Source organism: Cavia porcellus, unplaced genomic scaffold (assembly GCF_034190915.1).
Source record: "Cavia porcellus strain 051 isolate PalLab524CR breed Dunkin Hartley unplaced genomic scaffold, mCavPor4.1 scaffold_29, whole genome shotgun sequence".
Lineage (NCBI taxonomy): Eukaryota > Metazoa > Chordata > Mammalia > Rodentia > Caviidae > Cavia > Cavia porcellus.
In genome coordinates, this window is record NW_026947512.1 from 37,997,020 (window position 1) to 38,069,108 (window position 72,089).

Genomic DNA, 72,089 nt, shown 5'->3' on the forward strand with positions numbered 1-72,089 from the left:
TTATCGGTACCGCCTGCTTGCAAGGCAGGCCCTTATGCCGCTGAGCTAAATCCCAGCCCCCGAGGACTCAAATTTTTAAAAGAATTATATTACCTGGTGGGTGTGATGGCATCCAAATATAGTGCCAGGTACAAGGGACTGCTGAAGCAAGATCACTTCAGCTCAGGAGTTCAGAGAAGACCTAGGCAGAAAGACCTTGTTTCTAAAATTAACTATAAAGAATATAATCACATCAGTAGGAATGTGGTCAACTTTTAAGTTTTCCAGAAGAGAGGAGAGCCTTTATAATCCCAAAATTCCCACGTTCCTCTGATGATGAGAAGAGCCAAGTTCATATCAGGAAAGAAGCTTGACAAACTCCTCCAGAAGCACCAACACCAGGAGAACCAACTCCCTCTTCAGTTCATCTTGACAACAATCCTCAGGTGGACCATCCACAGCCAGCCCTGTACTGATTCAGTTCAGCTGGTACTACAAGTTGACCACTAGTTATCAGTCCACCCCAGCCACCGAGCTACACCTCTGTCCTCATTTTCAACAATTTTGAACATAGATATCCACGAGAGTTTCATGTCTGTTCCATGATGGTATGCTGGATGTGGGGAGTGGCCCTAACTCATTTCCTGTTAGGCATGCAGGTTATGAGCTGTGTTTGTGAGCTGTATCTGGGGCTGCGGGTGTAGCTTAGAGCTGGAGATCTTACCTAGTATGTGTTAGGTCCTGGGATCAGAGGGAGGATCATACCCTAGGAGCCTCTCATTTGTTCCCAGACTTAGGTAATAAAACCCTGAACTTTTGAGCTCGTGCTTTAATGGCATGAAGCTTCTGTCTTTAGGAAGCTTAGGAATCAACTGGGGGTTAGAGGGCAGCCAGAGAGCCTGCATACAAGATAACCCCTAGCAATCACTTTGTGCTGACCCTGCATTCTACATACCAGGGTAGTTGTCTGTGACCAGCAGAACTAACATGAAGTAATGGTGTGTCCCTTCTTCAATGATTATAAAGGACTGCATTTCTCTCTGCCTTTGTCTCTGATTGCTTACTCCAGTAGAAACCATGTTGTTAGCACCCCAGTGGAGAGATCACATACCCAGAACTGAATCTTTAAGCCAACATACCTGTATTATTAACAGCTAAGTTAGAAATGTAACAGACAGAGACTGGGACCTTGAGTCAGTGCAGAAGACCCACCCAAACTGGCTAACGGCCAATCTGAAGACAGCCAGGCAAGCCTCAGGATAGAGATTCAATATCCAGGCTTACAAGCCTCCCTGGAGGTAAAGAACAGCTGGATATTATACTGTAGTTAGCACCACCTGATCCAGCGAGCCCAGCCAGGCATCAGACCCATAGGTGGGAGACCAGAACACTGAATGCACACTCCCATCCCTTTCCAGGATGCCTCTGTTCTCCAAGAAATTATAATGAGCTAAAGTTAATGATGAATCATGCTCACATATAACCTTGCTGTGTGCCTTGCTTCCCTGTTGGATCAATATTAGCTAAGCAACTATACTTTTAATCCTATAGGTTGATTGTAGTTCAACCCATGTTGTGGTTTTGCTGTATAAAATACCCCTCCCTAACAAGAGTCTTAGTGGCCATCTACTTGGGGCCTTTCTTGGAAATCCAGAAGCTAGTCTTTCCAATAAAACTGAGTCTTTTCCTTTGGTTTGCAACTTTATTCCTCAATGTTGTAAGAAACATGAACTCACACATTCGATAGCTAACAGGTTGGAAGTTGTTTCCCCATCACACCTAAGTGTGTATGGAGTTAATCCTCCAGCCCCAGGCATAGCTTCAGACACTGCAGTCCTGGCTGACATCTCTTCTTGTTATTGTTGCTGTTGTTTGAGACATCATCTTGCTAAATGGCCCAAGTCAGCCTTGAACAGCCTCTCTTGCATCCAGCACAGCTTTTTAAATTCCCAGGAGGATGGTGGCGCATGAAGAAATGAAGATGAGTCAGAATACAGGAAGCTGAGGTAGGTGGAACCCCTGTCCTAGTGGGGAAAAAGAACTGCCCAACAACTGCAATGCATTTATGTAGGTGGAACCCCTCGGCCTAATAACTTGTTTACCTGGCTTGCCTTGAGTACCTTGTGTTCTGAGGGCCGGACAAATTTGTTTACATGGCTTACCTCAGCACACCATGTTCTCTGGGCTGGCCTTGCTCTAGTACCATACGTGTGATCAATTCCCAGCTCAGTCGCTTCCCACACCTCCCCCTTTTTTGTTTTGCAGTTGCAAAGGATGGGTGGTCAGTTGCAGTTGGAGGAGCTGTGTTTGGAGGATTCTGCAGAAGACCTTTTTTATGGAAGACTTTTCTTCTCCAATGTTCCTTCGGTGTCCCCAGCCAAAGTTTTTCCTATGAAGGCTTCTTCTTAAACCCTTTCCATTCTGAGAGAACTTACTCGCGTAGGCTAAAGATTCTGAGTCCAAGGATTTCAGGTTCTTCCATTCAGCAGTTTAACCATATATAACCCACTAACTCATAACTCATAGAACAGGTTATGGTCCCAAATGACTGGAATTGAATATTTAAAGGATGTTTAAGTCTAGGGGGTTGTTTGTTGTGGGAGACTGAGACAAAATACCTGATGCACCAAGTTGGGAAAGGAAAGTTTTATTTCTTAAAGTTTTTGGAGGTTCAGTCCATACTCAGTTGGTTCCAAGGCAGGGTGGCATGGTGGGGCCACAGTTCACAGCAGCTGCAAACAGCAAGGAGGAAACCAGCAAAAGCAAGACACACCTTCTTCCTGCCTTTACATCACATTCTGGCTCCACCCCTATGTGGGTGTAGCACTCACACCATCAATCCAAGCACTAGACAATGAGCCAATCACAGAGGTGTAATGTAAATGCATGAGGCCTGGGGGCCACCAACATAAACCATGACAGGAGGGAAATTTTTTGATTTGTGATTAAATCAGGCCATTTGCAATGCTACTCACAATGTGGCCATTATGAAAGACACATTAACAAGAGAAGGTGGCTTTGCTGTCACAAATAACTTACTTTTAAGTTGCTATAATATGAACAAAATAGCTGCCTCAAGGGCTTGGAAGGAACTTCCATTCACTAGGGTCCTGACGAACGTTTTCATGATTTTGTGGCATGGGTATCACAGACCAGTGGGAAAATTATTAACAACACACAGGCTGTTCAACAACTGGCCTTTGAAAATGCAAATAAATAGTAAAGAGGCTTTACAGGCCCACAAAAAATGAGCCCATTTCCTCAGCATTCCTAGCCCGTCAGAGATGATTCAAATTTGCACAGACATTATACCCTCATGTTCAGGGGCCTCCACGGCAGCAGTTATGACACAGGCTATTCATCCACGGTCTGAAGGAAAGGGAAGGAACAAGGTAACTTGTGTCAGCTACAGAGATGGGGGACATTTTTCCCAAGGTTGCTCTGCTGCACCTGTGGGGGCAGGACCACCACTATCCTTTCAACGAAGCCTTCAAGTGTCTGTTCAAAGGGTAGATAAGGGTGTCATTGAGCCCCTCAGTGAAGATCTAAGACTGATGTGCAAGGCCAAACTATTCTAGTAACTTCCAGCAGGGTCTGCCCCAGTGCTGCCAAACAGTAAGGGGCACTTTTCCTATTTCCAAGATCGTTATTTAATACTCTCTAAACTGTCATTCTGTCATGCCATGTCCCCTGTTCTCCTTCCCAGTTGCCAGGGCCTCTCACTGAGGGAAATACAGCAGTAGACAAATTGCTGGCTACTGTCACTGTGACTCTCTTCCATGCCATTCCACAGGCTTCTGCCTCCCATACCACTTTCCACCAAACACTTCTGTGTTATACAAACAGTTCATTTTAACCCAGCAACAGGCTGGACAAGTAGTTCAACAGTATTCCTTATGTGTAATACATCTTCATGCCCTGTGGGCATTAATGGATTAAATTTTTGTAGTTATGACAGTGGGGCTGACAGGGAGGAGGATAAAGAGGAGGGAAGGGAAGAGACTCATCTCTAAAGATACCACAGTATGATAAGAACTGGCTAAAATTTGCTTCAGAACAATTTAGTGTGAGATCAAAGCTAAATGATGAGTACATGGGCATACTTTATATTCTACTTCTGTAACACTTTCCATGATTGAATGTTAAAAGGTTATCAACAGACAAGATTAAAAGGGAGATGTTTTGCAGATTTTTAAAGTGACATATAAAAAGGTCTTGCTAAATTGCTCAGGCAAGGTTGAACCTATTTCAGCTTAGCCTGTTGGCTGCTGTTTTTAATATTCTCCTTCAGTGAAAGGGTGAAACTGAAAATGTGAAAGGTCTACATCTTACAGCATATGATGCCAGAAGTTCAGTCCCAGCTTGGGCAATTGAGAGACTTAACCAGACCCTGCCTCAAAATATAAAAGCAATTTTAAAGAGTATGGGGAATGTGGTGTGATGATGTCCACCCATAATTTCAGCACTGGAAAGGCTGAGGCAGGTGGATCACAAACTCAGGGCCAGCCTGGGCAACTCAGTAAGACCCTGTCTCAGAAAGGGTGTGGGTGGGGAAGAGGATGAGGAAAAGGAAGACAGAAAAAAAGAATATGCTTCTGGGTATTTTCACAATAGTGTGTAATGAAAATGGTCAGAAGTGCCCTGGGATCTGACAGAGATACCCCAAAGAAATCCAGCTTTAGAAACAGACTAGGTGGTTACTGGTAGCTAGCACAAAAGCTCCATAAGAACTCCTCATCCTTCTGTTGAGCAGCTTGGGAAGATCCAGCAAGTAATGTCTGATAAATAACTAGCATTATTTCTGAAGAGAAGTAACTAGCTCTGTTTTCCTTTCCCAGAACTTGGGCACATATTTATTACTGCTTCAAGAAGAGGAGATGCAGAAATTCTCTGCCCTGGGAGAAAGGGGCAGAACAAAAGATCTATCACACTATTACTGGGTGTGGGGCAGAAAACTTACTCTAACCAACTGGAGATACAAGGCAGATATGAAGCACCCAGCCCCAGACAGGAGACCAGGAGCGCTGAGAAAACCTCTCCTTGGAAATCAAAGCACAAAGGGCCAGCCTAAGATGGTGGCTGAATTTGAACGGCAAAGAATTACACAGCCTCCTGCTGAGTGACAGGCAGCAGCAGTGGACGCTCCTGGGGAAACTGTATATAGAAAGACCCTCTTTTATGCAGGTTTTTATGGGCAGCCTGAAGGCAGAGCAAGAGCACCTGAGAAAAACCTAGCACCTAGCCCTGTCCTCAGTGCACAGGAACCATTTGAGCTCATGGGCTCTGATTCTGTGGGCAATGACCAAACTTTGTACCTAGTGGACAGTATCTTCCACCAACGCATCAGACACTTTTCTTTGGTGTGTGGAGTTAAATCTTCAAGGGCCTCAAGGACACCAGGCAAGCCACACCCCCAACCCCTTTCCTTTATTTTTGGTACTGAGGATTGAACCCACGGTTACTCTACCACCAAGGTATATCATATCCCCAGCCAGGCCTTCTCTTTTTCCTTTTTTAAAATTCTGAGATAAGATCTTGCTAACCCCAGGAGGGACATGAACTTGTGATTCTCTTGCTTCACTTTCCTTCAGCTGGGATTAGATATGCACCTCGACACCCAGCAAAAACAGCAACAAACCTCCCTCTGAAATTTAAAGACATACAAGCTAAAGGAGTTCATCACCAGGAGACTTATGAATGAGAAATTTAAGTCCTTTATAGCAGAAAAATTATGCCTGGTGAGAATACTTATCTGCACAAAGTAATGAATGCTGCAAACATGATATATTTTACACAAATACATGAAAGGCTTTTCTTACTTAAATCACTTTAAAGATAATTTTTAGGCATTAAAGGATGTAGCTCAGTGGTAAAGCACTTGCCTAGCATGCTTAAGCCTTGAGTTCAGATCTCTAGCACAGTGTACACACATGAAAAGATAATTTACTGTGTAAACAAAAATAATCTATAAGGTTTATAATACATATAAAATGAAAACATGACTACAAAAGCATGGAAGTTGGGAAGTATACCATTGTAAGGAATGGTACAGTTTTAACAACTACATTGTTAAAAATGTGAATCACAAGTTCTAAAGAACTACTAAAGTAACAAAACGTCAAACATAACTTGCCAAGAGATAAATGGAATAAAAACTATTGAGTTAATTGAAAATTCAGAAAAACAGCTAAGAAATGGGACATATAAAAACAGCAAGATGACATATTAAAACCTAGCCACACCAATAATCACATTAAATATAAATATTCTGTATATCCTCAGTGAAAAGCAAAGACTGTTAGGTCAGGTGTAGTAGTATAAACCTACAGTTTCAACTATTAGGGAGGCTAAAGCAGGACTCCCACTTGAGCTCCAGGTGTTTGAGACCAACCTGGGCAACACAGAGAGACCTCCTACCAAAAAATACATTATTACATTGAATTTTCAAAATCCAACTATATGTTGCCTACAGGAAACAGTATGTTAGGATTTAAATGTAAAATGTCCTCCACAGGTCTCCTGTGCATTAAGGTGACTAGATAATGGGGAGGCGCTATATCACTCAGAGGATTCATTGAGTTCAGTAGATAAATGTGCTCTTTGGAGGTGGGGCAGTAGGGGAGTATTTGAAACAGTACTTACATTTTGTTTTCTTAAGACAGGGTCTTGTTCTGTAATGCAGGCTGGCTTTGAACTCCCAACAACCTTTCTGCCTCAGCCTTCAAGTGCTGTAATTGTAGGTGTGCACCACTTCACCTCGCACCCGCAACCCGGAGCATTCTTCTTGTCCATGGCTCCTCCCTTTTCCCTCTACTTCGGGTTGCCATGAGTGAACAGCTGCTTCCACCAGGGGTCCCTACTAAGCCTTGGAGCCAGAATTTTAGACTGAATGTGCTGGAAACTGAGTTGAATATACCTCTCCTCTTTTAAGTTGCAGTGTTGGGTACTGTGTCCTAGCAATGTTAAAGTGTTTAATACACAGTAATAAGGAATAAATATCTCCAAAAACCGTCATACAGCTAACAGGAAATGTCCCAGCCAAAATCACATGATATATGTAAGAAGTCATAGACTGAAAAAGAATGTGCCTAGGTGTACAGTTCAGTGAATGGTAGTGTGCTAGCCAGCATGCCTCAGCTTTTTTTTTTTATTTAAAGAAAAGGAAACAAAAAAATACATGGAGATAAAAAAGGGTAGAAATAATACAAAATCACAGAAAAATAAATGGTAAGAAATCGCTGGTTGATAAGTTACATATTGTCACCCTAGAAATAGCTTTTCAGGTTACAAAATTATTTAAAATGGCATTCAATAAGTGACACTGCAAACAATTCTGCTCAATGATCGAACAAAAACTCAGTAATATGGTTATCAGTCCTATACACTTATATTACATCTCAAAGAGGGTAAGATTAAACATATCAAAACAGAACAAAACAGTCAAAAAAACAATTTAAAGAAATACAGATTTCAAAGCAAGTCCACCGGAGATCTTCACTGTCTATCTAACTGTCTCTAGTTTCTTACAAATAGTTGTCCCCATCTTCACCCACATTATATACATATTGCATATTATAGAACTAATCAAATCATTATAGGATGATGAAGGCTTTTTAGGTCTTCAAGATCTAACATTGGGGAAGACAATAATAATTACTATAGCATCTCTCATTCTCTTCGTGGTAGCCGTCCCCATCTTTACATATGCTGAAATTGAACTTAAGAGACTAGATTAATATCATTCTGATCAGTGAATAATAGTATTGCTAGAATTTATATCATAATGCTACAAAATTAGCATTGGGTTTCTTAGTGTCTCTTCTTCAGAGTATCTGTTCATTACATCTTGCATTATATAATCTGTTCCCGTAAATGATTTTTAAAAAAAACTCATGTGTGAATTTCTACATATATATCTATCCTCCCTGTATTATAGGGAAAAACAAATCATAACAAGACAGCAAAACAAATTCCTAGAAAAACATGCAATGGGTAAGACATATAAGACCACAATATAGGTGATCTTCCGTCGTTACTATGTTTTCTCTTGTTATTTTCAATAGATTTGTCCACATCATCGGCTTAATATAGTTAAACATAGTATTACCTATTTTTATAAAAACACAACTTTGAAAGCATTGTAGGATTTGAGAGCTGTTAATAATTAATACTAGTATGGATATTCTTTACATCTTGTCTTCTTCAGAGTAGTTTGCCTCTACTTTTAGGGTTGATACTAACAAGCATACCAAATTCAAATAAAATTAGCCAAGGCAAACCCGTGGTCTTATGAATCGGATTCAATTAAGATCAGTAATAGTAAGACAATGTAAGTAATACAGGATTTCTGCTTAAGTTAATAGGAAAGTAAGGATAGTTACCATGGTATAACCTGCTATTTTTGGGTCAGATGTCTGTGCCCTCAAATCTGACATGAGTGGACAGACCAGAACAAATTAAATTCAAACTAAATATGGCGATAAGACTACTGTGTCTTTTAAATCCTGATACACTATTAACAATGACCTCTGCCTTTTTTATAGTGCTTCAGAGCTGTCTATACTAACGACTATAGCTTACCATCTCTGCCTCATGTCTGCTACTCCACTTTTCTGCTATAATTTGTCCACCTTATTCCCTCATTCCACTGTCTGCCCTGTTCATTGAGGCCTCTCTGCCACTGATGCTGGAATCCTGGTATCCCTTCCTCTCTTTCTCTGGAATGTCCTTCAGCACTCTCTGTAGGGTTGGATTGGTGGCCACGAACTCCCACAGTACCTCCTTGTCTTGGAAGCATCTTATTTCTCCATTAATTTTGAGAGAGAGTTTTGGTGGGTATATGAGTCATGGTTGCATATTATTTTCTTTCAGGACTTGGAATATTTCTCCCCATTCCCTTCTTAAGAATTTATGTTGATAAATCTTTGGTTATTTTGATAATTTTCCCGTTGTAGGTAATCTGCTTCTTTTCTCTGGCTACTTTTAATATTCTGTTCTTTGGGTGGATTTCTGGAATCTTGATCATTATATGTCTAGGTGTAGATCTGTTTTGGTTGTAGGTAGCTGGTGTTCTGTATGCCTCTTTTATCTGGATATCATTTCTTTTTGCTATACATGGGAAATTTTGCTTTAATATATCTGTGAATATTCTTTGTATTTCATTTTTGGTTGCTCCTGCTTCCTCACTCACATTCTTTATTCTTAAGTTATGTATCCTTTTGTCATCTTGTAGCTTTTGAATTGTTTCTTTCTGGTTCCTTGTTATTTTTAAGAGGTTTTTTTCTTTCACCATCATATGTCATAAATTTCTCTTCAAGTTTCAAAAGGCTGGCTTTAGTTTCTGTCAAGGCATTTTGCCAGTGTTCATTGGAGTTTTTAGTTTCCTGGTAATCTCTTTGGATCTGTTTCATGTATTCTAAGTTATGTTTAAATTCTTCTTCAGAAGTTTCTCTTTCTTTTCTGATTTCCTCAGTTCTTCCATCTGTGTCCTCGTGGACGGGGCTTGTCATTTCTTTAATCTCTTTATATCTTGCCTCACTTGGATCAGGAGTACAGCTATGAGGTCATGGAGGTATTTTTTAATTTCGGCTGATGCTGTGTCCAGTATTGGATGGTTACTGTGCTTGTTCTCTTCAGTGTTTACTTCTGGGCTTAATTTTCTCATGTTGGGCAGCTGGAGTTTTTTTTTTATTTTTATCTCATCACGTTTCTGGTTTCTTTCAGACTGGAGTGTCCTGGGGGTCTCTGGCCCTCTCCATACTGCTTAGGCCCTTTCAGAAGCGTGCTGACTTGAGTTTTTGTTGTCTTCCCCAATTTGCTGTTATCTGGGGTAGGCAGGGATGCAGGGATAGTGTAGGCTAGCCTCCAGCCTCTGTGCCAGTCAATCTGTAAATTAGGCTGTACTTTCTGGATATCACAGAGTTGCGACTATTTTGTATCTGCTTATTGGGCCCCAAGCAGAGGCTTGGTTCAGCCCCAGCAGATCCTGCCAGTTCTCTCTGTGCCAGAAGCAGCTGACTAATGTCACCATGGCACAGGGTTCTGCCCAAATCCCAGCTGTTCTCTTCCAGACCTCTCTGTGCCAGGAGCACCAGGACAGCGGGTCTGCCCAATTCCAAGATGTCTTCCACTAATTCTCTCTATGACACTGAAGCCAACACGGCGCCAGGCTCTGCCCAATAATGTCCTCCACCAGACCCCTCTATGCCAGGGGCGACTCGGTGATGTCACCAAGCCACAGGTTCTGCCCAACTCTAAGATGTCTTCCACCAGGCTCTCTGTGTTATTGATGTCGTTGTGGTGGTGGGCTCTGCCCAATTCCAAGATGTTCTCTGGCCAACCACAGCAGCCATGGGACCCAGTCTCTAGTACTCACCACGGCTCGGTGCAGGTCTTCCTCTTGAGTCTACTGCATACTACGCCACTTGCCTTCACTGCGTTCCCGGCAGAGCGTGGAATGCCTCAGCTTTTTGTAATAAGTCTTTCTTCTAGTTTCCAATACCTTGTTCTTCACTTCCATGTGAACTCACCAGCATGGTCTTTAGTATTTTTCCTACCATTACCATTCAAGTAATCTCTAAGTTCCAGGCTTCCCTACTCTTCTCTTCTGAGCTTGCATCAGAATCATTCTGACTGCTGATTTCAGTGACCTAGGCTGTTTCCAGGCTGCTCCTCAAAATTCTTCCAGCCTGTTACCCATTTCAAAGCCGTCTCCTTATCCCTGAGTGTTATAGAAACACAACTCTCAGAACTACTTTTATCTTAAATCTGTGCAATGTTACTATAACAGGGTACTAGAGCCTAGGTAACTCATAAAAAAGACATTTCATACAGTTCTTGAGTTGGAAAATATAAGAAAAAGCTGCTGGCATCCAGTGAGGGCTGCTATCTGCATCATCCCATAGTAGAAGGCTGAAGAGGAAGAGAGCTCAAAAATGCAAGCAAAGAGTGTATTCATAACAATCATGAAAACAAAGCTCTTATGTAACAATGGTACAACCCACTAATCAAGGCAAAACTCCTACATCTACTCACCTCTTAAAAGTCCTACCTCTCAACAGTTAGTTTGGGATTTGTTTCCTACATGTGAACTTGGTAGAACACATTAAAAATATAGCTAACATATTCCATTTTAGTGCATATGTGAGTTTAGAAATCAGTTAATTCAATTTTGTATGTATTGATACTCCTTTAAATTCTGTCAATTACTCCAGTCTACTTAATATTAACTAAATATACTGAGATTTCTTTTGTTTAGTATCTTTTTGGTCTTTTAATAGCAAACAAACTCAAGTACCTTTGCTCCTGTTATTTGTCTTATAATTAGTATACAGCTGACTCTGTCTTTTAACTAGAGAATGTTGTCCATTTATACTGATTCTGATTTTGAGATATAGTAAGCCCCCAACTTAGGAATATTCGAGGTTCAAACTTTCAGATAGGAACTGATTTTGCATTACAAACATTTGTGTGTTGTGTGCTGCTCACTGTAGCGTGACAGTGCACAGTAGCACAGTGCCAAGCCATCTGGACGCAGGAGGAAAAGCAGTGGTGAGGAAGCTCAAAGGTGTGTAAGACTGTGTTGGACTTAGGAATGAATCCGACTTACATTCTTCTAGAACACAACACGTTTGTAAGTGGGGGATTCATCATCACTTTCCACACATTTTTTTTTTTTTGCCCTGGGAATTGAACTCAGGGCCTCACATTTGCCAGGCAGGTGCTGTGCTGAGCTACATCCCCAGGCCCTCACCTCAACACTTCATCTACACTTTTTATACTTTTTCCTTTTTGAGACATTCTTTCACTATGCAGTTCAGGCTGGCCTTGAACTCACTTTGTAGCTTAGGTTGGCCTCAAACTAGCAGGCCTCCTGCCTCCTCAGCCTCCCAAGGGCTTAGGGTTACAAGCATGTATGCTCCTACACCCAATTAACCTACTCTTAAAACAATTTATACATTTGAATAGTACTTTCACTTCTACTTGTACTAATCTTTCAGAGATCTATTCTTTCTAGGTCAAAAGCAGAGATTTTATTGACTGATTGAGATAGGTTCTCACTATGTAGTTCAGATTGGCCTTCAGTTCACTATGTAATGCAGGCTGGACTTGAATTCGTAGTGATCCTCTTGCCTTAGACCCCTGAGTGCTAGGATTATAGCACTACCACACCTGGATCAAAAGTAGAAATATTAAAGTTTTTCTTTCCAATGTGTTTATACATGTAACAATTCCTTATAATAAAGGTAATCATAATGTACTGCAAATATGTACCAATAAAAATTTAAAAATATTTTCCTGAAAAATATTCTGAGTGTTGGAAGTAGTGGATATAGTACCATTCTAAGAATTTCCTGGTGTGCCATGCACGGGCCACCTCTGCTTGGGGGATAGCCAGACCCTGGCCTTTTCCCATGAATCAGCACTATTCACAAACTGCAGTGGAAGAGAACAAGAAGTCAACAAGAAGCAAGCCTTTTCTGTGAATCAGCATCGTAAGTGGGCCGCCACCACTGGGGGACAGCCCGACCCTAGCCCTTCCAACATGTGGGTTGGGAAACTAAAGAGCTAACCTCTATCCCCAACACCCGTAAGCAACTGGGTGATCCAGAGAAACATAGGCTGCCACCATAGCTACAGATGTGGAAAGCAATTTGATGCGACTGACTCTGCAGATCTAGGGCCAGTGGTCTGACCATCTAATCAGAGGACAGCAGTATACAATGTGGCATCTATGGGGGAATTTCCTTCTGAAGGTCATTGTCATGGTTAATTCTCTATTATCTTGTTTTGAAGTCCTGTATCGTTTTCATTGTTCCACTGGGTTGGGTTTTATTCTGTTTTGCTTTGTTTGATTTTGTTGTCTGATGGCATAGGCAGCTATTTAAAAATAGCAAGATATATTATGGTAATCATTTTGGATTTACTATTGTTTTGAAGTCCTTTATTACATTCATTGTTGTTTTTATTGGTTCTATTTTGTTTGATTTTTACTATGTCTGAAGGTATCTACAGCTATTTTGAAGACAATCAGATGCATTATGGTAACCATTGTTTGATTTCGTATTCTTTTAAAGTCCTGTGTCATTTTACAATAGGATTTTATTTATTTTTGGATTGGCTTTGTTCTATTTTGCTTGGTTTTATCTTCTTTAAAATTTTTTCCTTCCTAGTTCCATAAATCTACAGTGATAGCACAAAGTCTATATTTTGTACTTAAAATCATGAATAAATTAAAACAAATCACCTAATGAGATGTCTAGAAACAAAAATGTTTTTGCCCTGGGAATTGAACTCAGGGCCTCACATTTTAATTGTTTAATAATTAGCACCTAATATTTGGATTTTTTTCCCCCTCTGAAAATGAACTTGGATGGCAAAGTTTATTAATCCAGTCAATTTAGCAAGACTCTATTTTAAAAAACCAAAAAGGGTTGGATGTAGCTCAGTGGTAGGGTGCCTTTGAGTTCAATTTGTGAGTACCAGGAAAAATGTTTTTATGGCCAGAGCTTGGGGTTGAGCCCAGGACCTCACTCATGTGCCAGAAAGTGTTCTACTACCCAGCGCATTTCCAGCCCAAGAGCATCACGTTTAAGTCACCTCCTATTGTTCAGAAGAGATATTCTGTTTTATTTTGCTTTTTGAGACAAGGTCTCACCATGTAGTACAGGCTGCTCTTAAACCATGTAGCTCAGGCTGGCCTCAAACTCATGCTGATTCACCTGCTTCAGCCTCCAGAACGCTGGGATTACAGATGTGTGCTGCCACACCCAACCATTAGACAAGATTTTGTACTAAGTTTTAAAATAAGTTTCCATTTTATGCACACCACAGTTAAACATTTTTTGTTTAAAATGAAAAGTTTATTCGCTCAGTACACCAAATAAGATGCAAGCACTGTCATGACAAATATACAGAAATATGCAGATCAACATAAAACAGTATGTAAATGAAGGGCAATCTCTTTAATGTTATGACAACATACTCCCAGGAAGAATCTTTTCTTCAGTTAATCATACATTTTAATAAAATAAAGGATAATGGATTAACTGGAAGTCAGTTTGTGAATTTTTCTTAAAAATAAAATTTCAACCGTATTAATCCATGCTCGTTAAACACTATAACTAAAATTTCCAAATGAGCACAAAAGAAAATAAAGCAGTTAGTTACCTTTGTTGCTGGAACAGTCCCGAGGAAAATAGTTACTACAAACACAGCAGGCAAACTGTCAGAATGACCGATGTAGAACACAGTGTACCAAATTTCAGTCTCAGATTGTGCTAAGTGCTCATCATCAGTATGGCACGTTTTGGTCCATGATGTGTTTTAATGCCAAGACAGATCACACAATTTGTTACAGAAACATAGATTACTGTTGCATTTTTAAATTTTTAAATATATATATGTATATATATATATTTTAAAAAGCCAGGTATACTTTCACATACAAAGGCAGTTTTTCCCAGGAGGCATTTACAGGAAGTAGTCTGGGGTGCGCCGAGTAACATGAGGTTCTCCACGGCGAGGTGCTGGGTCAAACTGAAGACTATAAATGGCAAAAAAAAAAAAAAAAAAAAACAGGCAACTCATTAAAATATTTGACTTCAGAAGCACACAAATCAATAAAGAACAAGATGCTGAACAGAAATAGTAGTCTTGGCTTCCCAATGCTACTGCATTCACTTAGGCTGGGATGACCCTCGCCAAATTACTATGGGTTAACCTGTGTCACCACTTCACAAAGCTATGGTGGGAAGTGAAAGGAGGCAAAAAAGGTCTACTCCAGGGCCTACTCAAAAAAAGGCTTGTAATGCTATCACCAGTGATATGGAAGTTGTGAGACTGACGTGCTTCTCTCTTTCCTGATTTTAGGAAGAAAACAGTTTCTTTTCTTTCTTTCTTTTTTTTTTTTTTTTACCACTAAGTATGATGCTGAAAAAAAAAGTATGATGCTGAATGGGAGGAGGCTACTTACAGATGCCCTTTATTAGAAGAAGAATGTCTCTTCTATGATTAGCTTATTGAATATTTCTGTTTTGAAAGGATGTTGGGTTTTATCAAATGCATTTTCTGCAGTTACTAAGACAACTGGCTTTTGTTGTTTAACTTTTTTGCACTCACTATGTAGCCTAGGTTGGTCTCAAACTTGGAGGAATCCTCCTACCTCAGCCTTCTGAGTGCTGGGATTACAGGTATGAGCCACTATGCCCAGCAGTCCTTTAATACTAACATGGTTTGCTACACTGAGCCAATTTTGCATTCCTGGGATCAAGCGTACCTAGATTTTCCTTTTCCAATCAGTCCGTAAGCATGCACACAGACTTCAATCTGCCAGGTTACGTGTGATTTTTAAGCCTGACTTCCTAAGGGGTGTTCCTGGGTTAGAGCAACTTGCTGTTCACCTGGTATTTGATTAAAAGTTGTATTTAAGTCCCTAGCACTAGCAAGGATTACACACACTGTTGACTAATCTACTTACTAGTTGCCTAGGGCAGTCATCACAAACTATTGCAATTGAGTGGCTTAAATAACATGGGTTTATATGCTCAGATTTATGGATGCTAAAGTCTGAAGGAGTTAGCTGGGTCTTGTTCTCTTTGCAGGTCTGAGGCAAAAATTCTTGATTCTCCCTGGCTTCTCTTCTGTTGGGTCACACATTCATGGTTTGTAGATGCAGTACATCACTCCAATCTATCTTGTTTGTTCAAGAGAAATTTCGTATGTGTGCTGCTTTGCACTTTTATTTTTTAAATTGTAATCAGTACATAATGATTGTACTCATCACAGGGAGCTGACACACGTACCTAACAGATCTTACTTCTTTTTACTTCTCCTTTGACACCCTCCTCTCCCCCACCTATCTATTTTCATGTGGGTTCTCTCCTCTGCATCTATGCTGCTTTTTTTCTGGTGAGGATGTGAGTCACATTGGATTTAAGGCCCTCCCTAATCCAGTGCAACCTCATCTTAATTAAATCTGCAAAAAGTCTATTATCAAATAACACCACACTAAGGTTCTAGGTAAATATGAATTTTTTGGGAGGCCACTATTGAACTGAGTCTATGTATGACTTGGATACCTTACTCTGCACCAGAGTGGGTACAGCTAGTACATGCACATAGCCTTCCTGCTACTCAGCATTTATCATGACCCCAGCAGGGCTTATCTTGGCTATCTCTTTCCCTAGTTTTGTCTGTTAACTTCTTGTTGCTCTACTCTTCTGCTTGTCACTAGGAGTATCATGGGAACCATGGGAATACTCATAACTGGGTCTCAACCATGACAGCCAGTTTCAACAGAGTACTCAGACTGAGATTCTCTACCCTCTGTTGTAAGGCAGAGCTGAGGAACTTTTCTGGTCTGCCTCTCTTTTTTGCACAGAACTTCTGTGCTACTGCTGGGGACAGGCACAGCCTACTTCTGAGACATCTTCTGATCCATGGAATGTGCTACAATGAGAGCAAGTGGGAACTCAGCGTTGTCACCTTGTCATGCATGTCTGGAATACGGCATCCAGCCTATAGGCCAGGATGAAAAAGTGAGCCTTGGCCACTCAATCACCCAGCAGGAGTACAACTTCTGTAACCCAGGACCAGGGCAGCTGGCATGTGTTTAATATCTCTCAGATACAAATTATGCCCTAGAATGGGAACTGTGGAAACTCCACGCTTCTTAACCACACCTGGCCAGGAAGAGTAGCTGGGATAGTTTCTATAATGTGGATATGAGAGTATGGGGAAGGAGCCAAGTCACGGCTCAGATGCTACTGCCTCCAACTGTTTTGAGATTTAGCAGGTTTTTACCAAATAATTGTTTCTTCATTTGCTTTAAGTCCTTGGACAATTCTCAAAACCTTTTTTAAAAATTGTTTTTTTGAGTTAAATGGCTATTTTTGCCATAGACACAGTATGCTGCACTTCTCTTTTCACAATCCAAAGCAGAAATCTACCTATTTATAATAGCTACATTTAAAATTCTCCTTCTAAAACTGTATGTGAGAGAAGACCTGGAGGGTACCTCCATGCCAGGAGAAAGAGCAGCCCTGGGGCAGCCCTGCTCCCAGCAGATCCTTGAGGGGAGAATGGGGCCTCAACCCCGGGAGAGCTCAGTATGGTGCAGCAAGAGGAAAAGACTAAACCAACAGACCCGAGCTGCCCAAAAACACCACCCAGGGAGAGAAGGAGCAACTAGACGCCATGACGGCCCACACTGAGCCCAACAGCCCATCTGAAACCCCACCTTGAAGCCCACATCCAGCAGACAACAGAGGGTCTATCTGTTCCCTCTCTACCAATGGGGGCAAGATCATTTTTCACGTTCTCTTGTTTTTAAGATGTTCTCTCATCAAGTAGTTCCTGACAACAGCACTCTCGTTTAGTTCTGAGACTGTCCTCACATGATCCTGCTGCCATACTTTCAACAGATTTTTTTTAATCATCTGATTTTCTATTTGGAGTCCTTAAAAGGACTCTAGTCCTTTACTGTGCTTATCATGCATGTTTTGTGTTGTTTTGTCTAGCTCTTCTTTTTATTAATGTCTTCTTTAGACTTGCTATGGTTTTATTTAGTTGGCCCAACATCTTGTTACTTATATCTTCCATGATCTTGCCAACTGCTTTACTGAACTATTTTGTTGAAGTGTGAGGCTTTTGGTTTCCTTTTCTTTGACACGCTATGGATCAGCTTTGGGCAAGTGGGGGTATTTGGAGGCGTTTTGTTGGCTTGTCTTCTCATGCTTTCTTCCCTCTCTGTCTGTCTGTCTCTCCCTCCCTCTATCTCTCCCATCCTCCCTCTCTCTGTTGGTTTGTGTTGAGGCTTGCTTCTAGTATGAAGACTTCTTTAGTTAGTATCTACTTTTCAGTGGTATTCTCTGGGGATGGCTTCCTGCCCACCTTTGCCTGTGTCCCAGGTTCCAGCCACCTAAGTTGACTTGAGATAACATGCTAGGGGCTGCAGCATATTTGCCTCAATACCCATTCTCCCAGGATGGACCACAGTATTGCTAATGACCCACAGGTAATCTAGTTATTGCCATCTCAAGAAAATCAACCAATAGCAATAGCTGTGACACTTTTGTTATTGTAATAAAATCAGCATCAATTATAACATGAAACACAAGCTGAATATTTGTAAACCTAAGGGCCAACACCATACCACCCTTGTCTGTAGAAAAGAAATCTATGATTATAGTGTGAACGCTAAGACAAATCGAATACTGACCTACAGAAAATGGAATGACTTTATCTCTATTAGCACAGTATTCAATAACATAAAGTTAACCATCTAGAGTCATAAAGTTTAGTAGTTATACTGGTGGAGGGGTGGGGATGTGGAGAAGGAGGAGCAAAATTTGAAAAATTAACTGATGGGAAAAGAGGAGGAAAGAAAAGTAAGGTAGGGGGTCCTATTAAGGAGCAAAAGGAAATTAATAGTGATAGAGAACAATCACTGGAAAGAATAAACAAGAAAAGGGGAAAAAAGAACAGCAAAAATAGATCTTTTATCTATTTTTTCTCTCTTTTATCTTTTTTTTTTCTCTCTTTTAGAGAAGGAAGACAAGTTGGAAGGGAAAGAGATAAAAGAGAAAAAAAAGAAACTAAAAGAGGAAAATAAAGTTGGAGAAAAAACCCTAACTGGAAAAACTCAACAAAGGAAAGAAAAATAAAGTAAAACAGGAAAATCAATGAAAAGATTGAGGCAAAGAAAAAATCCTGAGGTTACTGGATAAGTGGTCTGTTGGCATGATTTTCAGTTTTGGGATCCAATTCCGCATACCTAGCCATAGGGCGGATACATCCTTCAGCGCCCTCCTTGTGCAGAAATGACTTCAAGCACATTCAATTATTTGATCTTTGACAAAGGAGTCAAAACATACACTGGGGGAAAGATTGCCTCTTTAATAAATGGTGCTGAGTAATCTGGCTATCCATATGCAGAAGATGGAACCTGGACCCATATCTCTCACTACATACTAACCTAAAATAAAAATGGATCAAAGACCCAGATATGGTGACACACGCCTATAATCCCAGCACTTGGGAGGATGAGGCAGGAGGATCTCCAGGAGTTCAAGGCCAGCCTATACTACATAATAAGACCTTGTCTCAAAAAACAAAACAAAAAACAAAAAACCCCCACAACCGAACAGATACGTAAATAAAATTTAAAAGTTAAATCAAAGAACTAAATGTCAAAACAGAAACACAACCTGCTAGAAGAGAAAACAGGCAAAATTCTTGCAGTTGTAGGTATAGATAAGGACTTTCTGAAAAGAACCTTAGTTATACAGGAAATAGTTCTGAAAATCAACAAATGAGACCATATTCAATTAGAAAGCTTCTGCACAGCAAAAGAACCAACAGAGTGAAAAGACAATCTACAGAAAAGACAATCTGCCAGGAAATGAACTTAGGACCTTGCACTTGCCAGGCAGGCAATTACACAGCTGAGCTACAACCCCAGCCCCAGAATGGGAAAAATTTTTTGCCAGTGATTCCTCAGTTGAAGGACTCATTTAGAATACAGAAAGAATTAACACAAAAAGAGATCCTCAAAATAAAAGACTCACTCAAAAAATGGACAAATGGAATGAGGAGATAATTCTCAGAAGAACAAATACATGAAAAAATGCTCAACTTTGCTGAGCATTATAAAACAACACTGAAATTCCACCTCACTCCAGAAGGAAGGGCTATCATCAAGAAATCAGTAATAACAAATGCTGAAGGGGCTGTGAGCAAAAAAGGAGCCCTCCTCCACAGTTGGTGGGATGTACACAGTGGTACAACCACTACAGAAATTAGTAGGGAGATTCCTCAAGAGCCTAAAACTAGAAATTCCATTTGATCCAGCTATTCCCCTTCTATTTGTCTTCCTAAAAGAGTTAAAGACATTTAACAGAGAGACATGCATATCCATGTTTATAATAGCACAATTCATAATAGATAAATCTTCTAAGTGGCCCATAAGACTATCAAAGATGAATGGATAAAGAATATGTGGTATTTACATCCCATGGAGTATTACTCTGCCATAAAGGATTGACTTATTTGTAGGAAAATGTGTGCAGCTTGACACCTTGGGGTATGTTATGTACACGTACCAATTTCACACAAGGAATGTAAACGTTATGTACTTCAAATACGTAGAAAAAAAGAGGGGTGGATGGGTGGGAGAGCCCAAATATGTAAAGGGGGGTCGACAAAGGGAAGGAAAAGGAATTAAGATGTGTTATGTGCAGGTATCAATTTCACAAAAGGAATATAAACATTACGTACTACACACATACACTAATAAACTAAGATTTTAAAAACTGTTTAGGAAATTGATTGCATACAATTAAAATTTAAAGTTACTTACAAAGAATATTTCAAGGTATCATCCAATTCCATGATAGCTGCCTGGTTTCCACAACGGTAACAGTAATTGGGTGCACTGAATATGGTAACCACATTCCGATCATGGCACCAATTGTATCCCTGCAGCATTAAAAATATGCTTCATTATAAAATTCTGATCTTGACCACATATAACCAAATATCCCTTGCAGACACACAGCCACATGCAGCCTCCATCTTTAACAGTGCATCTGTCTGCTCAGAACATAGTACTGGGCACAGGGTTTTGTTACATTGAGCTCCTAACTATGCAGTTGTGCTTAATTTTTGAGATCTTAGCTATGGCCTATGTTGAAATTTCTTCTACAACAATGATAAGATTTTTCAACTTTCCCTCATAAATTGTGTCAATTTGGCCTGGGGATTTAGCTTAGCGGCATAAGCGCCTGCCTTGCAAGCAGGCAGTCATGAGTTCGATCCCAGGTACCAATGAAAAGGAAAAAGACAAAAAATAAATAAATAAATAAATAAATAATGTCAATTTTTGCTTCATATATTTTGAAGCTATTATTAGTAAATAGAACACTCTCTTCCTAGAGATCTGGGCCAACTAATACTTTGCTCTGGCCATCTAATATTTTACTATTTGATATAAAATTTCCTTTCATTTGGGAAGCAATATGTCCTATATTTCAATTCATGAACACATAGATACTATTTGAGATAAAGATCACGTATCAGAAGAAGTACCTACCTCCATTACAAGCTGGTGGGCACGAGAAACCAGTGTGAGACCATTGGCATGGTTAAACGTTTCAGAAATATCTTGTCCAAATGTGTAGCCAGCACCACGTGGTGAAATACCCCATCCACCACGGTCGTCTGGATCTGACCATAAGAGATCACACATTGGGCCCTGATCAAGAAAATGAAATGTATGTCATAAATTAGTGGCAGTCATAGTGAACTTATTTAGCATTCTCACATGAGTTATACTGCTTTCTCTTTTTTAAACAAAGTTTACCTCATGTGGAACTTCTTGTAAACGATCCAGGGCTCTTATATGATCCAGTGTATCTATGGATGGAGAGAGGCCACCATGGAGGCAGAATATCTGTTTAGGAATTTAAAAGGAAAATATATTTGTTTTACTAATTGCTAAAAGTCAAAGAAAGCTAAATAACAGTTACATGTGTCAGTCCTAATACTCTTTTCTTTTTCTTTCTTTTTTTTTTTTTTTTTTTTTTTTTGTCTTTTTTGAGACAGGGTTTCGCGCTATGCAGTTCAGGTTGGCCTTGAACTCACTTTGTAGCCCAGGCTGGTCTCGAACTCGCAATGATCCTCCTGCCTCAGCCTCTCACGTGCTGGGATTACAGGCATGAGCCACCATGCCCGGCTTCAATACTCTTCTTTTCAAAGTAAAGTTTATGTAGCCCAGGCTAGCCTCAAACTCATGGCATCTTTCCTGCGTCAGCCTCCCAAGTGCTGTGATTATAGATGTGTATCTGGCTAAAATTGTTAACATTTACATATACAGTATTCCTTCCACTTTTTAACTTCATGGTTTCACTAGATGGTTTGCTTGTTCTTCTGTGTGTGGTGCTAGGCTAGGGTCTTGTGACTGCTAGGAAAGTGTTCCACCAATAAGCTCCATTCCTAGCATCCCAGTTTGTGTGTGTGTGTGTGTGTGTGTGTGTGTGTGTGTGTGTGTGTGTGTGTGTGTTTTGGTGTGTCTTTTTGAGGCAAGGTTTCACTGTGCAGTTTAGGCTGGCCCTGAATTCACCTTGTGGTCCAGGTTGGCCTTGAATTTTCAGGGATCCTCCTGCCTCAGCCTCCCAAGTGCTGGGATTACAGGTGTGTGCCACAACGCTGGGTCTCATTTTATAGTTTTTTTCTTTTCTCTGGTGAACAGGATCCCTACTCTTGTGTCTTGTTATTATATTGTGTTTTGGTTATTGCTGATGTATAAAAACTTTTCACAACAAGCAACCATTCCTACTGATTATTACTGGTTACAACACTTTTTCAGTTTTCTCAGATTTTCTGAGTGCACAATTTATTTGAAAAAATACATATATGTAATTTTCTTTCTTTTCAATATTTATGTCTTTTAATTGTTTTTACTGCTTAGTACACTGGCTAGGACTTCTAAAACAACACTGAATAGTACAAGTTTTTTGTGTTTGTTTGCGGAGACAGGGTCTTGCTATGTATTTCTGGCTGTAGCCCAGACTGGCCTTGAATTTGCAGCAATCCTCCTGCCTCAGTCTCCCAAGTGCTAGGATTATAGGCATATGGTACCATGCCTGGCTAATAATGCAAGTTTTTTGAGATAGGGTCTCTCTAAGTAGTTCGGGCTGGCCTTAAACTCTCTATGCAGCTCAAGTTGGCCTCAAACTCACAGCCCTTCCTGCCTCAGTCTCCCAAATGCTGGGATTACAGGTGAACCACCATGCCTGGGCTTTATAAAGCAAGTTTTAATGAACATTTTTCTCCTAATTTTGGTGAGGAGGATTTCTAATGCTTCACCAATTTAACCCATTAATGCAGTTGCATATTTATCTTAATTGAGTTTTAAATCATCAAAACAGGAATTTTCTCAAATGATCTCAGTCAAATCTTATCTTTCTATACTTGCCACACGACGTGATAGTGATATTACACTAGGCACATAACTGGTTTGCTTTTTGCATAACTGGGGATGGAATAAAGTGTAAGCTGTGATGCTTTTCATCTCTTCTCATGTTCCTTAAAGGGTTGGTGAAATCTGCCTACTAAATTTTAGCTCTGGTTAACTGAGTACCACCGATACATCAAACATTGTATCTGTTAGGTAAGGTCATGTTCAAATATTCTGTAGACCCATTTGTTTTGTTTACTTATTTTAGAGGTACAGAAACTTTTTGCAATAATATTTTATAACAAACAATGTGTCAGTAGTGGTGTACATTTGCTTTGTTTCTTACAAGTACTACAATAATAAGAGCAATGGTTCACTGAGCGTAAGAGTGTGGAGGGTGCTGACAGGTGGAGAAAAATAAAGCTCTACTAATGTACTTTTACTTTTTGGTACCATTAATAAACTTTTAAAAAAAAGTTTTGGGGAGTAAAAGCTAGAGTCTTTAGCATAGCAGGCAAGTATTTTACTACTGAGCTATATTCCTGGTCCAAATGGAGTTACTTTAAAAACGACACATCATCAATACTGACAGGATACCTATCTAAAATAATTTTGTCTGTTAATTTTAAGATTATATTAGTTTTTAACAATGTAAAACCTTAACCACCTTATAAATTAATGCTTTAATTTTAGCAAACATAGACAAAGTATTATCTATGTACTTATTATTTTTAATTATCCTTTTAATAATATCCTTTGGACATTACTGCAGTGTCCATAATCTTGGCTGGGAAAAATGTAGATCATCAGAATTACACAGAGGGTCATAACCAAATTATACTCTCCCTGGAAGGCCAAAAGCGTTATCTACTACAGCCCTCAGAACTATGGACATTTAAGAACTACAGTTTTATATTTAAATTTAAATCAGCTTATACAGTAAAGCCTCTAGAAATTATAATAGGAGAATTGTATTTTGTTTTTCTACTTTTCAATGTTCTGTGGTATGTCTGCAATACTTATTTTGGGTGGAACAAAGCACTTCTTAGCAAAGGTTTGATTATCATGAAAATAGGAATAAAGTTATTCATGTAACCAGCAAACTGTACAGCATATATGCAGATACTTTTAAATAACATCTGGCTTTATTAATAGTACATATCATGATCTTACAATCTTAAGCACTTACCAAATTTATAATAAAAGCATATTAGCATATATATTTGAATAGGAAATTTGCCGTTCTAAGTGCACAAAACTCAACCAGTTCCCTGCTTAGAAATTTGAAAAGGTGTGTGTTGGGGGAGCCAAGATGCATATACACAGGTTATGTAAATCTAGAACATAAATTATTAACAGTACATCTTTCCTGACAGTCATACTGTCACCACACACACATAACATACCTGTCCATCTACTAAAGCTGTAAGTGGAAGATAATCAAAGAGATCTGTAAAATATTTCCAAACATTGGCATTTCCGTATTTTCGTAGACATTCATCATAAAAACCATATACTTGGGTAATCTGTCGGCTTTCATGATTTCCTCTCAGTATGGTAATGCGTTCTGGATAACGCACCTGGAACAAAAGGAAGAGAAACCTTTCACAGTTCAATCATAATTTTTACTGTATCACGTTAGGAACATTAACTTTGGACCTTTCTTTAAATGGCTCTTTGTCCTCTAATGGAATAAAATATTAATCTTTATAAATAAATAAAATATTAATCTTAATATACCTCTGATAAGTTTCTTTGTAGATTAACTTCTTTCCTTTCCAACTCCTATTTTCACAGAAGACTAAGTTTTGGACTCAGTCAAATCTGAGCAAAATTTCAAATGTATTAGAATCCAAAAATCTCAAAAACCTGTGGTCCAAAGCATTTCAGGACCCTGGCAAGCAAGAGGCTATGAGTTCAATCTCCAGTAACAAAAGAAAAAAAAAAAAAAAGAGAAAAAGAAAAAGCATTTCAGGTAAGGGACACTTGAGGCCAGGTAGGGTGGTATATTCCTATAACCCTAGCATTCAGGAGTTTAAGGCAGGAAGATCACCTTAAATTCAAGGCCAGCCTGAATTATATACTGAGTTTAAGACCTGCTTGAATTACACAGTGAGATCCTATCTCAAAAAAAACCAAAACAAAACACCCAAAACCAAACCAAAACAAAACCACAAAACCTCAAACCCCAAAAACAAACAAACAAAAACCAAAAGGATACTCAACATGTATTTAGTTAGGAATGTGTTTTATGAGAAGGAAAAAACTCAACAAATTCTATAAATTAATCAAAATGTTACAAAGGCATATTTTAATTCATATGTATTTGCTAAACACCCATTGTATGTCTGATACTAAACTATACCTAGATTTGGTGCTATAAAGATAATGTTGGGTCCACAAAAGAATAATACAAAATAATAATACTTCAAGAAGTTAAAATTACTATACTAATTCCACTCTCAGCTATATACTTAGATGGAAATCTGTTCACACATGTTCATAGCAACATTATTCGAAATAGTAAAAAAAAAGTGGAAACTATGCTGTTTAGGGACTTATTCAGGAGAAATGTGACATAAACAATATAAGGTAATAAGCCAGTATGTAACAGACATAAGTAAGGGATATTTGAGAAGTTATAATATAGTAATTTCTTTTTTTGGCACTGAGCATTGAACCCTAGGCCTTTGCACTGAAGTACATCTATAGTCCTTTTTACTTTTTATTTTGTGACAGAGTTCTGCTAAATTGCTAAGTTACTCACACTGAGCTCAAACTTATGATTTTCTTGCCTCAGTCTCCCAGAGTGCTGCCAGGTGGGCCCCATTCTGCTCAGCTTTATTATAGTAATTTTGAGTAAAAGGAGTAAGGCTAGCTGGGTGTGGTGGTACACACCTGTAATCCCAGCACTAGGAGACTGAGAGGGAGGAGGATCATTCAAAGTTTGAGACCAGCCTGGGTTACAAAGTGAGCTCAAGGTCAGCCTAAACTGCAGAGTTACAGCCTGTCTCAAAAACAAAACAAACAAACAAAGTAAGGCAAAAATATGAAGTCTTTATGGAAAAAAGAGAAACCCAAGTCTGGGGAGAATGGCTAAGAAAGTAATGAGAATAATCTTTTTTTTTTTTTTTTTTTTTGTCTTTTTCGTTTTTATCGGTACCAGGGATCGAACTCACGACTACCTGCTTGCAAGGCAGGCGCTTATGCCACTGAGCTAAATCCCCAGCCCTGAGAATAATCTTATAGGAAAATTGGGGAAGAAAATTCATGCAGTTAAGGGCTGGGGATTTAGCTCAGCGGCATAAGCACCTGCCTTGCAAGCAGGCGGTCGTGAGTTCGATCCCTGGTACTGATAAAAATGAAAAAGACAAAAAAAAAAAAAAAAAAGAAAAAAAAAAAGAAAATTCATGCAGTTAGTTTAGAAAACACTGAATAAGAAAACTGTGATCTGAGGCAAAGAGTTTATGCTATCAACTACTGACAGGTAAATCCAGGTTAGACTATAAACAGAGGACGGCAAGGAGTTTGAATCTGATTTTACAATAACACAGAATTACCAAAGAATTTGGGAACTATGAAGAAAAAAAGTGCTAGTAAGTGTTAAGGAAGAGAGATTTCATCTCTCAGTATATTCAAGGTGATCTAAAAGGATCAAATCTTAGAGACAGAAACACAAGTTACCAAATTATTGCAGTAAGGTGTAAAGTGATAAATTGTGGGACTGGGGATTTAGCTCAGCGGCATAGGCGCCTGCCTTGCAAGCAGGCAGTCGTGAGTTCGATCCCTGGTACCAAGACAAAAAAAAAAGTGATAAATTGTGTGGAGCAACAATAGACTTTTCAAGGCAAGAATTTAAAAGGCTTGTTTACTGACTCAGTATGAAGAGTAAGTCACTTAAAAATTCTAAAACTTCAGTTATGGACAACCTGAAAGAATAATACACATCAGAAGTAGACAGAAACTTAAGGCATAAATTTCTTCTGTCTGTTTTTAAAAGATATAAAGCCAGCTATTGTTTAAGGAGCTATGAACTGAATGGACCATAAACTCAAAAAAGATGATATGCAATACTGCCATTCGTCTGCCTAGTTCAAAATCTGGAAAAAAGAAAAGATGATTTTCATTAACCATACCTTTAATGCTACAAGAAGAGTCACAGTCTCCACAGAATAATAACCTCTGTCTACATAGTCGCCCATGAATAGATAGTTTGTATCTGGTGATTTTCCACCAATTCTAAAGAGTTCCATAAGGTCATGAAATTGGCCATGTACATCTCCACAGACGGTAACCGGACAACGAACCTCTTGCACATTTGATTCTTTTGTTAAAATTTCTTTAGCCTGTTGGAAAAACAAAAACAACACAGAAAAAAAAATGTTATTACAGATTTAAAGGTAACATTTTTTTCCTACTAAAAGAAAACCTGGGGAAAGCACTGGTTAGCATGCCTTATAAAAGCATAAAATAAAAACCACACAATTAGATATACTTTACTAGTACAGCTATAGTAAAAAAGACACAAAACAAAAGCTTGCAAAGGCACGGAGAACTTGAAACCCTTATATGTTGTTGGGAATATAAAAGATTGCACCTTCTACTGCTATAGCAGTTTTTCAAGAAGTTAAAATTACTATACTAATTCCACTCTCAGCTATATACTTAGATGGAAATCTGTTCACACATGTTCACAGCAACATTATTCGAAATAGTAAAAAAAAGTGGAAACTATTCATATCTACCTATCATCTCCTAAATGGATAACTACAATAGACATACAATGGGATATTATCCAGTAATAAATGAAGTACTATTATATAATTGCAATTTTGAAAACATTGTGCTATGTGAGAGAAGCCAGTTACAAAATGTCACATAATATACAATTATATTTACATGCAATGTCCAGAAAAGGCACATTTACAGAAGTAGAAAGTAATTAGTAATGTTGCCTAGAGCATAGGAGGTAGAGGAAGACAATGTGTACTGTTATTTCCTGGGAAATAACAGCTGAGAAATTCAAGATTTCTTCCAGGAATAATGAAAACATTCTAATACTGCAATGGATGCATAAACCTAAGTGTACTAAAAGCTACTGAATTGCACATTCTAATGAGTAAACTGCACAGTATTGGAATTTTATCTCAATAAAACTATGTTTTAAAAAGTAATCTGCTGACTGTGGTGGTGCACACCTGTAATCCCAGCACTCAGGAGCCTGAGGCAGAAGGATCATCTGGGCTACCAAGTGAGTTTAAGGTCAGCCTGAACTGCATAGTGAAACCCTGTGTCAAAAAGACCCCCTCCCCCCAAAAAAGCCCAAAAACCAAAAAGCAGAAACAAAAACCCCAAGACAAAACAAAAAAACTTACAAGTTTCAAAAGTCAATGAAATATAATTCACAATTATCCAAATCCCTTATAAACAATTTTAAGCCAAGTTTCAAACTTCATCTCTCGACTTGACTATTCCAACTATCTTTTATTTTTAGAATTAGGTTGAATATACCATTAGGAGGCCCTGACAACAGAATTTATGTATAAATGTGGGCAAGTTAAATTTACTGACTAAATACAAGGTCATTAACAGCTGACATATTTAGTAACTCTGGCTAATAGTAGAAAAAGAGCCCAGAATCAGGAAATGTAAAAGGCCTCTAAATTACCAAAACAGATACAATGAAAAGTGTATGTACCTCTCCATCAACTTGCAAGAAGGCCTCATAAGCCCTATTTTGGGCATATTTACTTGTTACATATAAAACTCCAACTACATATTGTGTTTCTAGGTCTATAACAAATTAGGGAAGACCACTGAAGAGTTAGGAACTGGGACCAAACAGACATGCAAATGTAGATGAAGAAGCAACCAGATGATGTAATAGCAGAAGTAACACAGACTAATAAAACTTGAATGATATTCAGAAGTAGAACCTGCTCCAGGACAAGCCAACACTGAAGGGAGAATGTGATTTTAGGGACAGATGATTCTCTGGTCCTCCAGTGATTTGATAATCTAAAGCACATTTAAAAACGTGGACGCTGAGTTTCTGTATGCACACTACCCACCTCCACTGCTCTGTATCTGTTAATAGAGTAACATTTTTGTCCATTAGGTAAGTGTAAACCAAAATCTTAGTTTGCACCTAGTAACATTTTTTAAGAGTAGTTTTTAAAAATTTGTTAGTCACTGCCTGCTTGACTCCGTGTGTGTGTGTGTGTGTGTGTGTGTGTGTGTGTGTGTGTGTGTATGTAATGCCTACTCACAAATTTAGTCTTATTCCTGACTGGGTTGTTTATATTTTCTCTATTTGTGACCTTTTTGGGGGGGATGGGTTGCTTCTACATTTTAAAGTAGCCAAATTTACCGTTCTTCCCTCTTTAGAGTCTGTGCTACTTGGGCCTTGTTTTAAGAACTGTCTCCTATACAAAAGGTCAAAAAGGCAATTCTATGTCCCATATTTTTACCCCTTAAGTATTGTTTTTCACATTTAATGAGTTTTTAATCCAGCTGGCATGTGCTGTGTGGCATAATGAAAACAGTTTTGGTGTTTTTTTTATTTTGGACTCAGTGTTACTTATCATATAGCACCTTCCTTTTCTTATAATTCAAAATGTCATCTCTGCTAAGCTTTTGTAAAGATCCAAGCAAGTTTCTGGATGAACCTATTCTGCACACAAACTACATCATCACAGTTCCCTCAAACCTTTTTTTCTGAAGGCGTTATCTCTTGAACTGCCTGCTCTTCTTGTTATTGGCAACCTTGCCCAGGGTCCTGAGTAGGTTGCAGTCCAAGTCAAGCTGAGCTCCCTGGGTGCTCATTCCTCGCCTTAACTATGTGGGGCTGCTCTTCCATGTGGTAGTATGTTGGTGCTGACTTCCAGGTACGTTTCAAGCGACAGGCTACAAATTTGGGAAATATGTGAGTCCCCTCTCTATGGAGTGAGCCTTGTGGAAACAGAAAAAAGTGAGAGTAGAGAAATAAACTGCTACCATGTTTCTCCTTTCAGGGATACCCTAGGATTCTACTTATTCTTAACTATCTGGACAATATTAGTCCTTTCATGAATTCTTCCATGTAAGTTTTAGAATTTATCAAGTTCAGAGAAAATCCTGTTGGGACTTTGATACTGCACTGCATTTACCAATTAATTTCAGGTGAATGGATATCTTTAAAATACCAACTCTTTCCACTGATGAATATAGTACTGATCAGCACTCACTGAGACTGCCTTTATTCTTTAATAGACTTTTGTGATTGTCTCTAGTAATGTCCTTGTTGTTCCTGTAGTTGCACATATAAGTCACGCACTATCTAACATTAGCTCAGCAACAGACTGCATATACAACAGAGCTCCCATATAGTAAAGGAGCCGAGAAGTCCTACTGTCAGCCCACTGTCATTGTGTGGAGAAGACCACATGGACAGCTCTCTTTGAAAACAGAGCAATTATCTTCACTTTAGCTAAACAGGGCCCTATCTCCATGTACTGATACATACAGAGCTGGCTAAGCTATTTCTCTTTGCCTTCAACTCCCTCTAAGTAATGTAAATAGGGCTAGCTAAGGTACTTTGAAGCTAAGTAATAACCCTGTTTCCCCATCTGAGTGGCTCCCTTTAAATGGTTGAGTCCAGCAGGATGACAGAGCCAACCGTCTGGGACTGTCAACTGGATTTGAGTGAGCCTCTGAGATAAGAGGCTATGTATGACTTCCTAGGGTACAAAACTTTACACATCAGCAACTGAAGTAACAGCTCCCCAAACATTAAATGCTACCTCAATTGTGTTATGCAGATTGGTCTTTCTATGTATTTTTCTCTGGGCATATTGCAGAGGTGCTTTCTGGCCTCCTAGCTAGCTCAGCTCACATTACTCATGTAATTCCTGCCATTCTCACAGACACTCAATCCTTAGCCATTCTCTTCAAAGATCCATAAAATCCGAGTTAGGCCCTGTGTTGGGCCTTTGTTCTGTGAATCTTTGTCTGGATGGAACTCCGGACCCCTTGGCTGCCCTAACTGTAAATATGTCTTGGTGTCTTTATTTTCACCATGGATTGTACTGGTGGTGGCAGACTGGACCTAAGCACCACCAGAATTCCAGTAACGTTTCCATGGGATTATGAGATTACAAATATAAACTTCCTGGATTTCGAGGAGGACAGAAAAGGGCCTTATAATTGTAGCTGTTCTAACACTGCATGTGCTACTCATGTCTTTGTGGTGTTGGCAGTATAAACAAAGCTGGTTAACAGGATTACAGGCAATTATATATGGTACATAACTGATAATAAACACTATGTCAATGGTTTATAGCCAATATACTATACTTTCTGTTGTTAGAATGTACTCTTTCTATTGCACTTACAAAAACATTTTTTACTGTAAAATCGTAGTGTCTTACACTGGTAGCAACTTCAAACATCTTGTGTATCCTGCATTTCTCAACTGTATCACTTCGTTTAGTATTTCAGCTCATCTTCAGTTTAAGCACTTTATGAGTTACCACGATACAATCACTGAATGATGCATTTTTCACAACGTATTCCTACCCACTAAGTAATGCATGATTATAATCCAAAGTAACTTTACGGTTGATACTATGCTGGGATTTAAAATAGTAACTCCTGTGTCTTTGACATGTCATAAATTTTATTTATTTATTTATTTGAGATGGGGTTTCACTATATAGTGCAGCCTGGCCTTGAACTTGTTTATGTAGCCCAGGCTGACCTCAAATTTGCAGCAATCCTCCTGCCTCGGCCTCCCAAATGTTGGGATTAAAGGTGTGTGTCACCATCCCCAGTAAATTTTAAATTTTATAATCCCTTTTCCTGTTTAAAAAATATAATTGTTGGACGTGGACATAGTGGCACACACTTGTAATCCCAGCACTCAGAAGGCTGAAGCAGAAGATTACTTTGAGTTCAAGGCCAGCCTAAACTACACAGCAAGACCCTGTCTCAAAAAAATTATGCACTAAGTGCCTGCCTTACAAGTGCGTGGTCATGAGTTTGATCTCCAGTACCAGAACAAAAAACAAAAAATCCATATATATATATATTCACATACACACACACACACAATGTGTACATGTGTATTAGTCCTGGAAACCAAACCAAATGTCTTACTATGCTAGGGAAACGCTCTATCACTGAGCCACAGCTCCAGTCTCTGTTCTCAGTGCCAGATTTTTACATAATGCTCTTGTGTGCAACCTTATGCTCTACCCCTGGGCCACCCCCTCAGCTCTACATAATGTTTTTATAAGTTCAAACATACTGGACTACTTTTAATGCTTCGTAGATTTTCACATAAACTGTAAAATTATACTTTCCTTTGTCCTTCAGAAATCTCCTAACAGTATAGTGTTGAGCAGAAAGCTCTTCACTGCACCCCAGTGCTGACTATCCTTTCAGTCATGAGACTTCTGAGAAGGGCTTTGGTACACACAGCCTTTGTCAAGTCAAGGAAGCCCTGTTCCTAAATCACATTTTTAGTTACAAAATGATCTTCATTTGGCAATATCACTTTTATAATCTACTGGCATACTACATAGATTTTTTCCCTCTATTAATGTGATCTCAGTAATTTCCCCAGGTTAAATTCTTTTGGTCATAAAGTATTTTTAAAAACACAAAGCTGAGGACTTCCATCGTGAAGAAGAGTCCTGAAAAGGTTGTAATACAGTTTGGAAGAAAGGAACAGAGCTATGTAATGGAGAAACTGCTGTGTCTTGAAATCTATCTGTATCCCTAGATAAGCTACAAAATGCTGAACATCTTACAAGAGTGTTCATTAGTGGTATGTGCTTAAGCATAAATCAGGTGGTGTTAGAGCACACAGAAGATTTCTTGGACTTTAGAAAGTTAAGGGATTCACGTAAACAGGGTTGGCCACAAAACAAGATTGTTGAAGTAAATGCAAAACAAGAGAAATTCTCACAGCATGCAGAGGAAAAGGCCAAAGAAATTAAGATATAGGAAGGGGAGAAAAAGAGAGGGTCAGTTCAGGAGACACAATCTACATGTAACAGGTATACCTGAAACACATGACAAAGCAAATGAAGCTGAAGCAACAACTAAGGAACTAATTGAAGAAAACTCTCTAGAGTTGAAGAACTAAGTAGGACTGCAAATAAAGAAGCCTCATTTGGTACCTTTAAATTAAAGAAAAATAAGACAACACCGAGATATGCCCTAGGAACTCTTGAAAGAAAAAAATTTCCAAGTATCCAGACAGAGAAAGCAGGTTACCAATAAAGGGACAAAAGTCAGAATGACCTGATATTTTTCTCTTGCAATTCTAAATCCCACAAGACAATGGAACAATGTCTTTAGAGATTTAAGGGAAAATAATTTTGAATCAAGAATTAGAGACACTGTCAAGTTAGTATTTCTGTATGAAAGCAACTGGAAGACATTCTCAGATACCAAAGTGTTCAGAAAGTATATCGACCAAGAACCTTCTCTGAAAAATGTGCTGCAGCCACTAAACATGCTACAGAAACTAAAAAAGAGTAGGGAGATTGTTATATGAAAAATTTGATGGTTAAAAGTAGTTATGAATATGAAGTCTAAAATTGTTACATATAGGGTAATAAATCTAAATAGAAAATAGATGTGTAAAGTAGAGCTAAAATTTTTAGTTTTTGGAGTTTTAAACTGTTGAAGTGCACATCAACTATTTAATGCACTGGGCAAATACTGTTTTATTTTTGCCATGTAATATTACAGATGAAGACGCATGTTGAGCCAAATGTATGCTGGATGGAAGTGCTTTGTCAGTGTGAATGAAAGTAAAGACATTTTAAATGTTAATCTAACAAAATTGGGAAAGGATACAGTTTTATTTCCCTTAAAAAACCCCAACAAGTTTGAGAAGTTAATAGTGATAATATAAAGAGAAAACATCAAAAGCACTGGTTGGAGAGGGATGGCTATCTCTGAAATACTAACTGGGAAAACTAGTAAATACTGCATCAGATGGCATATAAGTCAATTTGTCACTGAATTGTTGACAAAAATATCTACACACATTCCAAGTTTCTAGAATTAAAAAACAAAACCAAACAACAAGTAGCACAAGAAACTCACTAAGGAAGCATCAAAATTTGCATAAAAGACACTGATAGAAGTAGATGTGAGTTAACTCATAAACTGGTTAAATTCCCAATTAATAAGATCCAAACTGAGTAATAAAATCAATTTCTGATCCAAGATACTCACATTTGTATAAAACAAAGGTTAAAAGGGGTTAAAGGTAATACAAACTCTAGGTCATGAAATGGAGAACGACATTTTTACTAGGCAAAAATAAGGATATTACAACATATTTCACATTTAAGAGATTTTATGTGGCATTCATATATAAGATTTTTGTTCATTCTTGATGTAGTTGGGAATTTCACTTTTGTAAACTGATACACGTTTTCTTTTTCTTTTTTTTTTTTTTGAGACATGGTCTTACTATATAGTTAAGACTGGTTTTGAACTTGTGGCAATCCTCCTATCTTGACCTCCCAAGGGCTGAGATTATAAGTGTGTGCCATCATGCCTGGCTAAGTACTATATTTTAAAACACAAAATCAGTGCGTTTTGTGTACTGAAAATTCACCAATTAATTCTTCAATTAAAGAGAAGACTTAGCAAAAAAGCTGATCTTATCATATCTGTGTTCTTAACAGCAAAGATCTACACGTAGGGCTAGGGGTATAGGCCAGTGGCAGAGTATGTCTGGTATAAGCAAGGAACTAGATTCAATCTCCAGAATCAAACAACTAACTCTACTTTGCTAATGTTGTCTAGCTTCCTGACTTATCAAAGTGCCAATATTTTCATAAAATAAAGTAGGAAACTCTCCCTTCTATCCACTGGAGGATATGAATTTTAAGTCAGATATGGTGGCACATACCCGTGATCCTAGTACCCAGGGGCTGAAATAAGACCACTGTTTCTCACTTTATTGTTGGTTATCTAAATCTTCTTACTTCAAAGTTGTGGGTCATTTATTGACTCCCACAGTACCACCTGAGACTGGTCTGTTTGCTCCAGCGAGCTAAAGACTCAAGAATTTGTAAAAAAGTGCAGGACCTAGCATGCCTACAGACCACATTCATTTCTGAGGTTCTTCTAAGAGCTTACTCTATTCACATAGGGGGATCTCGCAGATTTTGGACACATACCCTGGTCACTGTGCCATCCACCACCCCATGCATTCAACTCTGTCCCTGTCAGGCTCATGCTTACTCTCCATTTCTGCCCATCAGCCTTTTACATTATTTCTCACACAAAGGAAGGAATGGATTAAAAATTCCAGTTAGTTCTCTCTCTAGAGATTTGAAGACATTAACGAAAACCCTTTGGGTTTTGCAGATACATCAAAATGGTTCAGTGTCACAGGGTTAGCACTGGTCTTTTCTTTTTGCTACTTATCCCTCCCCTGTATATCTGGATCACTGTTCATGAAAGGAAAACAAGTTAATTATCTATTATACTGAAAGTTGGCCAGGTCACATCTGGAGTAATATGCTCTCTTCTGTGTGTAAGAAAGGCAAAAAACGAAAACTACCTATTGTTAGCAAAGCTGCTCTCACACCCTCCTAGTGGGAACTACATTCATACATATTCTTTGGAAAGTAATTTATGGTAGTTAACAAAGTGTAACGTGATCAGTGGAAGCAAAGACTGCTAGCTGCCTACCTCCATAGCCATTCTCCTCTTCCTTTTCAATAATTAAATTAACTGTATTCCAGAAAGCCAAACTTCCAGCTTAAAGATGACAGTTCTCAGCTATTATAGTCAACTTAGGATGCTATAATAAATATCATAGCTTAAACAATGAAATATATTTTTCACCTAATTGGTGAGACTTAGGAAGTGTTAAGACGACAATTCTTTACGTGGGGGGCTTCACTGCTCTGCACTCTGTTTTTGGCGTGTAAAAACACTAATTGGAACTGCTGCAGCCACAAAACCAAAGGCCTCTCTCTAACAACGCCAGAGTAATGGGAGATGCAGAAAGCTAAAAATATGTTCCCTAAAGATGTATTTATGAATATTATCCCAAATGACAATAAATATGATTAAGGTTCTCAATGGGACATTGTCCTGGACTACCCTGGTGGGTACTAAACACAATCATGTATGTATCCTTCTAAAAGAAGCAGAGGGGATTCTGGGGCAGGTCCTCACAGAACAAGCAATGTGCAGACAGACAGTCTGAAGCAATGTGGCCAGGGAATGTTAGCAGACAAGAATGGATTCTCTTCTGAAGCCTTCAAGAGGGAGTGTGGCCTTGCCAACACTTTGATTTTGGATTTTTGGCCTCCAAAATTGCAAGAGATTATATTCTACTGTGTTTTAAACCACAGTTTATAATATTTATTACAGCAGCTACAAAAACAAAAACAAACAAAGAAAAAAACCACCAAACCAAACCAAAACTAATATAGGAAGGTACCTGATTTCCTGGTAACTTTGTAGAGTTACAGTATCATTCCCACACACTGGATTGTCCTGTCACAAAAAAATACAAACTGCTACCTCTACTGGTTGGGGTCTTCCACCACATATTCCAAATATAACTCTCAAGTGATACGTAGTTGCACTGCCAGAGCAAGCAACTGTACTTTTAGACAAGCAATGAATACGTATGTATGACTATGAATAAACAGATTACATAGAGATGTAAGTATGTTTGCTTTCAAGAGGGAAGACTGGGAACTATAACTCTCTGTTGGATAATTTAGAAACACAGTAAGTACACAAAACAGAATACTAGGTAACCACTAAGGATATTATTGAAACATACTTGATATAAAGAGTATTTAACATGTAAGTCAAAAAGCCAATTCATTAAACTAAATTATCAACAGTTTAATAAGGAAAAACATCCTGGAATTTCACATCAAGAAGCTTCCACAACGTTAGAGTCTCCAAAACATTGGCTTAGATCACAGAAGAAGTATTACACAGACAGCCACATCAAACCAAAGCATAAGCCCACCAGAGGTTAAAGCAAAATATTCTTTAAGAAGCAATAGCTCCCCCAAAACAAACAAAAACAAAAACAAAACAGCCACAAAGCAACAGCCAAATCCCACAGTAAAATCAGTGCCATTGTTTATCAAGCCTCAAGTAATTCATTTTTCAAGTTGGAAAAATGAATGCTGCACAGTTAGAACAGAATCTTCCATTTATAAGACGCTAACAAACTACTTATATGTAAAAATCCACTTCGGAAAGCATTACCAAAAACAGTGGAAAGACTGATTAATATATAGTATCTGCAAAAGACAATAGTTATTATCTTGGTAAGCCATTCACTCTGATATATACCATACACAGTTACTTTACACATCAAAATATCCTCAAGAGTAAGGTTTATGCATGCATGTAATGAACATACATTTGTCTAGCGCTGGTGATAAGCCAGGCACCAGAGATAAAAAGGATGAACAGGTAATCTTTCTAGCCTGAAACAACCTACCTTTGACTGGCTCAACTAAAGAAAATTAAACTTCTGCACACAGAGATAAAAGATCTAGAAAATATTTATAGCATAACAGAAACATGGATACTTGCTAAATAAAGGTATCTGGTAAGTGGCTGAGCATGGTGGCACATACCTGTAATCTCAGCACTCTGGAGGCTGAAGTGGGAATATCAATGGGAATTTGAGGCCACCCTGGGCTGTGTAGTGAAACACTGTCTCAAAAAGAAAGAGGAAGCGTGGGATTTGGGTGGTAAAAAAGAAGGAGGAGGAAGAGTAAAAAAGAAAGGGAGAAGGAGGAAGAGGAGATGAGGAAGGAGAATTCTGTAGAGCTATGTGTGATGGCACACACCACTAATCCCAGCTACACAAGGAGCAATGGCAGCAGAGTTCCAAGTTTGAGGCCAGCCTGAGCGGTATAGCAAGACTCCAAAGAAAGGGCTGGGGATGTGGCTCAGTGCCCCCTCAGTTCAACGCCCAGGATCACATTCCGAGAAACCCTACAAAACTATAGGAGAGCTGGTGATTTAGCTTAGCGGCATAAGTACCTGCCTGGCAAGCGTGAGGTCATGAGTTCGATCCATGGTACCAAAACAAAAAACAAAACAAAAAAAAAACTATAGGAGAGAGTTTGAGAATATAAGACATTTGTTTGAGAATATATGGCATTTTTTGTCTTAAGTGATGAAGAAAGTGAAAGGATTTTGTCCTAGATACACTATTACACAGTGGGAGGCAGGACCAAGGGATGTTTACCTTGAGGTCACTTTCACTTTCCCTTCCTCTAGGACAACTTACCTGTGGCCTGAAAAAAGTCCCAATCAGCTGTTCACTCATCAGCAATGCTGCAATAAGCACCATCCCAGTTGGAAACTATATGTATGCTCCCCACCCCACGTTTCCAGCAGAGAAAGCCAGGCCCCGGTGGTCATGGAGCTCTCTCCGCAGCCTTAGAATAAAGGCCATTTTTATTTTATATTCTTTTACTGTGTCGAAAATCCTATCATTTGGTTCCCCCACTGGAAAGGCAGAGTGAGTGGCTCCTGGGAACCCCTCCCAGTTTGAGCTCCACTGCCTAAGATCCACCTTTCACTTCCTCTGCTAATCCACACTCAACAGGGACCTTCCTCACTCCATGCAGGTGAGCTACCATCCAGGGTTTATTGTTTCCGTTCCTTAACAAGCTCGTGACAGAAAACCCATCCTGCCATCCCTGAAAGGTAGACCAGCTTGAGGTAGGACTGACATTTTTGTTCCCTGGGACCCCACCCCGCATTCTTCAGTGACCAGTGACCAGCTGAGGAGAATTGGTGTTGGGACTTTCCCTATCACACTTTCAAAATAGGTGATGATCTCTTTTATTACGTGTGATCCAGCACATGTTCCTTGGGGGAAGCTAAGCTCTTATGTCCAGAGGCGAAGTTGTTGTGTCAGTTCACTTATAATCAGTCATAGGGACTACTTCCTGCCCCCCAAAAACATACCTCTGGGGCATCTGGTTCATAACATTGTGTTCTTGGCCTCTAGAAGGCTATAAAAACCAAAAAGCTGATCTTTTATTTATGCTTTTGTCATAATGCGGCAAGCTGGCAGAAACCCTTCATCTTTAGGCCTTTTTCACTTTAAGGGTGTGTGCTTCTCCCACTCTGTCTTCTATGATGTCCCCAATACTTCTGGCTCACTCTGCTCCACCAGGATCTCCCTCCCTCCCCACTGGACCGCTTTGGATGATGTGGCTCCTGTCTTTATGGCTCCTCCCCTGTATCTCTCATACCAAACCCCACAGCCTTCTCAGCCAGAGGTTTCTTTGCCCTCTGCGCTGTCCTCTCCTCCTCTTCCTTCACCCATATGGGTCTCTCCAGTCTCCAACTTTGCAATCCCCCCAACCCAAGCTGTCTGTCCCCTCTGAGGGTTCTTTGTCTCCTTCCCCTGCATTGCCATTCTCTCCGCCGGCTCACTATACTGGGTCTCAGGCATTCCAGCCTTCTGGCAGGCCACATGTTGCCAGCAGCCATGTTGATTGCCCACACATGCCTGCTGGACAGATCTCTACTCCAGCTTCGGGAACAGGCTGGCCCCAAAAGATTAACTAATATTTACATTCCTTTTTTAACTTTCTGAGCTATCTCAGATTAGCCATAAATTAGGTTCCTTTTCTGGTAATCTTATTTCAAGAGATCTCTATTAATTGATCTATAAAAAGGTTCACACTAGTCTATTTATTATAGTTCAAATTGGCCAAATATATTTGAGGGCACTCTATTTTATGATTATCAGTTTATACACCTGTTGTCTGTTTGTCCATTTGCCTGCTCTGTAAACAGCTGTTTCTTTTTATTTGCGCTCAACAATTTTTTCCTTCTCTTTTATATTTTCAGATCATGTAATCAAGGTTTATTTGGGTTATAGATTTAAAAAACATGCTTCCACCTAAGTTGCCAGCTGGTCAAAATGATGCTAAAATTGGTTAAACAAAATCCCTTAGGGTGAGGAGACCCTGGACAGGACTCCAACTGATAAGTAAGTGGCCACCTGGGAACTTTAACCAGCTGTGGTTCATTAACTGGAGGCCCCAATAATCTCCATAGCCTTATGGGAGACACCCCAACTAAATAAAGTTCATTTGACTAAGATGATTCATTGTTGCTGATCTAATGGTATATTCATGCCTTAAATGTAGAATTGAGATTGTCTATGATGACAAGTGTTTTCTTTCAGATCCAGATGTCTGCTGCCTTTTTCTCGTGTGCCAGCCAGGAGATTCAGATCAGACCAACATGAGGTTATCAGTTAAATAATAATTTTAAACAAAAATTTATGTAAATTTCTTCAGTGCTCAAATGTTAAAATGCCCATGTTTAATAGAAAATAACAGCTCCATTTAATGTTCTATGTTAAGCTTACTGCTTGTACTGCATTGTACTGTTACCAATCTTGTGGATGTTCAACAACTAAAATTAAGAGGTAATTATAAATTCCTTTTGCTGGGATCCACCAGATCTTTTCCAGAAAAAAGGTTATATGATGCAGGGGGTAACAGAATAACAAGACCGGCACTGGGGCTGAGGCTGGGCAGAGCCATGTCTGAGCCTTTCCCAGCCTGTCTGCTGGCCCTAGCTCAGTCCTCCGCCTACCATTGGATGCCAGGCATATTGGGGCCATAATTAACTATACTCAACTGGCATTAAATGATGCCATAGCTGATCTCTCTCCTAAATAATAAGGTAAAATTAATAAAACAGGCCATCCTCCAAAAATCAGATGGCATTAGACATTCTAACAGCATAAAAGGTATTTATACAATTATAAAAACAAATGAATGACATGTCAGTTTCTAAAATCCCCTGGACTTTATCCTCCTTATGGGAAGCCACTGCTTAAGTTAAAATCATAAATACTCTGTTGATTGTATTATTTGACTCCTGTCTACTTAACTGATTCTTTGCCTTTGTCTCCTTTAGACTTAAAGCTTTAAACCTACCCAAGATAAAAACCAGATGTCTTGTGACTGTGGAGGAGACAGACAACTTCAACTGTGGGCCAGATCCCAAGACAAAAGGCTAAACTTGGCCCTCAAACCCCACAGGGAGACCTTCTTAATATGGCTTTTCATGTTTTCAACAACAGATAAAAATCAAAAGGAAAAATAACCATCTGATCTTTTAGCAGTGACACTTGGCACTCTTTGACAAGTAAACCCAAACAAAGTGGTGCTGCCCAAGGCCGTCCCAGACCATGCTTCAAAGACTGACAGGGCTCGGGCCCACAGACCCCACTAAGGTGTCCTTCTCAGAGTCCCAAGTCCCACTGGAGGTCTCAGTAAGACATTCTCTGTACTTGTGGACATACAGGCCAGGTATAGTGTTCTTCCTGAGTTTTCAGGCCGCTTTATTAAGTCCTTAGTCTCTATAGTGAGTGTTAATAGCCAACCTACGTAGCCTTTGTAGACAGGGCCTACTCCATGCAGGTTCTAGACTCCCTTATCTGGTCGAGCCCATAGTTTGAGATACATCCAATACCACCTGCGCTATCCATGCCATGTCTATTTTAATTTGTCTCAAGGATCTTTGAATTTTTCCTTGTGTTCCCCAATATCCCATAGCTCCCAAACATTTACAGGGACTTAAACCTATAATTAAGTGCCTTTTAGACAATGGTTTTCTTAAACCTACCCATTCACCCTATAATACTCCCACTCTCCCAGTACTCAAGCCTGATGGGTCTTACTACCTAGTGCAGGACCTTAGGGTAATCAATAGTGCTGTAACCCCAATCTACCCAGTGGTGCCAAACCCTTATACCATGCTCTCTCATATCCCTCCCTCCACCACTCATTTTATAGTCAGAGATCTTAAAAATGCCTTTTTTTATTCCTTTGTGTTTATACAGACTGACCCAGACACTCTGAGGTCTCAACAACTTACCCCTGTTATCTCTATAATAAAACCTCTTTTCAGAGACACATAGCACCTTCTTCCTTTCCTATTCATCAATTTTGAGGACACATCCCTGGTCAGGACTGGCAGATAAGATTTTACACATATGCCCTGTCACAAAACTCTCAAATATCTTCTCACCTTTGTTTGTACTTTTTCAGGATGGACAGAAGCCTTTCCCACAACCAGGGAGACCACTGACATAGTTACTAAAGTTATGTTACAGGAAATCATCCCAAGGTTTGGTCTACCTCAGAGTTTTAGTCAGATAATGGTCCAGCCTTTATTTCTTAGATCACTCAACAGATATCCTCAAGCTTACACATCACCTGGCACCTACACGTTCCATACCATCCACAATCCTCAGGAAAAATAGAAAAGGCAAATGGCCTCATAAAAACACACCTTACAAAGCTCATTTTAGAACTACACCAACCTTGGCCTCAACTTCTGCCCTTAGCCTTAGCCAAGCTCAGGGCACTTCCCGGACTCCTACATTTTTAAGTCCTTTTAAACTTATGTATGGCAGGCCATTCTTACTCCACAGTCTTCCTACTACCCAAAGTCTCCCTCCTCTTGACTATATTCCAATGGTCTCCTTCCTCCGACACCTGTTAAGACAACATGCTGATCTCTGCCTTCCCCAATCCTCTGAAGGGACCAAACCAGATCCTCCTATATCCCCAGGAGACCTAATTTATCTCAAATGTTCTAAATTCATAGGAATACAACCAAGGTGGAGTGGTCCCTACCTGGTCTTCTTGACAACTTGAACAGTAGTCAGAGTTGCTGGACTCCCATCCTGGTTCCACATCACTCAAGTGGTGCCTTCCCAGCCCTAAATCTAACCATCCTATCGTCCACTCCTCTCCGTCTCACCAAGGCCTCAGGGCCACAACTCTCAGGCTAAGTCATGTTTTGTTATCCAATTTGGTTCCTAATTCTTTATATTCTATTAATTAATTATCTTTTTTACAGCAGGACTCTTAACAGTCTTTCCTAAAGACTCCCACATCATGCGTGAGATCGTCTTCATTTTGTTCTCCATGACAACTGTCTTAATTCTCTCTACCCTCAGATGTTTAGTCAAATGTGAGATCCCTGAAGCCCTAGGCTCTTATCTCCCTTATAGTGACACAGCCATGGCCCTCCCCACCACTCTTATTCTTTCCAGCTCAACTCCTAGACCGGAGACAAGCCCTACCTACCTATACTTATAACTGTTATCCTTTCAGATGAAAAAACAATCACCTCTCCTAACTTCACTCCTCCTAACCCCACACTTATTTTTCAGAATTCTACCTCACTGTGGTCCTGATGAAATGGCATATTTAAATCAAAGACACCTTTCCTTCTACCTCCCCAGGGTCCTTAAATATGATAGTGGCCGCCTCCTCATAGCACCTTGTCTCTGTTTTCCAGTCTAAGATGCAGGCATTAACAAATGATAAAGTTGTCCTGGCTGAAACACCTGACACCAGCTTCTGCATGGGCATCAACCGTCATCCCGTCAACCTTCCTAAACCTCAATACGGTGTCCCCTTTCAGCAGGAAATAGTAAGAGAGAGACTTCGCCCTTTCCTAGCAATAAAAAGATGTGAATGAAAGGATTTTTGCCCTATATAAGATATTATGGCAGTGAGAGGCAAGGAATATTTACCTTGAGGTCACTTTCCCTTTCCCTTGGACAACTTACCTATGGCATGAAAAGTCCCAATCAGCTGGTCACGCATCAGCAATGCCAAAATAAGCACCACCCGAGTTGCAAAGTATATGTGTGCCTCCCACCCTACGTTTCCAGCAGAGAAAGCTAGGCCCCAGTGGTCACAGAGTTCTCTCTGCAGCCTTAGAACAAAGACTGTTTTTAATTTTATATTCTCTCTTTTACTGCACCGAAAACTATACCAGACAGCATGTAACTTTTTTATACCAACTGACTTAAAATGTAAAAAAGGTTTTTTCTTCTTTATTTTAACAGAAAGTTAATTTCCTAAATCTAGGTAGGTACTTCCTGAAGCAGGGGATGTAGTCATTGGTAGAATGCTTAGCTGGTAAGCATAAAACTCTGGGTTTGAACCTCAGCTCTGCAAACCACCAGAAAATGACAAACAACAAAACAAAAAATATTTCAAACCAAATCAACCTGCTGCCCCAAATAAAAACAGATTTTTTTTTTTTTCTGGCATGCCTGTAATCCTAGCACTCTGGGAGACTGACATAGGAGCATCATTAGTTTGAGCCAAGCCTGGGCAACTCTGTGAGATTCTGCCTCAAGATTTAAAAAAAATGAAAAATAATAAAGGGCTCAGAATGTGCACAGGCCCTGGGTTCAATCTCCTGTACTGTGGTCTATATATGCTATAATTTTGTTGCATTCATTTTAACAGTTTCAACATCATAATATTGTGTCTCTGAAGTTCAAGAACTGCTTTTACTCACTATATTCATGAACATAGCAATTTCCAAAATGTTAAGACTTAGACTTACTATTATTTTAAATGTTTTATAGTTTGTTTTAATCAACATTACTATAAACATAAAAAATGCAATCTATATAAGTAAATCTCTTTTTTGGTCACTAATAATTTTTAAACATTACAAAGGGGTTAAAATCAACAATCTCTGTATTAGCACACCTCCATACTTTTAATTTGAAATGATCCCAAGAAGCAGTGACAATGGCAAGTTCTATTCCAACAGCAGTGTTCTATATGGTATTTTAAAATGTTTGTGAGATATGGTTTTGACTACATCTCTAACTGCCCTTACTTCTCTAAAACTCCCATGTCTGGGTCTCCAGTTTTTCCTTTATTTCTAGGATATCAAATATTCTTCCCAAGAGGTATGAACAATGGAACTTACATTTTTTCTACTAACCCACAATTAGTTAGAATAAGATTGTATGTTCAGAAGCATTCCAGAAAGCGCAGGTCCTCTTCACAGTTCTTATCTAATTGTGTAACCTTCAGGTCTTTATAACCTACAGTTTCTTTATTTAGCCAAGGCAGCTAGGAGCCTGACTCTGAAATGTGAAGTCCTGTCTTCCCCATGTACAATCTAGAAATAGCTATTCTTTTCCTAACTGAAATTCTAAGAGTTTTTTTTTTTTTTAAGTTGTGTGGCAGGACAAGATATATTATTTGATTATCCCATTACTGAAATCATCTCTCTTTAATTGGAAGGGGGAACCTTAACTAACTGTGGGTCTTTCTCAGTTAACAAGAAGCCAGGAGGTAGGCAGCCCTGGATTAGTACAGCTTCTCAACAGGGCTCAGGCAGCAGATCACATACCCCTTTTCCTGTCACCATGGGTAGACAGACCACCATTTTGCAGCCAGGAAAGCATTTATCTCTAGACTCCCCACCTGGTGTATATCTTAGGTTTCAGAAGTTACTAGAAGGCAGAAAGTAGGAAACCAGAGTTCCTACCAGTGTTACTGAACAAACCCTTCCTGCAGGCCTCAGTGAAGCATGATGTCAGGCAGCTCCCTGGCCTGCACAGACATCTCCTTCTGGCCCAGTCCACTAGATGGGACCAGAATGAGGGCAGAGTCACTATGAGGTGTAATTCCAACTGAGTGGTACTGAGTGGAATTTGAGAGATTATCAAGCTCATCCTTGTTATGACAAGTGGCCCAACAAGTAGCTCAGGAATGTCCACAATTACAAAGCAAACAATATGTTTACCTGAAATCAAGTTCGTGCCAAAGATAGCTTCCAATAGTTTATTTTTATAAACTTCCACATTATATATTACAATCATATACTGCTAATACCGAAACTGAATAGCACAGATTATAAAATTCAACTGCAGTTAAAACAAAAATGATTGATGGAGAATTTAAACTCTAAAATGGAAACTGTTTTCACATAACTATTACTATTTACACAATTAGTTTTAATCACAAAAATTAAAAGCACCAAAGTGTAATTATCCAACTCATCTTAACCCAGTGAGGATTGTATAAAACCTAAGATGGGTTAAGAAAAAATGATACAGAAAAAAATCCATGTGAATGGCTTTATAATACTTCCTTAGTTAGCTTTTATCTACGTACTGTGAGAACAGTGCTCTGTCAGACCAGTGTAGCCCCCTCCCACCTCCCCCCCGAGTATTTTTCTCTCACTGTTCCAATCCCCAAGGTAACTAGGTAGCTAGGCATGGTGGTGAGTATGTAGTCCTAGCTATTTGGGAGGCTGCAGTGGTAGGATCTCAAGTTTAAGACCAGATTATTTCAACAAGTAAAAAGGGCAAGGTATGTAGCTCAGTGCAAAGGCCCTGGCATACTACAAAAACAAACAAAAATTAAAACTTTATCGCAGTTTTATAAAATTAAAACCTACCTTAGAAAGTGAATTAAGAAATAAAGCTTTGAGAGTGACATTTGGCTATAATAGGAAGAACAAAATATTTATTTTCCCTCTAATGGTTTAGGAATGCAGAATATTTAAATGTACTCCATTCCTCCTCTACCTCCCAACCAGTGACGTTCTGTTTTTATGTTGATGCCCACTGCCTGAGCCATATTAACAAGAGAACAGAATGATCTCTCGGGGCTGGGGATTTAGCTCAGCGGCATAAGCACCTGCCTTGCAAGCAGGCGGTCGTGAGTTCGATCCCTGGTACCGATAAAACTGAAAAAGCCAAAAAAAAAAAAAAAAAAAAAAAAAAAAAAAAGATCTCTAAAAGAGATGCGATTAGACAAAGTTAAAAATCCTCTAAGACTAATTAAAATAAGCAAGGTGCCTCTCTTTCTACAGTTGGGAGGTGCTTCCATAAGTGAGAATTGACCTCCTCTTTTAATACAAGAAAATGAACTTTTCTTTTCAACAAATTCAAGTGCCTATATGCCAAGCAATTCCAACAAATACACATTTAAGAATAAATCATGTACTCTCAAAAATTTTAAAAATTAGGTATGGATATATTCATAGAGCAAGAAAACATTAAAAAGTTTTAGGATGTGATATCTATGATCCCACTTCAATATACCATAAATATCTCTCCATCCCATATAGACAGAAAACAAAGTTTGGAAGATTTTTTTAAAGTGACGGCTAGGGAAGATGGATTATCAATAGTGGAAAGTACCCACCTATTTCCCACATTTCTGGTGTTCTTGACATTTTAAAAAATAATATAAATTGGGCATGGTGGCACACGCCTGCAGTCGTGCATTCTGGGAGACTGAGACAAGAGAATAAAGAGGGCTATGGATGTAGCTCTGTGTGAAAGCTCTGGGTTAAATCTCTAGTACTGCACCCAAAACAAATAAAAAAAAAAAAACCAACAAAGTTAAATTATATTACTTTCCAATTTGAAAAATGTAACTTTAAAAACTTCAAAATACACTCTAGCCAGAAATATAATAACCACTGTATATTTACCCAGATAACAGAATTTTCTTCAGTCATAAAAAGTATGAAGTCCTGACATGCTCACTATGAAAGAACTGTAAAACCAATCAATTGCATTTTTAAAAGGTGACTTTTTAGCATATAAATTACATGTCAGTTTTTAAAAGCCGAGGTTAGAATTAACCTCATCTAAATAATGAGTTAAGTAAAAATTTTGTTGTTAGTCTATAAATATCACATCAACAATACATACACATCATAACAGTGTCAAAAGTAGTCACTACATATCTGTTATTAAATTCACACACAGCTGAGAGTAGTCACACCAGTAATCCCAGGCCAACCAGTGCTACCATGGGGAGTTCAAGGTCAGTCTGAACTTAGCGAGATCTTGTCTCCAAAATAAGGGAAAAAAATTTCCCACAGGCAGCAAAACGTGTGTCTGCATATGTCTTCTTGTCTTGCAGTAATAAACCCATGTGACATTTACAAAAATGTTCACTCATAAAAAGGACTGGCCAATGATGATGCTGCAACAATGAAAAACACATAATGCTGAAAATGGAATTCGAAAGTACCTAAGGTGCTGACTGGGAATGCTGGCACTGCTAGCAATGGGGAGGGACTCTACTTATGCAGCCAGGAACTCTGCAACTTAAATCAATTTAGTGAGATAAATAAAAAAGCGAACATACTGACATAAACGAGGAAATTGTGACTAATGAAGATGTGCCAGAGGAAATGACACTGACAAAAGTCCCCCTAAAGTAATTTTCTGAGATATTTTGTGATACAGAAGGCACAAAGAAGAGAATGTGGGAAGCTAACCCAGACATAGGAAAGTGTACAGCAGCTCATCACTACACAACCAAGACAGATGCTCCTGCTCTCATATGACAAGAACGCAAGCACAATTCAAACTATTCTCAAAGACATCTATTTTTCAAAGAAATCTCCCTCTCCCCTTCTCCCCCTCTCCCCAACCCACTTCTTTTTGCCCTGGAGACTGACATCCTGGGACCAGGCAACTGCTTCCACCACTAAGCTACACTCCCACTCTTCGCTTTTTTTCTTTTTAAAAAATAAACCCCCAAGTAAAATACAGGCACATTTATCGGAATCTTGGCATATAAAGTGACATCTCTCAAACTGCCATCTTGAATCTCTACATCTTAGAATATGAGGCTTTTAAAAAAAATTCAGCTCTATGTTGCGTCAGTATGGGTGATCTCAGCATTCAGGAGGCCGAGTCAAGACCAGAGGGCAAGGCTCTGTGGGATGTATATATAATATCACGATTTCTTCAAGTACTAACAAAGGGTCTTTTTTCTTCCTCAATAAACTCAGGAGCTAAATCCAGTTTCTCATTTAGCAAAACATTTAGGTATTATTTTGGAAAATAGAGAGCAAAGTCTGAAGAGAATGTGATATGGAGCAAGATTACACTTTGATGCAAAGGCCAGGCTGGATCACTCAGTGTGATCCCGTCTCAAAAACCAAAATAAAAAAGAAACAACAAAATTATGTAGCTTTATGGACCTGCCCAAGACAAAAATCAGTCTCTAGGATGGAGGTGAAGAACCTCAATTTTTAAATTCCCTCTCTGAGCAATTCTCATGCACATTTTAAAATGCAAGAAAAGACAATCCTCACTACATAAAAATCCTAGTTACTGACCTCTCCCACAAACTGGCAAAGAATACTTCAAATAATTTAAAACTCAGAAGGTACTAGATAACATTATTAATAATAGGACTCCACCAACCAAGTCCTTCAGAGTATGCCCTGAAGACAACACTGTCAAAGGAAAATTTCTGAAAGCTTCAGATTAGAAAGGCAGGTGCTGAGAGTAAAACTTCACAGTGAAAAGAAATTTTATGATATAAACATCTTTGCTATATCTACCTAGGGAGATGATTTTACACATCATACATAAAATCAAGAAATAATCTAATTCAACAGTCTATCTTCTAGTCATTACTAATAGTGCATGCTAATCTCATCTGCTTTAATTTTTTTTAACCTGTCAGCTAAAATAGACTACATTAGATAAGCATAGAAGTAGTGATTTGTTCAGTCAGCAGAATTGGGTCTTAACCTCATATTCCACTATACCCATGTCATTCTTTGTTTTAGCCATGAAGAAAGGAGTAATTTTTCATATCACTACATTTTAGACTTTTATCAGTAGACCACAAGCTGGCACTAATCCTGGCACAAAGTTCAAGGGAAATTTTAAAATAAAAGTAGCTATTAGTCTTTTTTTGACTATTAAAAGCACTGATTATTTTTTAATAGCTGCAATCTATCAAAAAAGTAACCTATAATTTTTTTTTTTAACTTTTTATCGGTACCAGGGATTGAACTCACGACCGCCTGCTTGCAAGGCAGGTGCTTATACCGCTGAGCTAAATCCCCAGCCCCTCCTACTATGTTTCATACAACTCAAAAATCCCTCATTTTGGCTGGATGTGGTGGTGTATGCCACCATGTAGTAGTCTCAACACTTTGGAGGCTGAGGCAGGAGGATGACTGTAAATTCAAGGCCAGCCTTGGCTACATATTGAGCTCAAGGCCAGGCTGAACAAGGTCTTATCTTGAAAACTAGAACAGGAAAAAGTTTTCATTTTTACCAGAATCTAATTTTTGTCCAGACGATACTGGGCATTCAGGATTGAAGCATGCCTTTTTTTTTTACAAGTGAAATAAATAAAATCTTAAAGACATTTCTGTTTATTTCAAGGCTGAAGCCAAAACCAAGAGACATCTCATGTTCAATATAAAATTTACACATCTATACTATCTTACTACAAGCCTAAAAAATTTTCTCAGTAGATACATTGTACTCACTAGAATAAAGATTTACCAGCACACAAATTCACCCAATTTCCCTCCGCCTACAACATCATCATCCATGGTTCTTTAGTTATAGAATAAAATCTATCAGATCAGAGTCTAAAATGTTTTACTCATCCAGAAAAGCATTAAACACAATTTAGTTGCAGAAATATTCCAAGAAATGCCTGACTGGCTCTCAAGCACATCTTTAAAAAATTACTGTGTGCACATACTGCTGTTCCAAGAAGGAACTGCAGAAGCATTTTCTCTGCTCACATAAGAGGCAAATCACAATTAGCTTCAAAAGCTGAGTAGTTAACATGGATTAGGTGAAAAATAGTCTTTGTAGAACAAATACCTTATTGCTTTATGCCAAAAATTTTCCCTAGATAGAAATTTGTCTTAGAAGCCAGTTACACATATCCTTACTCTGGTAGTTGTTTGTCCACTGGCACTAGGATGGATTTTATTTTTGCCACTATCTCAAAATAGGGCCTTTACCAGGGCCACTTTGGTCTTGATTTCAGCTGACAGCTTTAGTTTTTATGTAATCTAAATTAGATTAGGAACTGAATTTGAGGGGGCAAACTATCCCATGATAGTGTTTTTATATAGTATTGCTTATGGAATTCAAAAATCCTGTTATTAAAAATTATAGTCAAAAGGAATTTAAAAATAAATTTATTTCTTGCTTACATTCTTCTTACATACCTAGCATTCTTGCTCTTAAAGGGTGAACAGTAAAGCCAAATTATGAATGAAGTTACTTCATAAAACTGTTACACAAATCCCAGTATTTTATGGTTTTTCTTTCCTTTTTTTTTTTTTTTTTTTTGAGACAGGGTCTCACTATGCATTTGGGATGACCTTGAACTCACTATGTAGCCCAGGCTGCCCTTAAACTCACATCGATCCTCCTGCCTCAAGCCTCTTAAGTGCTGAGATTACAGGTGTGCACTACCAGGTCCAGTCAGCGCTGTGGTTATCTTAACACTGTACAATTAACCCAAGAGATCAGTGAATATTCCTGTCTCATGATAAGAAATTAGAAAAGTGCAGAGAAATTTGTATTCAAAGAGTCTGAACCTAAAAGTGTTAGAATAAAGCCACTTGGGACTGAGGTCAGAACACAGATAAAGAGACAAAGAAATACTGTCATACTTTCCATTCCTACTCCAGCAAAGGGGGTAGACCTAGAGACAAAGATAAACAATGCAGGATGTTCTGTGGATAAGTACAAATATTTTTTAAAAAGCTACAACGAGTTCTAATAGGTACTGTATATAACATATATCTATGAACTCTTAGGAATTGTCAGTTCAATTATTTAAAAGTTGAAGAAAAATAATCTCTTGACAAATACAGAGCTTCCTCCAAAGTTCTGAACAATCACATATGAGTATTTCAAAGTAGTGGAATATTTTTCTGTAAGAATGTACCTTAAAAATACTAGAAAATCAAAGTGGAAAACTCATTCAACTACCATTTTGCCAAGAACTTCAAATTTGTATTTTAACATTCCTGGTAACTGACCTGGCTAGTTTCAAAACTGGACTAAGTTGAGAAAGCCATTTAAAGGATAAATGGCTTATGAAATTACAGGTTACCACACAAGAAAACTGAGAGTCAGCTGAAGCTCTCACTTCATCTCAATTCCTACCGTTCTACTTACAGAAATAAATTCTCCTGTGTTAATTATTTGATATACAAAGGCCCTGTTCAACAATATTACATTTGGTAAAAACTATACCAGTTGCATAACTCTAACATTGCCCTGTTAATAAACAAGACTAACAAAATCGTTCTCTCTCCAGTGCATTTCTGTATACTGACTTTCAAACATTACGATCACGAAAATTTTATAACTTATGACTTGGGGCAACCGGCTTTGCCTCTTCTGGATGCGAAAGACTTTTTAACGTAAAAACCTAGTCCATATTACAAAAGTCGAATGAGGAAAACTGAGACTTTTTGATGGAGACAATAACTCAAGTCATTAAGAAAATAACGCATACAAAACTCAAATGAGCTAAGATCACACAACCCAAAACGATTTACACAATCACCTGTCTTGGAGAAGTTATCCATACAATAAAAATGTAAGTCACTTCTGAAAAGTGCTATCTTTACGAAATCAGGTATCTCTTTTCAAGCAGGCGCCCTTTCCGAACCCGCTGTCTTGTTTCTGAAAATCAATGCTCCCCTAAGAGCCACCTGCGGCCGCCAGCGCCCGCCGCTCCCCTGCTCTGATTTCCGAAGGGTCCCACGCCGATGACAAGAACTGCCGCGTGACAAAGTCATTCACAGGAACGACTTTCAGGTTCATTATCGAAGCATTTTGAAAAAGACCGCTGAGCCTGGTTCCCGGGCATCCCGGCGCCGCGCTCCAGCCAAGCCCTGCTGCGCACGCAGGAGCCAGGGCGTCCGGCCCGGGAGGACCCCCAAGGCCCGACACCCGCGGCTCTGGGGCCCGGGTCCGGCGCGCCGCCCCTGCCCGCTCACCTTTTCGCACAGAGTCCGCACTTGGTTCTCATTCAGCTGTTTACACTCGTTTAGCTGCTCGACCCACTGGTCCAGCTCCTTGGTGAACGTCTTGTCGTCCATGGCGGCGCGCTCCCCTCCCCCTCCCGCCCCGCCCCCGCCCCGCCCCCGCCGAGGACCGAGCCCCGCGCCGCCGCCGCCTCAGCCAGCGGCCTTCGGAGACCCCGGCCTGGTCCTGCCCGGTCCCGCCCGGCCCCGCCGGCCGCGCGCCCCAGGAGTCGCTGAGGAGTGCGGGGAGGTGGTGGGGAGCGCGGCTTGGGGCTTGGGCGCAGCTCCCGCCGGAGAACAGCTGCCGGCCGCCGCCGCCTCTCACCAGCCGACCTCTCTCGCCGCTTCCCCCTCGCTCCCCCGCACCCCCCTCCGGCTTTCCGTCATCGCCCGGGCATTTCCGCCGGGGAGAGGCGAGCGGGCGGCGCCGCTGCGGCGCGCCAGGCTGGCAGAGAAGCAGCGCCCTCACCTGGCTCGGCGGGGAAACGGCCCCGGGCGCGGAGGCGCGCTTCTCTTTCAGCTTGCTTGCTTGCTTGCTTGCTTGCTTGCTTGCTTGCTTGCTTGCTTGCTTGCTTGCTTTCTTTCTTTCTTTCTTTCTTTCTTTCTTTCTTTCTTTCTTTCTTTCTTTCTTTCTTTCTTTCTTTCTTCCTTCCTTCCTTCCTTCCTTCCTTTCTTTTTTCTTTCTTTCTTTCCCTCCCTCCCTCCCTCCCTCGCTCCCTCCCCCTCCCCTCCCCTCCCCTCCTCTCCCCACTGGGGGCCCAGGCCAAACTCTGCTCACTCTTCTTTCCATCCTGTTCACGGGAAACTTTATCCTCCCTGCATGCAGCTTCTTTGCTGATTTTTCAGAGTCCTAGGCAAGGAACTAAGAAGCTTGAGCTTTTCCTGGGAAATATTTCACTTCCTCTTAGCAAGCATTCAATATTTATTGAATAATTATTTTCTAGTTCTTACTCTAGCTGTGAGGCCCTAAATCTTGTTTTCCCTTTCAGCATCAGAAAGATGCAGTGATTATTCTTGTGAGAATCTGTGTCTATTCCAGCTCCAGCGGTAACTGCTCATTGCAGTGTTTGAGTTGTGGTTTCTTCATTCAATATTTATTGAAGAGCACCTAGCTGCAGATAGACCATATGCTGAACGACTGTACTTCCTGTATTCGAGATACATACTGACACTGAAAGCAAGGGGTTCCTGTGTTGACTCTACTACTTCCCACTGTGTTTATGGGCAATCATCAAACCTCCGTAGGCCTCAGATTCTTTCTCAGTTAAAATCAACCAGGCTTATCTTAGAGAATTAAATTTAAAAAGTGCCTGTTCATTAGTACAGTAGAGTAGCAAAATGTTAAATTTTCTTAGCCCTTCGAGGAAACAGTTACACAAAGGTTTAGAAAGGTGACATATGAGCTGAATTCAGAAAACTTCTCCCCAGGCAAAGCCTCATGAAGTTGCCTGGAGAAGGAGAAAGATGTTTTAAGGAATTTGTGTGCCTTCGCATCTATCTGTGCCAGAAGAGAAATGTTTGAAAGACCAGTATTTGGAAAGCTGAAACACCCCTAGCAACCAAAATAGGTCATATGGTGGAGAATTAGGATGGAAAAGACCTGCTACTGCAGTAGCTTGTCAACAACAAATCAATGGAGCAAAACATGACAAAGTGCTTAAACAATGCCAAAGAGGAGGCTGCCTGTCTGATTGTAATAGCCACTTTATTTTACTCTCCAAGGAGGCTGAACAACAAAGGCGTGAATACCAGATATGGGTTGCATATTGTTATAGTTTGTATCTATATGTGCCTCCAAAGCTTTATATGCTTATAGGTGGAGCTTTTCAGAGGTGACTGAATGTAAGGTGTAGTAATATGGGTTAAGGGTATTTGATAACTAAATTGGTTTAGCATAGATCTGGGTGTGGACAATGGAAGCTCCACCCTGAGTGTGAATGGCACCACTCAATAGGTTTATAGCCTGGATGGCATAAAAGAGAAAGGAAGGCTTGCTTGCTGCCTCTTGTCTGCTCCACCATGGACTATTTCTCTTCCTCAATGCCTGTTTGCCATGACAGCCTATCTTGGAGCCAGCTACCTATGTACTGAAACATCTACAAACTGTGGGCCAAAATAAACCTTTCCTCTGCAAACACCCAGAGACTGAAACTATGGGAAAGCCCAGATTGAATGTTATTTAATGTACAGGCAGGCTGAAATTGGAGTGATATCAGGGAATATATCTGGATAGGAGGCTAAATGAGGGTTTGAGCTTAGGGGTCATAGTCCCAAAGAATATGGATGGAACATTTGAGGTCAAAGCTGCAAGGATGATCAGCACAGGTGTGCACATAAAGCTCAGTTTTCTAGTGTCAAGGAGACTATGGGTCCAGGTCTAAATTCTTATGGCCAATAGTTCTGTTTGCTGAGAGCAACATGGATTCCTGATGTATGTAGAGGGTACCATGTTTACTGGGAAGGTCTTTCTCAGGTTAGGCTATACAATCACATCTTTTTGTTATTATATACAGAGAGGGGCAGGAAAGTGGGCAGAATTTCTTATGGCTAGGTCAGGTATGACAAATGGAGTGATGTGGGCAGCCTAATCAGGAAAAATATTGGGGAACAAGGCTGTACTGAAGAGTGGTCAGAGTTAGCATTTACCTGTTGGTAATTGCTTGTACACAATCCTGTAAAAACTTTGAGAAAGATCTGAGGCGGCATAGCCCAAAAAGAAGGAGGAAGATAGTCCAGGTGAGAGGTCCAGCTTGCAGATGAAGCCATGAGGTGAGGCCCAGCCCCAAACTGTAGTCCAAGAGTCCAACAGGTCTCATTTCTGAAGATTTTTCTTTCAGTCTTTTGTCTGAGTCCCATACAATGGTATAAAAGCAACATTATTCTCCAAGGAGGACATATAACCCGCCTTTCTCCTCAAAGAGGAGCTCTAAACCTCTAAGATTTAGAAGGGTCACTGCTGTTAGGGAGTCTCTGTGATTGTGTAAGGTGAAAATGGAGTCAGTTGTTTGTCTGAGGCTGTCTGAAAGGTCTCACAGAGGGAGTGACAGGAGGACAGAGGGTTAGTTAGACCTGCTATACCTCTCCCTGTAGCAGTGGTGATACCCTTACCAATAAGCAGGGGTATTAGATGTTTGGCTCTGCATCATCAGATTTGGATTTTAGTAGCGACAGACAAGCTCTGATTTCCTGGGCAGTGTCCATTTTGGGGGTGAGGTATGTCAGTGTGCAGGTGCCAGTACAGTGACTGGGGGGTAAGCAGTTGGTGGAGGCCGCACAGAGGAAGAAAACCCCTTGACTGGGATTGGTTGTTAATGTTAAAGAGGCTTGTGAGTCTTTTACTTTCTCTCTCAGATGTCCGAGTTGCCTGCTAGGGCAACATCTGTCAGGGGCTGGAGGGGTCCCTGGCATGGAATCTGACTGGCATCTGTCATTCTTTTTTCTCACTGTAAAAAGAATCTTTTAGGAGCCATTGTGAGGAATGGTCAAAGCTGGGCAAAAGGAGACAGACTGAGTGAAGGATTGATGACAAGGAGACCACAGGAGAAGCTGTACGCATGGGATATGATGTCTGTTGCAGAACTCTTGTTTATTGAGCAGTGATGTAGTCACAACTTTGGAAGGATTGGAAAAGCAGACAAGTGGAGTGAACATGGCATCCTGAGTAACCTGGTAGCTGGCATGTTCATATCAGGCCAGTAATACCACCATACATTTATATGGATGGGGGAGTAGATGTCCTAGTGATATACTGGAGGACAACTTGTGCTGAATATGAGCAGGAGCTTGAAGGTCAGAGTAGTATCAGTGGTTTAGCATGGTTGGGTATAGTTGAATCTCATACACAGAAGTGGTGAAACAGGAATGAAGGAATGGAACTGCACATCCTGCCTGGAGGCTTTTTTTTTGTCTTGCTAGTTATAGGGAAAGTGGCTATGGATGTTTGGTTGAGGAGTTGAAATGAGTCCTCTGTTTCATACTGAGGGTGGTACATGAGGTTGGTAGAAACTCAGACCCTGGAAAGGACTGGAATGGCCACATATGTTACTATGGACACAGAAACACAGTCAGAAATCTTTTGCTAAATTTGGATTGAAGTGATTCAGCAAAGAATGAGCTAATTGCAAAATTTTATAAAGATAATTAGGAACTGGCAGAAGAAGCTGTACGGGGAGTGACCTGAGGTGTGGTGAAAGGAAGAAGGGTGCTAACTGAGCCAAGGCTAACAAGGGGAAAGGGGCCTAGCCAGGGTTAAGGTAGACACAGGTACAAAAAATGGCTCCATACCTGAGGTTAAAAGTCAACTGAATTGGAGTCCAGTAGAATTGAGAGTAAAATCGACAGAAAAGTGTGCAGTAGAAACAGAGGGTGTTTTATGGTCCTCTCTATCAATCATCAAACAGGAGGAGGGGGAGAAAATAACGACAACAATAATGTGACCCCATCTGGGGAGAAATTTTATGGAGTGCCCTGGGAAAGATCTTCTATCCAGGTATAGAAAGACGTGGGAGTAGAAGTCAGGGTGAAACAAGGTTAGGTCAGTGTAAACTGAATAAAGTAGGCAAAGTGACAGAATAGATAGTAGCAGGGCATTTAGGTATTTTCTGGGATTCTGGTCAGCCTGAGGAATATACAGTAGATTGCTTGTGACTTCCAGGAAGAGGGAGGTTGGGCACATTGTCAGTAGGGCACAGCTTTATTCTGTACTGGTGAATCCACCTAAGGGATCTTGCAAACAAAGAGCCATGGGAGTGCTAGAAGATGCAGAAAGGTTCCATCCACTAAGATTACAGATTGGGGTTTAAATCTTGAATCAAAATGAATTTGTTAGCCATGTTATCCACATAACGGTGTCAAGAGATGGCAGAAGTTAATTAGCAGCGTGTATTATTTCTTTTAGGGCTTTTTTTTAATTTTAAAGAGAATAAAAACAGTAAAATGAAACTTGCATTTTGCACCTGTCTAAAAATAGCACCATGTGGAAGATGCCAGGGTCTGTTGCCAGATACAGAATTAGCCAGGCTTTCTTTTCTCTTGGCTGTAGGGGTTGAGTACCTGGATTTCAGATCACTGTGAACTCAATCAGGAGATACAAATTCTCTAGGCTGCTGCTATTCTGGAACATGGTGCTTTAGAGCTCTCTTCTCAAAACAATCTTTTACCTTATAATTTTGAGGTTGCAAAAGGTAGAGTCCTGCTGGTTCTTGTAATTCTCCCAAGCCACTTTTTCTATTGTTCTGTTCCAAAATATATGACTTTTTATTACTAATCTTTTCAGCAACCAAGATCTCCTTTATTCCTTTACTGGGAATAACTTTGCTGGAACTTTCTTTCTGGCCAACTCAAAAATGTTTTGAATTGTTCTGCTGGGTCATTTTCACTTGATTCTCAACATAGAATTGGCAAAAAGCCCACAATAGTAATCATGCCATCACTTCAACATCATACTGTTGAAATTTCTTCCATCAGATTAATTTGTTCACCCCACTTAATCTCCTACAATGTCTCTTGATATGAGCAAAATGTACACAAAATTTCTGCCAAAACATAACACCCATGGTCTGAAGTCCAACTTCCAATAGGATCCTTCTTTCCAATTGAAATCTTTTGAACCTGGTGTTTTCCAGCTGCATTGCAGGCAACATTCTGGTCTTCTGAACTCTGGATGGAATCTCCCATCAATCCCAACTCAGCTTTCTAAGAGTGCTAGGTAACATCTCCCAACCTTTCCAAACTGTTCCTGCAAGCTAGTTCTAAAGGTTTCTCAATCACATGGCCAGGTACATTGTTACAACAATGACCCCCACTTCTGGTATCAAAATCTGTCTAAGCTCTTTTTATTTCATTGCTGGCCCAAAATGCCTGACAATCAAAGTTAAAGAAGGAAAGTTAGTGAATGCTTTCTTTCTTTTTCTTTTATTTTTTTCTTTATTTCCTTCCCTTTCTTTCCCTTTTTTTTTTTTTTAGCTGTTTGTAAACGTTTCAGTCCATACTTGGCTGGCATGGTAGAGGGGCACTGCAGAGGAGAAACAGTCCATGATAGAATAGACAGGAGACAGCAAACAGCAGAAACAAACCCTCCTTTGTCTTTTCTCCCATTGAGGCTACAAGCCTTTTGATTGGTGCTACAATCTAGATATAAGCATACCAAGCAGCAAAGAAATGCATTTGTGGGTAGGGAAAATAGTTTTTGAGTAGGCAGAGTATTTGTCACAGACACATAGGTATACCTACCGAAGATTTGCTTATGCATGCTTTCCACAAGATCCTTCAATGAAATTCATAGGCAAAAATCTAGCAAATAACTGAGAAACACTGGTACTTTTATTGATGATATTGTATATAAGGTAAGTCGTAACTGTAAAGAATTGTATTAGTTATTAAGTATTCATTTTAAAATAATGATATTATTTTAAAAGTTAGGCTTCATAAAACTCTGAAAGTCAAAATTCAGAAAATAAATGTGACTAAAATTGAAAATGAAATACTTCAGAAATAAAGAGAAGTAGAAATAGACAAGAAGTGGTAATTGGAGGTGTGTAAGCTTTCTGTCTCTGACAAAACACTTGAGATAACAAACTTGAAATGAGAAAAAGATTTATTTTGGCTTGTGGTTTCAGAGGTTTTAGCCCATAGTGGCAAGGCTCTGTTGCCTTTGGGCCTGTGGAGAGGAAGTACATCATGGGAGAAGCATGTGGTGGTGGAAACTGGTTCATCTTATTGTGGCCAGGAGGCAAAAAGAAAGAGCAGAACTAGGGTCCTAATAGTCCCTTCAAGGTCATGCCTCAGTGACCTACCTCATCCAACTGTTAAAGCTTCCATTTCCTCCTAATGTTATCATTTGCCTTGGACAAAACTCATTCAACATGAATTCTGGGGGACATTTAAAATTTAAATCATTACAGGAGGATAAAGAGCTTGGGTATAGCTCAATGGGAGAGCACAAAGTCTTGGATTCAATCTCCAGTACTATCAAAGGGGGAAAAAAAGGGGGTATATGAAGGAATTGTGTTTTATAATTGTGAGCATGGAAAAGAACATTGTACATAACATTGAAAGAGAAGATTTTTTTGAGAGGGGTACTGGGGATTGAACTCATGACCTTGTGCTTGCCAGGCAGGCACTTTTGCCCCTGAACTAAATTCCTAGCCCCAACAAAGAAGATTTGACTTGATGCTTGAGGTCTTGATTCTGATTCCTACCTACAGGAATATGTAAAATAAAAATGTAAAGAACATTTGAAAGTAGATAGTACTTATTTAACTGAGGTTAAACAAAATGAAAATGTTCTATAGTGTTGGTGTTCGTACACACAAATCATTGGCAACAATGCTTAAAAAAAGAAAAGCCAAAGTTATCCTGTACTTGTTACTTGTATCTATGGTCATTAATTCTATGGCTTTATTTAAATGGCTAAAATCACAGGCAAATAAAATGAAAAATTTCCCATAATAATCTTATTAATATATTTCAGAATATCTAAATATTTAAAATTTTTAGGTGGAGCAAAGATGGTGGATAGATAACAGCTGGCTACAGAGACTCCCTGAGATAGTCAACTTAGAATTCAACATAATATAGCATGGAGAGCCCTGAACAGAAGGAGATGACTTCTCTCATCCAAAGAAAAAACTAAGGTGAGAAGAACCAATCAAACATACAGTCCCAGTGCTATTATTGAAACAGTGAAAGGCTCCTGCCTCAGCGGGCGATTTGCTGGGCCATCCGAGGTCCTGTCGCTTCGACTCACTGGAGGCGCAATCACACTGAGGTCGTGGGTCGGCCAGCTGAACAGAGAGCTGAGCTGGTGGGGAGTCTGCATCGACCTGTGGTGAGTGATAGGAGTGGAGCCATTCCACAGAAAGCGGGGCTCCGGTCGATGACATTCTGGGACCGGGCAGAACTGGCAAGTTCAAGGGGCAGCAGTGACTTCAGTCAGTTGTTCTCTTCCCCAATAGGATTGGTGGAGTGAGCTAGGCCTGGGTCATGTGACCTGGTTGAGACCCAATAGGTTATCCAAAATCAATTCCATACAGGCGGCACACACTAACTCAGTGAAGCCTGAGAAGTTTGGCTGACTTGGAGGGGAGGCTGCACACAGTAATACCATGCAGGCCACAAAAACTTGACTGATCCAGAGGGGAGGGGCCAGCACATGCTGGCCCAGGTTGCACCTTACTAGCAAACTGCAGTGGGAAGGGTCACCCAGCAAGCATGCTTCAGAAAAATTATAACCAACAAAGAAAGAAACTGCGGCCTCCTGGAAGAAACAAAAAAGATGGGAAGAGGAAGCAACAACAAAAAGTCCCCAGGTCCCAACCCTGAGAACATTGACCCAGGACAGGTAAATACAAAGGAGAATGAGAACAGCAAACATACAGTATCAAACACCGCATCAGTGGACATAAAGAGATATCTTTGGGACTTCATAGACGAGTTCAAAAGGGAAATATTTAGCCAAGTAAAGCAAGATATAAGAAGATTAATAAAAGATATGCTAAGCACCCCTCAAGAAGACACAGACAGAAGAAGGGAGGAACTCAAACAAAGGAGAGAACCATTTGATGAAGGATATAAACAAAATATAGAATACATGAAGCAGATTCAAAGACATTACCAGGAAATTAAAAACTCTATGGAAAGATGGCGAATCTGCTTGAAAGAGACTAAGGCTAGATTATCCAAACTGGGGGACAGTTTTGCAATGTGGGATTATGAAACGAAAAACTTTTTAAAAATAACAAGGAAATAAGCAGTTACAGTACAAAGGTTAGAAGATGACAAGAGGATCTATAACTTGAGAATAAAGTGTGAATGAAGAAGCAGGGGTACAAACAAAGCAACTACAAAGGCTATTCACAGATATAATTAAGGAAAACTTCCCAAACATAGGAAAAGGAAATGATATTCTGATGTCTGAGGCATACAGAACTCCAGCCACCTACAACCAAAACAGAGCTATACCCAGGCATATAATAATCAAGATCCCAGAAATTCAGTATAAGAACAAAATATTAAAGCTGTTAGAGACAAGAAACAGATCACCTATAAAGGAAGGCCCATCAGAATAACGGCAGACTTCTTGATACAAATCATCAAGTCAAGAAGAGCCTGGAGCAAAATATTCTAAGCCCTGAAAGAAAATAACTTTCAACCCAGATTGATATACTCTGCTAAAATATCTCTAGAAATTAATGGAGAAACAAAATGCTTCCAAGACAAAGAGGAACTTGGGAAATTCACAACCATCAATACAACTCTACAGAGAATACTTCAGGGCATTCTAGAGAGAGAGAAAAGTACTAGGATTCCAAGAACAGTGTCAGAGAGGCCTTAATGAATGGAGCAAAAAACAGAATGAAGAAGACAAGCAGACAACTTATGGCAAAAAAAGAGCATAAAAGAAATGAGGCAGAGAAAGTTGGTTATAATCTGTAATATAGATGGCCTTGATACACTAAATTTAAAAAAAAAGAACCATACATAGAGTAGATCAGGAGGTAGGGTCCACCGAGATGCTATTTATATGAAATATAATTAACATGGAAAAGAGTACATGGACTGAAAATCAAATATGAGAAAACAGTGCTCTATGTGACAGAGAATCAGAGAGTAATAGGGGCAACTAGACCAATATTTGTGGATAGGTTGGAAAGACAGGCTTTAATAGGTAAGGGAATACAATTAGAGATCAAGTTCAGGAAACAGAAGGTTCGGATCCACTTAGGTAAATAGCAGGTCCCCCCAATTAAAAACCATTAACATGTATTTCTATCCTCTAACCCCGCCAATTTAAAACCAAGGGTCTTGGTCAGACCCAAAAATGCAGTGTACCCTGTGGAAGTGAAAGAGGAGGGAGAATCTTAAAAAAGATGGCAGAAGATATTGTTAATAGTATATCAGGATTTAAGACCCACATTACTCACACCACTCTGCTTAGATTTTATTCTCTCTTTTTTTTTGATAGATTTTATTCTGTCCCAGTTTGTCTGCTTGCATTAGATTTGAGGGCACAGGCAGGTATCCCAAAAACATCGGGTTATAGCACAGTAATCGTCTTTAATTTCCTATTATCTTAATCTGGAGTCCTGTATGACTTATACTGCTTTATCATGACTGATCTTAGTTAAATCTGTTTTGTTTGATTGCTGTTGGTATCAACAGATTTTATTCAAAACTATACGATTGATAGTATCAAGTCTGAGAGTATAGGCAACTACACTGAAGATGACAAGACTATATGATACACATTCTGGTTTGATAACTTCCAGCTTTTAAAGTTTTATACTATATATAAAGTTGTGTTTTTATTAATACTGTTATATTCAATTATACTATGTCTGATGATATAGCCGATTCTATTGAAGATAACAAGAGACAACACAGAAACTGTGGTAGAACTCCTTATCCAACAGTCTTATATGTCCTTTTCATTTTATGTGTTTATAGAAATATGTTTTGTTTTGTCTTGCTTTGTTTTGTTTCTCCCTCTAATATAGAAAGGATAGAAATACATGTTAAGACTCATGCATGTGTAGAATCTATAAACAGTTTATGAGAACTGATCTTATGACACATGATGAAATGAACAGATATTTTGAAGAAAAAGAGACACTAAAGTACCTAGTGCTGATCCTGGAGTGTCATAATGTGAAACCCAGCAATAGTATTATTCTTTGTTCAGAGTGATATTAGCCTGCTTGGGTTTGTTCAGTCTCAACACAATTGAAGATTTGGATAACTGCATGTATGTTTAAGTGTATAGGATTGATAACCATATTTCTAAGTTTATGTTGGATAGTTGAACAGAACTGGTTGCAGTGTCACTGTTTGAATTCCCACTTTATATGCTCCACTTTAGTATCTTGATTAACTATTTGTAAGAAGACAATCTGTAATCATCAACTAGTGATTTCTTACTATTTTTTTCTTTGCAAGTATTATTTCTGCCCATTTTCTGTTTTTAGTCTTTATTTAAATAAAATTTTAAAAAAAGCACTACAGTACCCAGTGCTGATCCTGTAGTGTCATGACATGAAATCCAGCAATGCTATGATTCTTTGTTCAGAATGACTTTAGCCTGCTTTAGTTTGTTTAATCTCAACATAAATGAAGATATGGATAACTGCATGGATGTTTAAGTGTATGGGATTGACAACCATATTATTAAGTTTTTGTTGAATAGTTGAACAGAACTGTTTGCAGTCTCACTGTTTGAATTCCCACTTTCTATGTTCCACTTTTGTATCTTGAACACCTATTTGTAAAAAGACAGTATATAAACATTAACTAGTGATTTCTGTTTATTTTTTCTCTGAAAGTATGTACTATTTTTACCCATTTTCTGTTTTGTTTAGTCTTTCTTTAAATAAAATTTTAAAAATAAATAAAAAATTTAAACTATGTTATGTTATATATATTTTATTTTCTTCATCATTAGTATGTTATATTTTTATTGGGATTCAGAAAATGGTACACCAAAGTGAGGGTCTCAGAAGCCATGTTTCTCTCTGGTCATTTTCTGCTGTCTTTTACTCTTTCTTCTCCCCTTACACAAGTTACAGAAACTAGAATTTCTCTTCCCTAAGGCAAATAATAGAAACCAGAATCTTTTTTCCTTAGAGCCTGCCATAAAATCTAAAACTGTTTCCCTTGCCTGAGACTGATGAATGGGTAACTAGCTCCTAGCACAGCAAGTATGCTTTTTCTTTCTTTCTTTTTTTTCTTCAAAACTTGCTCCCCTATGCCTCATTCCCTAAGTAATTAACAAAGTCAAGATTGTTTGAAAAGAGTGATAAGGAAACACATTGAAGCACACTACCAATCACAGACTTCTAGTCAGTAATCTTTCTATAGGATTTTAGTCATCCTACAGAAATGGACAATACTGTAACCCCACCAAGAGAATGATTACTGCAAGAATTAATGATCACCTATCATATACACCTAGCCACAGCTAAAGCTAGACTGTCCAAAAAGGCTGTATAGGCTTTGTACCTGTGACTCTTGGCAAGGTGGAATTTGGGGAGAAGATCCTCCATCTTCCAGCTTATGGCCAGTGAAGCTCTTTTGTCTCCTGTCACTGTCCAGACTTTTTGTAATTAAGAGTGTCACCCCTATGGTTCATTACTGTCTCAAATCTTAATTATGTTTACTACCAAATTTCCTTCTACAGGGAAACTGGTAGATCTTTGTGCTTACTAAGTTGGAAAATCTTTCTTATATTTCATAAATACTGCAATTCTGTATTTAAAGTATGTCTGATCTTTGTCCTTGGTACCTGGTACAGAGCCTCAAAAGCCATGGATTTTGAGTATCAGGAGTACTGTATTTTGTTATGCCAACCAGGTATCTTCTCATGTGCCAGTAGTTAGGTTCTAGAAAGGGCTGGTCAATAGAAAAACCAACTTTATGGTTAGTCAGTCGTACTTGGGCCAATGTGACCTTTAGGGAGAAAAGTTCAGAATTCAACTGTGTAAACAAGGATTTAATCATGCTATGTAATGAAGTTCCAAAAGCTGAAAAGTGTGAGGACAGAGAAGAGTGTGGTGAACACAGATGCATTGGGGGCGGGGTGGGGGGTATGATGTGCCTAGATTCCACAAACAGAACACATAGAAACTGTGCATTTTCCTATAGTTACCTCCAAGATCTTGCATTATGCATTTATTTAGCTGTTCTTTCTATCATTTACAATAAAATTCTTTAGTGATCATAAGTATTGCATCTGTAGTGAATTCTGTGAGCTCTAGTATATCATCGAACCTGTGCGGGCTATGGGAACCTCTTAAATTGTAACTAGCAGAGGTAGGAACACCTGAAACTTAAAGCTGGAATCTAGAGTCATGAAGGTTTTATGAAAGAATTTACTTTTAGACTTACTAGGATCTCTGTTAAGTCCACGTAATTACTGTAAGAAAAGAATTCCATTTTAGGACATCCAGCTGATGCCAGAGAATTTGCAAAAGAATAGTGCAAAACCTGTTTCAATTGTCACAGTTACACTATTTTTAAAAATGATACAAATTATATCCTTTCATGGTTTGCTGTGAAAATTTTTAGATCTCAAACAAGTACAATTAGTTCTCTTATTTCACAACACATTACCAGCAAGAATTGTCTGTAGAAATCTTTTTCTCCTCCATCTTTGATACACAATTTCATTTGTCTTCTTTTTTTTTTTTTGTCTTTTTCCTTTTTATCAGTACCAGGGATTGAGCTCACGACTGCCTGCTTGCAAGGCAGGCGCTTATGCTGCTGAGCTAAATCCCCAGCCCCATTTGTCTTCTTTTAAAGTACCTCTAATGTATTTGGCAGATATTCTTCAGTGATGTGTAAAATATGCAGTATTTTATGTATATAAATGTACTGGTATGGTGCTTTACATTATAATTTCTCATTTCACTAACTGGTGAAATGTTAAAAAAGTTTTTCAAATCCATTTTATTTCAAGGAGAAAAAAATCTAAAAATTTCAAAACATGTCTATTGGGACAACAATGGTACATACTAAATGGTGAAATATTTGTTAGCATATTTTAACATACAGTATTTCATTGTTGGAATGTGTTTTACCCATTTATTAAATTATCCACTTTCTGAATTTTCGTTGTTCTGATGTGCGAATGTGGTATCAAATTTTATTTTTCCTCTACTCATTTGAACATCTGGTTATTTGTTAGCCATCTGGATTTCATCTTCTGTAATGCTCAATATTGTTTCTTGAGTTCCAAACATATGTTCTATACATTAGACTCTAATAAGTTTTATTTGTGGCAGATAAATTCCCTACTAAGTTTTATTTGTGGCAGATAGGTTCTTAGTTTAACTTCTCTTCGTAGTGAACTCCTAGCCCTTTTGTTCTTTTGGTTTTTCCTTGGGTGGGGTGAAGTGGGGTGGGGTCTCTGTACACCGCCCAGGCCTTCCACTTCTGGAGTTCTCCTCTTCATCCTTCCACCACATGCCACCATGTGTAACTCTTTCTGGATTTTAAATAACTGATTTAAAACATTTGTTTTATTAGCTGTTAGCATATTTTATTCACTGGGAAAGGCAAGGGGCCAGCCCTTATTCATAGATACACATTATAATCATAAGGAATTACTGCACAAATCCAAACTGAGGAATATTGTATAAAATAGTACTTTTCAAAAGTGTAAATGTCATAAAAATCAAAGACTGAGAAAGTTTTAGACTGAGAGACCTGACAATGAAATGCCATATGTGATCCTAACTAGAATCCTTTTGCTATTAAGCTATTAAACAGTGATAACTGCTTAGTGTCTGAGAGTTAGGTGACTGTAATGTAGTAGTATTTATTTCTTGATGATCACATTAAGTAAAGAATTTCATTTTTTGTAAGAAACACACTGAAGTATTCAAGGGTAGTGATATGTCAATAACTTACTCTTGGTGGTTCAAGAGAAAACATTTTCCCAAATTTTCTGTAACTTTAATGACTACTTCAGTTTTTTCAGACCCACATAAAGGCACCACACTCTTAAAGCCAGTAATTCTTTCCTGAAAACCAATCATTCTGCATAAACAGGACCTACTATAGAGTCCTCCTTATATCTCCAAGCCTCTATAGAGTCCACCTTATATTTCCAACCAACTTCCTAAAGTTTTAAGGAAAACATATTATCCTGTACAAGTAATGAGCTATCATGTTTGAGTATAATATGCTTACCACAGCTGATTAAAAAATAAGGTTTTACTGTTTTTTGCTTGTTGTATTGAGGACTGAACCCAAGATCACTCACATGCTAGGCAAGTACACTACCACTGAGCCACACTCTCAGCCCTTAAAAAATTTAAGACAGTGTCTGGCTTAAAACTTGTAATCCTCTTGCCTCAGCCTCCCAAGTAGCTATGATTACAGGTTTGTGCCACTGCACCTGATATCAACTTTTTATGTAGCAGAATTTTTTCATTTACAATTTATTTTTGTAATGTTCGTAACAAACCCAGTGCTTTCTACATGCTAGGCAAGTCCTTTACTACTCAGCTGCACTACAACCCTAGCAGCATTTTGTCTTATAATCAGTGCCTTACTCAACTATTTCTTTTTTCACAATTCCCTAAAATATGTTTTCAACTGGTATGAAACTTGCAAAAAATCAACTTGTACAAGAAGAGTTAAATGCAGAAGAGAACTTTGGGAAAATACACAATACCAAACTTGAGAAAAGTTCACATTGGGCTTTAACTGTAATGTCAAGACATCAGTTTGGTTTTGGACACAAGGTACTTTAAAAAAATGTCTTCATGCAAGCATAGTGGCACATACCTGCAATTCCAGCAACTGTGAGGCTGAAGCAGGAAGATCACAAATTCAAGGCCAGCCTGGACTACATAGTGAAACTGCCTCTCCCTGAAAAGGCTACATGTAATTCTAACTTCTTCTATCACTTGCATTTTGGACAAAAGACTTTTCCTAAATATCACTTTGTTAAATGTTAGACTGAATGATAATTTTTCCAATTTTTAAACCAGCTGAAAAGTGTATTAAAGGAGATGCATGATGTCTGGACATTAAAAGTCAAGAAATGCAAATCAAAACTACAGTTAAGTTATTATCTTTATGCATTCTGATGGCTATTATCAAGAAAATAGAAAGTAAGTGTTGTCTAGGAATACAAAAATGAATTGGATGAATGAATAAATAAAATGTGGTACATACTGTAAAAATGCATTCAGCCTTAAAAAGATAATTCCGACATACAATGAGACACAGATCTGAGAACATTATGCTCAATGAAAAATGTATTTACTACAAAAAAGACAAATGCTTCATGATTCCACTAACTCCAAGTATCTATGACAGTCTAATTCACAGATAAAAAAGTAGAGTACAGTACTTATGTAGGATAAATGCATGAGGAAATGAGAAGCTGTTTGGTGGGACACACTTCCAGGTTAGCAAGGTGAAAAATTCTGGAGATTAGCACACAATGCAAATGTATTTATAGCACCACTAAAACATACACTTAAAATGGGCAAGATATTAATATTTTTTATTATACCATATTTATGCAAAAATTTATCAAAGGCCTCATATGTGAGGCCCTGGAAGGGAGAAAAAAAAAACCCAGGAATTTTACCATGAGAACCCCAACTACGGATATGTCCTGTGGCATATGCCTGGATCTCCTTTCTATTCCTGTGTAAGTTGTGGTTGGGTCAAACTATAATGGCACTCTATGCTAAACTGTTAACTTGCGTAGATTTTTTTTTTGTCTTTTATCGGTACCAGGGATCGAACTCATGACTGCCTGCTTGCAAGGCAGGTGCTTATGCCGCTGAGCTAAATCCCCAGCCCCAACTTGCGTAGATTTTAATTACCAAATTTAATCATTTTGAGATGGGGAGTTGTATATCCTTTTCACTTCCTTGTATTACATATCTCTAGCCACAAAATGTCAATGGAATGTTCAAAAGCATTTTTCACAACTCTGGACAATAGTGTTTCAAGTTTTATTAATACATGTATGCAGTACATAATGATTATCTTCATTGTGGTGAGTTGGTATATGTACATAATACAACTTAAAATTTACTCTCTCTTCTCCTTCTATTCTTCCTCTCTTGGAATGCTTTTAATTATTCTCCTGTCTTTGTCTAAAAACATCTGCCTTCTTGGCATGTGCAACTCAAACGTATTAAGACTTAGCTTAGGTCTGTTTTATTGTTAGTAATCCCAAATCCAGAAGAGTTCTATGGCTTTCCTAAGACCTGTGACACCATGCATAACAACCTTTTCACTGTAATGGTGGGTTTTTATATGCTTCTCCCACTCCACAAAATGTAGGCTTTTCCTGTTTTATATTACCGAAATAGCTAAGGAACCCCCGACACTTTTCTGTGGGTAGTCTGAGGGGGTCATGGTTTGGCCAATTCCCTCTGCCCCCATCTGGGACAACTTGCCTTTTGCCTCACTGTCTTCCTGCCACCCAGGAATTTGCTTCCCAGACCATTCCTATAGGAGGTGCAGCTTGGGTGTCATCTCTCCCCAATCCTGCCACTCCTGACCACCTTAACATGGCTAAGACCAGGGAAGAAATGGCTTATTATGAACATTCCCAATTTTTGGAGACTAAAAAAGATGGCTGATCGATAAGCAATAGGATACAGAGCCTCCCTGAAAGAGACAACTCAGATGCTAGAATAAACACCTTGGAGAGGGCAAGACAGAGGGAGATGGGTCCTCCCGACCCAGGAAGAAACTAAAGGGAAAAGAGCTGATCAAACATACAGTTCCAGGGCTACCATTGGAGCAGCTAAGATTAGCGGCCACCGAGCTCTTGCTGGAGCCATCCGAATTCACACCACCTCGACTCACTGGAGCTGCCTGAACTCATGCTGCCGCAACTTGCAGGAGCCTCCCGACCTAGCGCCACCACTACTTGCTGGAGCCATAGTTGTGTTGAAGTCAGAGGTCAATGAGCCCAATGGAGAATGGAGCTGGTGAGGGACATTGACCCTCACCAGCTCCGTGGTGAGTGCTGGGAATAAGACCCTCCCATGGGAAAAGGGTGACCAACTGGACATGTTGTAACTGGGCAGAACAGGCCTGAACTAGGAACAGCAGTGACTTCAGTCAGTTACTCCCGTCCCAGAGCAGATTGGTGGGATTTGCTTGGTGTGAGTCACACCCTTGGCCAGGACCCAAAAAGTCATCCCAAACTGATTCCCTACTAGCAGCACACACTAACACAGTGAATCCCCTGCAGGTTGACTGGCCCAGAGGGAAGGGGTCAGCATACACTGCCCCTGCTTGCAGCTCAGTGACCAACAGCAAACTGGAGAGGGAAGAAATTCCTAACCAGTGTGCTTCAGAAGAACCATAAGTAATAAGAAAAAGGGCTGGGACCTCCACTATATATACCTGTATAGAAGAAACCCAAAACATGACAAGAGAAAGAAATAAGAAAAAAGCCCCAGCCCCCAACCCTGAGAATATTGATCCTGGAGAGGCAAATCCAAAAGAGATTGAGGGCAGCAAACATGCAATATCAGACATGGCACCAGTGGACATAAAGAGATATCTTTGGGACCTTGTAGGTGAGCTCAAAATTGAAATATTAATTCAAATAAAGCAAGATGTAAGTATATTAATAAAAGAAATGCTAAGCACCTCTCAAGAAGACACAGATGGAAGAATGGAGGAACACAAAAAAATGAGAGAAACATTCAATGAAGAATATAAAGAAAACCTAGAATATATGAAGTAGATTCAGAGAGATTACCAGGAAATTAAAAACTCCATTGAAAGCTGGCAAAATGCTTGAAAGAAACTAAAGATAGACTATCAAAACTTGAAGATAGGTTTGCAATGTGTGAAAGGAAAGATCTCTTAAAAATAACAAGGAAATAGGTAGTAACAATACAAAGGCTAGAAGGCAACAAGAGAATCTATAAATTAAGAATAAAAAATGTGAATGAAGAAGCAGGAATAAAAACAAAGGAAACATAAAGGCTAGTCACAGAAATAATTAAGGAAAACTTCCCAAGCATAGGAAAAGGAAATGATACTCAGATGTATGAGGCATACAGAACTCTAGCCACCTGCACCAAAACAGAGCTACATCCAGACATACAATAATCAAGATCCCAGAAATTCAGTATAAGAACAGAATATTAAAAACCATCAGAGAAATGAAACAGGTCACCTATAAAGGAAAACCCATCAAAATCATGGCAGACTTCTCAACACAGACCATCAAATCAAGAAGAGCTTAAAAAAAATCAAGAAGAGCTTGAAGAATTCCAAGCCTTGAAAGAAAATAATCTCCAGCCCAGATTGATGTACCCTGAAAAACTGTCTCTAGAAATTAATGGAGAAACAGATGCTTCCATGACAAAGAGGAACTGGGGGAATTTGTGACCACCAGTCCAACCTTACAGAGAATACTGAAGGACATTCTAGAGAGAGAAAAAATACCAGGATTTCAAGAACAGTGGCAGAGAGGCCTCAATGAATGGGACAGACAGTGGAATGAAGGAGAAAAGTAGACAACCAATGGAAGAAAAATAGCAAAGCAGAAATGAGGCAGAGAAGGTTGGCTATAATCACTAACACAGATAGCCTTGATACACTACAAAAAAAAAAAAAAAAAAAAAGAAAAGAAACAGAAGCAGAGTAGATCAGGAGGTAGGGTCCACCGAAATGCTCTGTATAGGAAATATAATTAATCTGAAAAATGATTTATGTATCAAAAGTCAAATATGAGAAAACAATGCTCTATGTGGCAGGGAAGCAAAGAGAAATAGGGGAAACTTGACCAGCACCTGCAGGTAGGTTGGAAAGACAGGATACTTATGGGCAATAGAGAACTACTTAGCTAAAATGAAGGAAAACCTTGAGGCTTTTATAGGTAAAGGAATACAACTTGAGATCAAGTCCAGGAGTGAGAAAGTTCGGAACCACTTAGGTAAATAGCAGGATGCCCCTAATCTAAAAAACTGGGGGAGTTGGTGGGACCCAAAATGTACAGCAT

General features: G+C 39.2%; 1 protein-coding gene across 1 annotated transcript; it reads right to left on the reverse strand.

Moving 5' to 3' along the window:
• Positions 1–13,819: 13,819 nt before the first annotated feature.
• Ppp2cb (protein phosphatase 2 catalytic subunit beta) lies at positions 13,820–52,960 on the reverse strand. The gene is made up of 7 exons (XM_003474878.5): positions 52,568–52,960; positions 27,073–27,282; positions 24,343–24,516; positions 21,341–21,430; positions 21,071–21,232; positions 20,339–20,457; positions 13,820–14,524 (listed from the first exon to the last, which is right to left on the reverse strand). Exons 1-7 carry the CDS (start codon positions 52,667–52,669, stop codon positions 14,452–14,454), a joined length of 930 nt encoding a protein of 309 aa, XP_003474926.2. The 5' UTR covers positions 52,670–52,960; the 3' UTR covers positions 13,820–14,451.
• Between the last annotated feature and the right edge of the window lie 19,129 nt (positions 52,961–72,089).

Coding starts and splice junctions, on each gene's coding strand:
- Ppp2cb (XM_003474878.5), bottom strand. CDS start 52,669: ATGGACGACAAGACGTTCACCAAGGAGCTGGACCAGTGGGTCGAGCAG. Junction 21,233..21,340: donor TACAAGAAGTTCCACATGAG/GTAAACTTTGTT, acceptor TTTCTTGATCAG/GGCCCAATGTGTGATCTCTT. Junction 14,525..20,338: donor GATACCTTGAAATATTCTTT/GTAAGTAACTTT, acceptor TGCCATTTATAG/TCTTCAGTTTGACCCAGCAC.